Below are 72,089 nucleotides of genomic sequence, written 5' to 3'. Positions count from 1 at the left end.
CTGTGTTACATTTTATGCAAAAACATTCTTAATCTTGGTTATATTTGATAATCTGAAAATAACTGTCTGTACTCAATACTTTTATGATGGATAAAAATAAGCAAAACCTTCGTGATATAAGCAGAAAAAGATTACCAAATATAAATCTCACTTATGGAAAGTGTGTTTACCAAATATGTGGTGTGTTTATAATTCTTAGAATTAAGTAAGTAGAGGCGGGAACTCTTTTGATACATGTCTTCTTGAATACAAACTGGAACTATTTTGATACATGTCTTCTATGGGATGTACAGAGGCCATATCTATATTGAAATGAGATTTCCTGAAAGAGTAATTAGTCCACAAATTCTTGATTTAACTGGGCGTCGTTGTCCAACCCAGATCCCTCCTTGGTGACACGGATGTCTTCCTGCATGTCACTTCGTTGGAGCTTGGCACGTTACTGTTGGAGTAGGACACTGCTTCTATACTCATTAGGTTCCAACGCAGCTGGAGGCTCTACAGTGGGAAATGTAGATTTCCTCACTGTAGAGTGGGGGCAGCTTTGCTGTTCACCCACTATAGTCTTCCTCAATCGTCCGTTGAAGACTGGAAAATTTGTCCCATCGAATCTCTGTATCCTTCAGAGTATTACTCCAGGTAGGGTTTTCTGCTTCCTCCATCATGAACGGTCACCACCTCCACTTGACTGCTGACTTGGCAAAAACAGGAACTTCTCTTCCCAGTGAAGTTGTTAGTAGTCTGGTCTAATGAGACACTATTCCTGAATCTTATGGAGTGGCCTTCTGTCAGGAATATCTGTTGTGGGTGAAAGAAATCCATCTGAACGGTGAGGTCACTTGATCACTTCCAGGTGAGTTTTGTAACCATTAGTTGTTTTGCGGGCTGGTAATAACTATTTGGTTTTCTCCATAGTTCCATCTTCTATATGTTTTACCCAATTTCTGCATGGGCTATTGCCAATTGCTGCAGTTGTTCAGGTGGAACTGTGCATAATCTATCTCTAGTACGTAGCCTAATGGAGTGTCAGGCATGATGCTCCTCCCTTGCCGGGAGGAGCAAGATCCCAAATGGTCGCTTTGAAAATACTGGGTGCGTTTTTTTATCGCTTGTTGCTGATCTATGCCTCTTTTCGCTATATCTCCTGGTGTGTAAAACTAACTCCCACAATCCCACAATTAAATGCAAAAGAGCGACGTTACTGCATGAGAGACGTAACTTGACAACTTTATTGTCCAGCCGAAGCCGGAAAATCAACCATAATATTTTGCGCAGGCTGTTATTTTAATCATAAGAAAATCTGTTAATTAGAAATTAATGGTAGTGGTTGGTAACCCAGTCTAAGAATGTAATCCAATTGCCATTGATTTTTGAAATGTGAAGCCATTGTGTTTTACCTCTCTCCCTCGCCCTTCGCTGTTCAGTTTTATTAGATTAAGCTTCATCCCCTCTTTTCATTTGAAGTGTGCCCCCTTCTGTGCCTTTTACCCTGCGCCATTGCAATCTTTTATCCTAATCCTTCCTCTTTTACCTCGCTTTCTCTCTTACCCCGACATTAGTGCTGGTAAAACAATAGCCCCTTTAAATCCTCATCAGATTACACGTAATGGATTTGTGTTCATCTCCACTCATTACAGATCCTTCCCTGAGTGTGTTTCACACAGATTGAGAATTGCATTACGTCTATGAGAATTTAAGGATGTGATTGTAGAATTCCCCTGCATTTTACAGTGGCTGTTTGAATAACATAATTTTGCTGGTGATAAGAAATGAGCTTCTAATAACATAGATTATCAAGCTAATTTTGTATTTTGATATTGAGGTTCGATATTGAAATTTAATCACAATGAACATTGCCAGCATTTTATGATCGCTGCGTGACACAGCGGTCCCAAATGGGCCGAACTAGCGCCCAAGCGGTACTGATTGGTCCGATTTGGGGCAGGAAGCTTTCTTACTGTTTGTCTGTCTGTGAGGGATTGATGTACGGGGCTCGGCAACCGTCCACGAGCCAGCCGCGTGGAGGGCGCTGCCCAACATCTGCACTTATTCCGTCAGAGTTTCTTCTGAACTCAACAGAAACATCTCTTGAAAAATATACCTGGAGGGAAACTCAATAAATAAATAAACATTAAAGAGGTCTGTTAAGGTCTGTCCTTGCTGTCTGACCGGTCCTCAAAGTCCACAGAGTCTGCCTGCATCCGTTTTTCTGTGCTTATTTTGGTGAGTAACTTAAAAGTAGTGTAATAAATAACTTATTGTTTATTATTCTCTAGTTCTCTCTCTTCTCTAGTCTAGTTTTGCTAAAGCTCTTAACTGTTTAGGTATTTTGTTTAAATATTTTCATATTTTTATTATCATAATTTTTAATATTCAAATAAAAGTTACATTTCTAATCTTGCCACCACTCAAAAGGCATTCACACACATTCATAGTAGGTATACAAGAGTACAGTTTGTTTTTAAGTTAAAGGTTTAAAATATTTTTAAATGTTTTCATAGTAGTCTGCCATAAATAACAAGTGTGGCGCTCTGTGTGTCACTGGCAAGAGGGGGGAGCTGGGGTTCCAGTTCATTGGTGGATTGTAACACTTACATGCAAAAACAAAACAGAGACTCATGAGTGAGAATCGGGTCCCTTCATTCTTACAAAAGAGCCGTTCAAAAGAACTGGGTTCTTTGTGAACGACCCAACACACGTGCAAGTGGAAATATGTTTCTATTGAAAAGGCTTGCGTAGCTGCTTGCAGTTGGGAAAAAAAAAAAAAAAAAAAAAAAAATAGACCTTGCGCGCAAAAATGCACATCGGCACGGCTGAATTGGCCAGTGGAGCTCCAACAGTCGATTCAATAGGAAGTGTGCACTTATGGTACACCGCACCCGTACAATGAGTCCGGTGGACTTCCACTGTGATACCGTTATACCGTGGTTCACGCAACTGCGGCACACATGGATGACCCGCTCTACCTCCTGCACCACACGCTCCTGAACTCAATCAGGTGCAGCAAAATGAACTACAATGAGCAAAAAGCCATCTAAAGCTCTTCTGTGGCACTTTGGCAACTCTCTCTGATAATTTGATTTCGGCCACTTCTCAATGCAGACAGTCCTCTTCTCCCAACATTAGCTTGTAGACCTCCAGTGTTTGGACGGGCCATTATTTTGCAAGGAAAACTTCTCCAGTTCCACTGATTGCGTGGCTCATTTCCTCTACCTTTTGATGGCCTGACTTCTCACACTTGACTTTTCATGCTGAGTGGAAAGGTTTTTTCTTGTGAAGGTTTTTCAGGCAGTCAATTTATGTCTGTGTCCTACACGCGCACACACACACACACACACACACACACGTTCATACATCCAAAGAGATGCGGGGCTGCGTTTACTGACAGCTGCAAAACAATTTTTTTCAGTGTATGTAAAAGGCTTAGTCCTGAGGAGAGCTTAAGCATTGACCTTTCTAATGCAGTTTGTTTGTCTAACATCTGCATAGTGCATTACCTGTGCAAAATGCTCAGCATCTAATGATCCGAAATCATAGCCAAAGCAGGGCAATTGTATCGGTGGCAAACAGTTGATCAGTCACCCATCGTTGGGCAACACCCACGCCCGGCCCAGAGGAGCATAAACTAAAAGCTAAATTACATCTACACACTGAAAACTTGGCTGCCAATAATTGACTTCTAAACCATTTCATACAGTCTTTGACTGATTAACATTGTTTTTCTTTAGATTGGCACAGATGTGTACACTCATCCCTTCTCAGGCTCTCTGTTGGGGTTCTTGTTATGAATATCCAACACTCCCTCTTGCTCCGCTTATCATTACCCTGTATAGAATCAAGTGAGCTGAAAATTGAACTCTCTATATCTCCAGACACTCCCTGTGGCACACAGACGAATGGGCAGCTTTCATCGCGTGATAGGGGATTTTTTTCTGGACAAAGGAAACAATCAATCTGTCCCCTCTTCTCTCTGCGTTTCCAAATCTTTAACAGTTGCCCCAGGGTATTAAGGCACGTTGTTTCCAATGTCCCCAACCAATCCACTTGAAAAACATTTATCCAGGGAATGGTTATGTTTTATTTTTTTTCCTGGCTGCAATCTTTTCTGTCTTTCGCTGCGGCTGGTACATTGTCTTGTGTCAGCCCCCTAGACCACTTTTCCAGTCTACTTTTTCTCTTTTTGTCTTCTTTATCAATGACTTTATGTCCCTGTGCACGTACTTATCACACATAGCCCAATGGCAGTGCGAGGGGCTTAATAAGCTCCTGCCCCAGCTACCCTGATCGATGGAACTTTCATCCTTGCATCTTCCTCCTCCTCCTCTTCCTCCAACTTAGGTCTTGACCTTACGAGAGACCAATGGCTATGCAGGGCACATACGCTCTTCTGGCCGGCCTCATCAGCCATGCGGCAGAGGTGGACAACGGTTCAGGGCACGCTGTGAGAAAACACCACAAAGGGATGGACAAATGAGGGTCTTGTGCCAAAACTTGAGAGAAATAATGCACAGCGTTGCCAAATAGGTGCAGGGCTCCAGGGTGATCGACTCATTGCCTATTGACATTAATGAAAGACAATTTTTTTCCCTTATCCGCCAGGAAAAATCAAAGCATTGAAACTGTGTAAGTGCAGTTTCTTGTGTTCTGAAACTGATCCCCAGCTCTGCCTAGATCAGAGCAGCACGAGGGAGAGAGCCGCACTCTCCCTCTCGCTTCTCCGCTCAGAGCTGTTTTGCATTGATTGATTATTTGTAATGATCATTATGTAAAAGTGTTCTTGTATTGCATGTAAAAAAAAAAAAAAAAGATATAATAAAATAACGGTGATGCTTTCCCTCTCGTTGTGAGTTTGCGTTCTTCTAACCCTCATTGTGAAGTGTATTGTCTCAATCAACTATGACCACGGAAATTGAATTTCTTTCATATTCGAGAGACCGGCAGCGGTGTGCTGGTGCGGCGTGCGTATGTGTGATTGCTCTATATGTTGAACAAATACTGACGTCCAAATCAAGTACTGCCCATCCCTAACGCCATCAACAAGTCAAGTGATATTGCTATTATACCAGTACTATCGTGACCGATATAATATCGAACACCCCAGACATTTGTACATTCTAAATACTACATTTTAATCTTGTATGATAACGGTTAATAATCGGTTAACGAGGGTCGGCTTTTGGTCAGGGAAAAAAATTCTAAGTGAGCATCCCTAACTCCACCGCATCCAGGGTCCTTACAATATTATATGTTACAATATCACATCACAATATATTAGATATTATTATCTAAATGCCACAAAGTAACACAACTACTTCCCTGGTCTTTATGAAAAATATCTATTTTAAGGTAAGAAATGCTATTTTTTTTTTTATAAAATGTTTAATTTATAATGGAAAATGAATGTCTACATTAAACAAATGTCAACAATTGTATCAGATTGCGTTGCACCGAATCAAAACACACTGAATTGTTCCGTATTGAAATATATATCGTCCCTGAATCGTACCTAAATACATATCGTCGACTTATAAGGGAGAGATGGATAAGTAATTTATTTTACGTCGAGAAAAATGCTGTAGTGCTCCTTACACCTGTCCCCAGCCCTGAAAGACCCGGCCCAGACCCGCCACCATCGACGGTGGTAACCGTTCCACTTCTGTTTCCCCAGTACCCAGTCCTAAGATGCCTAATCCTGACCTGAAAAACTCTAGGTGCACCTATATTTTGTGCTGGTGCGCCTAAATGTAAAAGTTATGTACCAATGAAAAACGTTAGTCTGGAGATCTGAGGTGGGTGTGGGTGGGTGGGTCGGTGGGCTGGTCAGTCAACCTTGGAAAGATTTCCTGAGCCACTGAGAAGATATCTTTTGAGTTTGTGTACTGAAATGAAAACCAAACCGGTAATTTTATGGCAAATCCTGCATCAATTGCCTAAAATAAATAAGGGATGGGAAGAAGGAAAAAAAAACATTTTATTTTTTTATTATTTTTAAACAGTAACCTTTATTTATTTTATGTAATTGTGTACTTTACCTTTTAAGTAAAAGTAGATGTTTGTTTTTGTTTTTTTTAAGTCAACCACTTTCATCATGGAATTACAATACGGCTAGTTGAAATGATTGCAAAACAATACAGCTGAATTGACCAATGAAATTGGGAGGTTTAAAGCACTACCCCTACCCCCACGAATCAAAGCTATCAAAGCTTCCTTCCTCTCTATGTACGAGGCCTGTATGACAGTCAGCTGGCCCCGGCGCGTTTTGCAGTGGGTGTCTTCTGCTCGGCCCCAGCAGCACCTCAGCTCTGTGGAATGCTGCCTGCGGGTTTCAGTGCCAAGCTTTAGCAAGAAAACCACAGTCTAGCCAGTCTTCTGGGTGGAGCGTGCCGCGCTCTCACGGAGTGTAGCTTATTGACCCCCGTCCAGTGCTGGAACGCAAAGTCTGTCACTAATGGCTTTTTGTTTACTTTTGTTTTGTTTACCATTCACTCATTAGTGATTAAAAGCTGGGTTACGAACATTGCTTACTCCTGAATCTTAAAAAAAAAAAACATTTTCATGCACATCCTGTCTTGCATGGCCTTGTTTTCAAAACATGGCCAGATGGAATGAGGTTTCTTTTGTTTGCCAACATCAAAATTTGGGCACATCCTGGAGAGCTACAAAAGAATCAACCACGGCTTTTGCTTCTTGTCTAATTAGTTGCCTTGATTTGAATGATTTATCCCCCGCACACAAAAATAAGAAAAAAAGTAAATATATCTACTTAATTGAATGCAAATGATTTGCCTGGCCTTCAAAAAATAAATTAATTGGGAAGCCATTTTTTAGAAAAGACTGAAAAGCAGAGGATTTTGCCACACATTAAATGTGCACAGATCCTTGGAAGCTTTTCCTCACATCTGACCTTCGACACCCATCATGGTTTTCCGAGTCACGAAAGCAGTCGCTGTCCACTTTGGTTTGAAAGGCACTGGCCTCAAACACAAAAACATCTCTTTGCTTATCAATCGGGCATTAATGGCTGAACTGCCCCCTCCCCCAAGGACAGCAGGGTAATTTAGGCTGTCCTCTCAAACTCCCTCCCAACAGGATGTACATGAGGGAGCAATGGAGCTTGAGAGAGGAGAGGGGGTTTTGGCTCTGTGCTGTTCTTGGCGTTACACAGGCAGAAGCGTTGGATGAGGACACCTCTGCTCTGCCTCAATCCATTTGAACCCTGCACCCCAGCCAGCTCTGGGGGAGTGTGGAGTTTGTGTGTGCATCTTTATATGAGCAGTTTAATGCATAGTTAGTATAGTTAGAGCATTTTGGCATGCTGTATTCCCAGCTCTCAGCGAAGCTTGTTCATACCTGATGATCATGTAATTAGCATTGTGTATAGAAGGGATTCAAATTTGATACAAAGGTTCATCATTTGATTCAATATTTAATCAGTCCAATATTGATGAGATGGCTCACAATATAATTCTATTTCGGTGTGTGTATATACAGTGGGGCAAAAAAGTATTTAGTCAGCCACCAATTGTGCAAGTTCTCCCACTTAAAAAGATGAGAGAGGCCTGTAATTTTCATCATAGGTACACCTCGACTATGAGAGACAGAATGGGGGGAAAGAATCAGAAAATCACATTGTAGGATTTTTAATGAATTAATTGGTAAATTCCTCGGTAAAATAAGTATTTGGTCACCTACAAACAAGCAAGATTTCTGGCTTTCACAGACCTGTAACTTTTTCTTTAAGAGGCTCCTCTGTCCTCCACTCGTTACCTGTATTAATGGCACCTGTTTGAACTCGTTATCAGTCTAAATGACACCTGTCCACAACCTCAAAAAGTCACACTCCAAACTCCACTATGGCCAAGACCAAAGAGCTGTCAAAGGACACCAGAAACAAAATTGTAGACCTGCACCAGGCTGGGAAGACTGAATCTGCAATAGGTAAGCAGCTTGTTGTGAAGAAATCAACTGTGGGAGCAATGATTAGAAAATGGAAGACATACAAGACCACTGATAATCTCCCTCGATCTGGGTCTCCACGCAAGATCTCACCCCGTGGGGTCAAATGATCACAAGAACGGTGAGCAAACATCCCAGAACCACACGGGGGGACCTAGTGAATGACCTGCAGAGAGCTGGGACCAAAGTAACAAAGGCTACCATCAGTAACACACTACGCTGCCAGGGACTCAAATCCTGCAGTGCCAGACGTGTCCCCCTGCTTAAGCCAGTACATGTCCAGGCCCGTCTGAAGTTTGCTAGAGACCATTTGGATGATCCAGGAGAGGATTGGGAGAATGTCATATGGTCAGATGAAACCAAAATATAACTTTTTGGTAAAAACTCAACTTGTCGTGTTTGGAGGAGAAAGAAAGCTGAGTTGCATCCAAAGAACACCATACCTACTGTGAAGCATGGGGGTGGAAACATCATGCTTTGGGGCTGTTTTTCTGCAAAGGGACCAGGACGACTGATCCGTGTAAAGGAAAGAATGAATGGGGCCATGTATCGTGAGATTTTGAGTGAAAACCTCCTTCCATCAGCAAGGGCATTGAGGATGAAACGTGGCTGGGTCTTTCAGCATGACAATGATCCCAAACACAACGCCCGGGCAACGAAGGAGTGGCTTCGTAAGAAGCATTTCAAGGTCCTGGAGTGGCCTAGCCAGTCTCCAAATCTCAACCCCATAGAAAATCTTTGGAGGGAGTTGAAAGTCCCTGTTGCCTAGCGACAGCCCCAAAACATCACTGCTCTAGAGGAGATCTGCATGGAGGAATGGGCCAAGATACCAGCAACAGTGTGTGAAAACCTTGTGAAGACTTACAGAAAACGTTTGACCTCTGTCATTGCAAAAAAAGGGAATATAACAAAGTATTGAGATGAACTTTTGTTATTGACCAAATACTTATTTTCCACCATAATTTGCAAATAAATTCTTTAAAAATCAGACAATGAGATTTCTGGATTTTTTTTCCTCATTTTGTCTCTCATAGTTGAGGTATACCTATGATGAAAATAACAGGCCTCTCTCATCTTTTTAAGTGGGAGAACATGCACAATTGGTGGCTGACTAAATACTTTTTTGCCCCACTGTGTGTGTGTGTGTGTGTGTATATATATATATATATATATATATATATATATATAATTTGAAATGCAACCAACATTCCAGTATGCCACCTGATGTGCAGTAAAAAATACGAATCACAGAATTGTTTTCATACCAAAATTTTTAAAACGAAAAAAAGAATCTATTACAATTGTCAAAGCAATTATTAAAAAAAAAAAAAATCATATTTTTTTTTTTTTCTTTTAATCAAGCCTAATTGACATCCCATATCCACACCCACTTGCACCTGTTAGCAGAGTACCTTGAGAATAATGGCCCTAGCCCAGGGGTGGCCAACCAGTCTAGCAAAAAGACCACCAAAAGAACAACACACAATTCCAAAGATCCAAACACATGCATGCCCATAACAGAAACCGTGACTTATAGGCCTAATGACATAATAGTACGTAGCCTAACCGTTTTTGTAGGCTTTTTTCCTTACCTTGGCTTACTTAGTGGGACACCTGGCATTCTCTGTTTCCCACAGTCCTTTTCAGGTCTGGTTTGTACTCAGTTGTTGCTACTCGAAGCAACGCCTTCACATGTGTCTCCTTAAGAACGGAGCAATGTTTTGACTTCACTTGTTTACGTGTAGAAAAAACTGATTCACAGACGTGAGTTGATGCAAACATTGACATTTGCTTCAGTGGTGCACTGAAGCAAATGTTATGTCATGTTTGACATTGGGATATCGGTCTGTCACAATTTCCCGAAACTGGTTCCTCCTCTCAAAACACATTTGAGTCTGTCATCATCAGGAAGTTAAATCATCTCCAACTGGGACGCTGCTTCATCTGTCACTGAAGGGGCTTCCAAACAGTCCAATTCAGCAGCGAAAGGGTTGATGAGAAATGTGATCGGTGGCCGTTGTGCTTCAGATTGCAGAATTTGTCCTCAGAGCTCTGCTGCAAATTTTCAACCAGTGTTGCATAGCATGCAATGCTCCCTTTTGACACCTCACCTGCTTCTCTTGCCTTCAACACGGAGGGAATATTTGTGAGCTCTCCCGTTTTGAAGATGGGCCTAGAAGAGCTTGAGTTCGTTGACAAACGTGAAAAACCTTTACACCCGGTCAGGCAGCATTTTTTACTTTCCTTCCAGATCTAGATTCAGTTTGTTCAGCTGATGCAGCATATCAACCAGAAATCCCCAATCTGAAATCCACTGGGGGTCATGTGGCTCAGGATAGTCCTTATGTTTCTCTTCAAGAGTCAGCTTCACTGGTAAGTTTAAAAAAAAGATAATAATAATTAAAAAAAAAAAAGCCATCTCATGGTGCATCTCAGGTCTTCATTAAGTTCAGAAATTCAGTTTTTGAACTGTCTATGATTGAGAGCATGAGTTTGAATACAATTCACAATTTCGAGTACAGGTTTCATGACATGGTCCAAGATCAGCTTCTTGGATACCAGGTGCTCTTGATGGATGATGCAGTGAAATGTACAAAAATCCGGGTAACGGTTGTCAGATTTACACAAATGGCCCTGTAAGGCCATTTACAGATCCCAAAATAGCCGGTGCATGGTCTGTGGCTATTGCTGTTGGTTTTGTGGAAATTTTCTCAACAACAGTCATGACTGTCTCGTTCGGGTCGATGCCACAGGTCTAAAGACGCAACCGTACAGTGGGCTCACCGTTCGGTATGTATCGCGGTTTTGGGTCCACGCTAACAGTACAGTTTTGGTATGTGTATATTTACAAATTTTATTTATTTTTTATATAAAATTTTAAAAGGTGTAAAATGTTTTTATAGTAGTCTGCCACAAATAACGTGTGTGTGTGTGTGTGTGAGGGGGAGACAGGGGCTCAAGTTCATTATCACTTCCTGACCCTCTCTTGCTGCTTCAGCTGCCACAGCAGCTCTGGTTGTAGCCTGGAAATATTCAAAATAAATCAATTTGATGACTAATCACACTGGTTGCACTGTTCAGCTTTCCCACATGTTTTTTTTGTTATGTTTCTAGGTACTCTGTTTTGCTAATACCTCTGCTCCAGACTTTCTTTGTGCCTTCTCAGGACGAGCCCCTTTGAGTCGGAGAAAGTATTTTTCCATGTTCATCTAGATTGAGGGAGCAAACATTTAGAGTTAAATAATTAACATTAACGTTATCCACTTGCGTGAGCAGTCGGTATTGAGTGATATTGAAGTCCCTTTTTTGTGTCCGCACTGCAGCAACTAGGAATGCTCTGAGTCCTTAAAACTCAGTTTTGAGGGACTTTTGTAGCTCTTACTCCAGGGCAGGGACTAGCCAACACAAGGGTGACCATCAGTAACTGCAACGTGATTGGTCCAGATGCAAGTCCACGGCCCCTTGCTGGTCCCTTGGATCAAGCAGTCCGCCTGGTGGAGTCGCATCGCTCTGGGTGTGGACCAGCCCAAGATCACTTGGCGGTATAAAATAAAATAAGAAAAATAAAAAACAGTTAAAATAGTATATTTTTCGTAGATGTATTTATTTTATTTTCTGCGTGAATTGAATGAGTTAACGTGCGCCCCATACTCTTGGTTCACTGTCCTGATGCCAAGCCCTTGCCAAAGTCAGAACAAACTTTGTAATTACGTCTTTTTGATCTAATATGAGTGAAGATCCAGAAACTGGATTGCTTATTTCTTGCCTCAAATTTGTTCAGAAACAGATTATAAGGGACTGATAAGGTGAAATAAGTGAAACTTACAGAGTAAATACAGAAAGCAACTCGTACTAAAACCCTGTTGGCTGACGTCACTTCAGAGTTCCTATTGGCCGTGTGAATACAAGCAGAAAAAATAGCCCTTGAAGGTATTTAGTTCTCGGCATTTTTGCGGTTTATATTCAAGATTCAAGATTCAAGATTTTTATTTGTCACATACATATACATACTTCCATACATATATGCAGTGAAATGTAATGCAACGCACCCGGTGATAGCACACAATAAGTCCTAGGAAAAAGTACAAAAATAAAATAAAAAGTAGAAAATTCCTTTCTAATAGACCGACTAACTGACTCCTAAAACGTAATACAGTAAGTGGAATACTTATAGAATAAGATAAAAAATATATAGAATAAAATACAATAAAAAATAAATTGAAATAAAATGGAATAGGTTGAAGGAATATGCCTATGTATATACAGATATGTGCATTTAAAGTGGCATGTGAATTAAAGTGGCATGTGAATAGTGTGAGGTAGTGTTTGGGATAATACAGCACAGTATACAACAGTACGGCGCAGCAATACGGCATCACGAACAACCCTGAACAGTGATACAGTATGCGGTACAGTATGCTACATACAGTACAGTAGGTAGTGGAGCCTAGTGCATGGCTCAGTTAGGACCCCTGGTGAGGTCAGCGTTGACAGTTCTAATGGCGTGCGGAAAAAAAAATGTATGAGTACATTATACCAGAGACCCAGAGATGCTGCCGGATTTGCTTACTGATCAAGACCTGTTTTAAATTCAAAGAACAAACCTATAGTAGAGCTAGGTGGTATGGCCTAAAATTTATATCACTATAATTTGAAGCACAGTGGGTTACTGTATATATCATGGTATATTGGTTTTTCTTAAAATTTCAATATAAACGCGTCTGAGGGGGTAAAGAACTGGCATGGCAACTGCATGGCAGTGATTACTGTGCTCTTGCTGTATTAGCAGGATATATTTCACATAGTGCACAGGTTTTTGAAGAACGTTTATTGTGAAAAACTGAAATAATAGAAAAATATACAAAATCTTTTCTCAAGTAACTTCCATCACCGAACAACACTTATTTTGTGAAATAAAATAAAATCAAGCTGCGTAAAGTTAAAATAAAAACTCACTTTGAGTATTTTTTATTTATTCCCCCTTTTGTGCCAGTTATATAAACTTTTTACCGTCCTCCACCATTTTTGATCATCGTAATTAAATACATTTTTATAAAAATAATTGAATGTATTTCAATAATAATACTAATAATTAAAAAAAAACATCCATGTGAATGTTTCAGTTAAACTAGAAGGCTTATCAACCAGCACTGCTATAATGGCTAACATAGATAGCGATGGACACAGAGCCGGAGAACTACCACACGTTGGAGGAGTAGGATAACAACTTCTCTGCACCCCAAACTCACATTTTGCGACACAAGCCCCGAGCTTAGCCCACCCACGGAGAAGCAGAGACACATGTCCCGTTCCCGTTAGCCGGCGCCCTAGCCCACCATGCTAACCTCTGCTCACCCCACCATAACAAACCGGAGCGAGCGAATGAGTGATGGGAAGAAGACACTGTGTAGCAGTGTGAGTAAGTGAGGGGAGGCGGGGCCATGTGGGAGCTGCAGTCGGAGAAGAGAGACTGAAAGAGAGCGAGGAAGCGCAGCTACTACCGGTATATCAATAGTGCAGAAAAGTTATTAAAACCGTTTTAAATATTCAGAATCTATACCAATATAAAAATCTATATTTTTGACAACACTAGCCCTACTGCAGATCTTTGAGGGCTGTACCGTACTCTATCGCACTGTCGGCATGGTAAAGTCAAAATCCATACCGTAGGGCAAATTCATACCGATGTACTTTCTATACCATTTATAACGTTATACTGTTAATACACTGACCAATTTCAACAATTACAGTTGTAGCTCACATTTCAATTATACTGTGGCGCTTGGCTGGCTGGCTGACACGATGGAGATGGACCTTCGCCGACCTTGATCGGGTGCTATGGCCCAGCCTCGGGGTCTTGACCTTCCACGCTCAGGATGGTGGTGGCCAGTTTCTCCCATGGGGTCCGTGCAATGTTAGGGGCCGATCGGCAGTGGGGGCATGGTCCTGGACCTCTGCCCGCATTGACCGGGTGCCCCAGGGGGAGTATGGCTGCAAAGCTGAAACTTAAAGGAATTTATGGCAGGGAACCACCAGGAGTGGAGCCTGCGGCTTAATTTGACTCAACACGGAAAGGATTGACAGACGATGGCTCTTTCTGGATTCTGTGGGTGGTGGTGCATGGCCGTTCAAGACTCTGGCAGGCTAAATAGTCTGTGCTGTCTGCCTCAAAAACTTCTTAGAGGGACAAGTGGGAGACACACGGACCCTCAGTGTATAGCTGAAGCTGGCTTTATTGCCTGCCTCGAGGCTTACAGCTACCCCAGGGTTGAAGTGTCCAATTCTAAAATAACGCCATGGGATGGCTGTGGCCATTTTTATTACAAGCTTCTTCAGACACTCTTTCACTCGTACCACATGGCGTTTTCCTCACTTCCCTCTCTCCTCTCTTTCCACACTCTTGACTCTTCGCGGGGAACCCACCCCCTAGACACCTGGGCCAATTACCCACTATCCTGGACGTCTCCCCTCCAATCAGATGAACTTATGCAAATTATAACCCACCAATGAACTTGAACCGTCGTCTTTCTCCTCTCCCCACAGTCATACACACAGAATGTTACACTAGTTATTTATGGCAGACAACTATAAAAACCTTAACAAAAAAAACCCCATCTTATTTTCTTGAATATAAAGATACCGTGCCGTTACTGTGGCCGTGCCGTTAACCATGTACCAGGATCTACAAGGAATGTGTCCAGCACCTCCTACCCTGTACAAACTATACTAAAGGTTACAACTAACCAAGTTGATCCAAATCCAAATCTGGATCTAAATCCAAGACAACTAAGGTTGTCTTGGATTTAGATATCTGGGCATTTCTTAACACACTGCTGACTCGTGTCTGTGTTCTAATGGTAGGGGTGGACGGTATAAACGGTATGGAAAGTACACCGGTATTAATTTGATTTATGGTATGGATTTAGACTATACTATATATATACTTTATACTATACGTGCTTACTGGAAGAGCCCTACTACTATACTATTGAAGGGTTATACAATGGAATATGGTTATACAATGGTACTGTACAATATTCAAAAAAATGCATAAATAGGTTGTTTCGTTATGAAAACATATAGTGATGCATAACAAAGCCAATGCTCAATCTGATATCTGGAGCAGGAGGTGAAATGTGACACAGAGCAACATGTTCAAGCATCACAGTCACTCGTCGCTGTTCTCCGACTAAAGATAGGTTTGTTTGCTGCAAGTGCTAGGGCGCAAGGTTGCACACCTCCCAGATTCAGTCCAGAATGGAAGAATTGGGTTGGAAGCAATGGATTGCCATGTTGCTATTGTTATTTCTGACATGTAGGCCAAGTCTACAAATTATTTTTTGCGGCAGAGACAAAATAGCACATGTGAACAGCTCACTCATTCCCTTTTGATGATTTTATTGTAAATTAACAGGGTAGTTGTAAAGTTTGTGTGCAGTTTAAAAATGAGTGTGGCGGATGGGACGACTACAATGAGGTAACATTTTTCTTGGTGTTTTTATGTGCAGTTTCTTTCAAGAGAATCTTGCAATGAGGGAGAATAATAAGACATTGTAATTCCGTTCCATAATTTTGTTAGTTCTCTATAATACACTGCTGAGCAGTGTATCACTTGGAACAACCTCTCTTGTCCCTGCATGGAACGGGAGGGCAGACTATCCCCTTTTCCACCTCGGCATAAATAATCTCCAATGTCCTGCGCCAGCCATGTTTGTTGTTTGGCGTCCTTCTTTTATCACTTCCTGCTTCACAGGTTACTTTCTGCCTCTACTGCCCCCTTTCGTTTTGGCGAAAGCCCCCTACCGAGACTGGAAACTGTGAAACGCCCTGCGCTCTCTGGCAGTGCGCACGCCGTCCGTGAAGAAGGTAGCCTGTCGAGCATGCAGTGTTAAAAGTCCAACCCTGTTGATTTTAAGCACAAGGACTCCAACCTCACAAATAGGTTCAGCTTGGCTTGAGACGTTTTCTGTTACTAAAAGCCCTCTAAGCCTCTCAGACACACACATACGCACACCCTCCTGTCTGGCCTCATCCGTCACCCAGCCTATTCTAAAAAAACAAAAAAAAATTCTTAATAATAAAAAAGGCCACAGATCTTTTCATTTCCGCGCTCTGCAAGTAGCAACGGGAAGCCAATCAGTTTTGGACAATCCAGAGCTTATCTGAAAGCTTCACCTCTAACCAATCACGTTTGTCAATATAGAACTCAGCCCCGCCCCCTCCCTCATGGACAGGTTGCGCTTGTAAACACACCGAGCGGGGGCGGGGCGTTTAGAACTCTGAGGAGAAACCGAAAGATGATTTATTGTTGGGACACAGACATCCATATTTTGGCGTTTTCCTTTTTTTTTTTTTTATATTTAAGGTTTGACCCAAAGCAGAAGGTAAATTATTCATTGTGTAAAATATGTTGATGGGACGTCCCGAAGAAGACTGACAGCTCCACAAACATTATTTATTTAGACCTACTTGCCATATTTATTTTGTTTAAGATTTGATTTAAAATGTTGTTTTAGTGAAATGTTCATTAAAGCAGCTGCACTTGTTACTTATTGTTCACGAACAGAAATTACCACCAATTTTAAGCACCAATTTTTTCTAACGGAAACTCTGACATACGTACAGACAGACTCATCACAGGCACACACACAGCACCTGCTTTGAACACCCCCCCAAACATCCTCCTGGTTACATCCCTCTCCTTTCCTCCCTCATTTACTGACATAACTGACAGGAAAAGGCCACGTGCCAAGTTGCTTTTCTGATTTTCCTGGACTTAATTAACTCTGTTTTGTCCATACATGTTGGCATCTTATGTTTCTATGGTTACTTTATTCCATGTACAGTACATGTTTCTATGTACCCGCAGTGATTCTCCCCCTCTTAGAGGAGTGATTAGTTGTATATAGATTCAAGATTCAAGAGGTTATTTGTCACATACAGACCAAAACATGGTAAGAGCTCTCCAAAGAGCGGGGTTGGTAGTGGTTCTGTGTAACAAAAAGCTGTGCTCTAGTCATCCCACAGGTCATCAACAGGACATAGTTATTGCAGCAGTTGTTGATGATTAAAGAATGAATAAAAAGGGCATTGCAGGTTAAGAACTTGAACTTCACTTGTAGACTAACTCTGTCCTATATGCAATGGCATACAAATACTCTGTGTTGTATGCCCAGCATGCTGACAGCACAGGTTTAAAAAAAAAAAAAAACCAAAAAACCCATAAAATTATAAAATTGAACTCTATTATATTATTGTTTGTGTTTTGAGGTTTTGTTATCTTGTAGGGCTATAACTTTTAAATGGGGAAATTAGTTTGGTTGTACTGTTCAGTAACTTGCAATATAGTCTTAAAAACCAACATGAAAAAGAATCGTGATTGTATCGTGATCCTGCCTGGAAAAAAAACATAAACCACCCCTAACTATAACCCACTCTGATATTACTGTGTTCAGATATTTGTGATTGTCGTGCAATTCAAATACAAAGAAACCAAGTTACCTTTTTTATTATGACTATATTTTTAATCATCATTGTGAATGGTGAGAACAAATATGATTTCAGTCATTTGGAAAATATGATTTATTTGGAAAATTTGTAATTTGTTAAATGAATACAATTTATAAATTATATAAGTTAAATTGTCACATAGTTCAGTGAAAAATGTTTAAACATGGAATTTTTAATTCATACACACGTATTGTTGTACAGGTACTTCTCACTTAACCACCTACCTGTTTAACGACTGTTCAGATGTATGACAAGCTCTCTGAACAGTCTGTATTGTATGCTGTGTACAATGTGAGTGTTCCCGTCATACAGTAAAGCAGACAGCAACTTAAAACGGTAAAACTCAAAACGGCTCATCACCCACCGAGACTCAGTCTTGGGTAGCGGGAAGCGGAGACGCTGGGGGCAGTGCTGGAGTGACTCGGAGCCTGACGGGGAGTGTGGGGTTTTTCCGCTGTTGTGTGGTACCCTATCAGAGAGATTCCCAGCCCCTGTGCCAAGGCCGAATGCTGGCAATTTGCCACCGGGCTGTGTGAAGGCGGGCGGACTTTGTTTTCAGAAACGATCTTACGACTGTATATCAGTGCCAAAATCCACGAGCGCAAATGAAATCCACACACGCGAATATAGAGGAGCAGCGCGCAGGCACTATATTTATGTGAGCGCTTTCACAGCAGTCGCACACAGAATATCTCTGCTCACGCAAGCAATATTGTAGCTTGCGAGGAGAATTCAATGGTTCCGCAGCAGTGTTCTCTAAATAAAGCAAATAAAAACAGAATGTTTTTATTTTAGATATATTTAAATCCTAGTTGAACAAAACAAACAAAGCCCCATGCTGTGTCACACATGACAACTTAACCCCCCTCATATCTATAAAAACATTTCCCCCTCTCCATTTTTAACTGCCCCCTCAGTCACTTCATCCTGGCGCTGGGCCTGTCATGAGGTCTGTTTTCACATACCAAAAGTGAAGATTTGTCTTTATTTAGTAAATTCTTAAATTTAAGGATTGCGCTCCGCAGCAATTTAAAGTGACCCTTAGGGATCAGTGTTGGGCAGTATTTTGTTCCAGTAATTATATTAATTTTCCCAGTAGTGAGTAGTGTAACAAATTACTAATACAATTTTAGTGATAATAGTAATATTTGTTGATTCCTTTTCATAATTGTCGCACCGCATTTTGAGTTTATATACGACAGATTTTGTAATCATTTGGTCTCATTGTACATCTGCTCAACGTCATGACAAATACATTGCATGGTCTGATCACGCTCACATACAGTCCCGCCCCTAAGCTATGTTGCAATTCTGCGGCAGAACAGCTTTACAATAATATTTTACCTCACACCCTACCTTATTTGCCCGTGGGAGCGAGTGGAATTAAAAAAAAAAAAAAAAAAATTAATGGAGGGAATATGGTGCTTCAAATGGATGGATCATAGATTATTCCAAGATTTGTCCATCTGCTGTCGCACTGCAACTACATAAGAGGAGGGTTGATGACGAACCAGCCATGTTGTAGTACGTGTAGAAGACCAGTAGTTGGGGTAAGCTGTGCTTACCGGCGATTACCCTGCCCAGTGAGTACATGCATAGTCTGAATTTTGAGGATCAAGGATGCAATGACCAATTTTTTGTGGTGTAACGGAAATTCAGTACAAGTTGTGTAACAAATTACTGTTGGCAGAAAGTAATGAGTAAAGTAATAATATTCATTTTGAGAAGAGTAACGACTAATCAGTAATATATTACATTTTTTGAGTCACGAGCCCAACACTGTCAGGGATACCACAGACATGTGACGTCACCGAGGTATTGAGGTCATTACCGTCATCACCGCAAATAAAAATAAATGTGACCCACCGCAGACTTTTGGTGGCTTTTGACTTTTTTGCATCATTTGAAAGTGAGCAATCTGAGCTTCAAAACAAGGTGTCACTTGTGCTAATCAAGCAAATATATTAAAAGCTATGACTTGTTAATGACTAGGGGGTGGCAAACTGTGTTTCTGAGATAATCACCTTCAAAGTTTTCCCCACACTTGGTTTCATTCAGCCAACTCCCAGAATGCAAATTAGTTGGCGGACCAACAAGCCGCATGGCTACTTGTCACATGGCCACTTGACACCCTGCTGAATGGGGCAATCTCTGCATTGTTCTTCTATTTTTAGGGAATGGCAAACAGCGTCATAGACACACAACATCTTTTGTTTTTAAAAAGGCTTTTATTCAACAGTAAGAATATACATGTTTCATAAAAGTGGAATTATTTAGGAGTTCATAAGTGCGTACAACAAAATGTAGAGTCTATCAGTAATATGAGTCTCTGTATATCAGCCTTGGTGTGTCATTTAATATGTAAATGCGTATGTCAGATATTTTCAAAGTTCTTGGAGTTATTATGTAGGCTAACCCCAACCATACCCCAGCTACACCCTGAGAGGATGTTTGGGGCCTCTTTCCATTTTATTTTCATCCCTGGCTGCATTTATTGGGAAACTTAATTCTTGTCCATTGCTACTTGTTCACAATCTGCATCACCAACCTCAACGGTCTTCATCACGTCATCAACGGCAGTTCCCCCTGCCACATGCCACCAGAGTGGTGTTTTAAGGGCCCTCCAACACAGACACAGGCAAAGAAGTTGCAAACACACTAGTTTATTGTAGAGTGGGCAAGATGTAACAAGCCAGGAGCAGATGGACACGTCATGACAGAGGCTCTCTGTGTGTGTAGGGATAGGTGATTTATCTCTTGCTCGTTGATTGCTCTGATGAGCAACTGGCGTACAGCCACCTCTGATCCCAGGCCTAATTACCTAGACCCAAGACAGGTGTGGCTGCTTAAACCACACCACCTTCACACTACAATGAAATAGAGAATTGATGTGTTTCCAGACTATTCGGTTTTCTGAAATATACTGAACAAAAATAAAAATATAACATTAGTGCCGGGCCATATGTCCAGAAAATGTTATCACGATAAAATTGGGCTGGACTGTATGGCCAAAAATGTTATCACGTTATGTTTTTTTATATTGATTGATGTTGATAATTATCACTTATTAATAATAATGCTCAATTTACAGTTTTAAGTGTGTTCTCAGCCATGAGAATACACTTAAAAATAAATTGACGTTGTAAAAGATGTTAATCACTGTATAAATTAATAATAAATATGTACACAAAAAAGAGAAATAAAATAAATTCGATATAAATATGTAATTTATACGTTTATACGTTTATTTATATAAATAAATATTTATCATCTGATAAACGTCCGAAAAGTTCCTGAATCTGCGTTCTCTGAATATATGCGGGGACGTTTGGAGCGGACCTAGGGACGTTCTCTGACCGTCTCAGACCAAAAGTCACTGAAAGTCGCGGATTCTTTCTTTAATCACTCTCCTTTTGTTGGGATGGAGGCCGTCAGGTTAGGAGGAGGGCGTGTTCAAGTTTGTGTTAGGGGTAGACCTGCTGCGTCAGCTCTGGGGGGCCTCATCCCCATTGCGCGCTGTCCGGCCGCAGAGCGCCGTGGTTAGCTGGCTGGTGGAGGTGTGGCCGGGCTTGGCTGTTGCAGGGGCAGCAAAAAGGGGTGGCCTGGCTTGCTGCATGATCCCAGCAGTGGCAGCTGGGCGAACCACCAGGTGGTTGCTGCGGCTGCTTCTCCCCTGGTCCTCCGCCGGACACCCTGGGTGCTGCTGATGCCATTCGGAAGAGGGCTCGTGATGTGTCCCAGCCCCGTGCCAGAGAGTCCCTGTTCAGGCACCAGTGTTGCAATTACCTAGACCCAGCAGGACATGTGTGGCTGCTCAAAGCGCACCATCCCCACACCACAAATGTGTAATATAATAAGTGAATAACAGATCAGTGTGACAACTCTTTATGGGATTTAGACATGGAAACACCTGGAGAAGTGTCCTTTAGTTCAACTAAACACATTTTCACTAAAAACTGTGGTACATTTGGCTGTCGTGTCACACTGTTGTTTTTCTGCTGTACGACTGGCAGATTGTGTCAGGTGTTTGTAGGTTGAGGTGTAACGATAAGATTTTCGCTAACTATATATATATATATATATTTCTGTTAAATGCTTAATTAAAATAAAGACAGTTGTATGCCATGATGCATTAAATTCTCCAAAATAGGCACTAGTCTTAAAATAAAAATCTGCATCATAAAAGAAACAAAAATTGCACTATTTTCATATTACGATTTTGAACATTCCACAGCACTCGTAATCTAAGTAAGAGGTGGCAAAAGAAAATAAGTAAGTGCAGCTGGTAATGGTAATATACGCAGCCCTAGTTCCACCACACAATTAGTTCCTATTGCAGGCACGTCAGCCCCTCAATAGACACACGTGTCACAGGTTCCAAAAGGCCATTGGCAGCCTTGAGAGACACATCACACAGCCGCCCGGAGGCATCGCTGTTTATCCAGGAAATGGAAGCCAGGGCCTTGGTTCCTCTTACTCCTCTCAGATTAGACAACTAACCTTGGCTGCGTTATGCGCGCCTGTCCTTCTATTCATATCGCGTCTGTCTGCCCTTTATCCAGGCATTGTTTTAATAGCGGAGATGTTTCTTTGTGTTTATGTTGTGTTTGGCTCCTTTTTTTTTTTTTTTTTTGGTATATAATTAACTTTATTTTTAGACAAGCGCTTGTGTTTGAAGCTTTTCCAGGTGATGTGGAGCAAGCTACGTCATGTTACAGATTTTGCTTTATCTATTTATTTTATTGTGTGTGGGTGTGTCCCATTCTCGGGGTCTTGTCGTGCCAGGGAGCTAGCCGCAAGTTTTCCGGCTTATTCCGATGCCAGCTGCTTTTCCACCAGCACGGCAACAAAGCTGTGCTGCTATAGAATGCGCAGGTTAAATATCGACTCAATATAGCAGCAAACCAATTTGCGAGCAAACCAATGTGTTTGCTCGATGGCCTGTGTCTCCCATTGAACTAGACAGCTCATCCTTACCTCCAGAAACTGGGAACAGCTAGACAGATTGACGTATAGAGAATCAAATGGGTCCCAAGTCCCATGTTATTTGATTCCAGACAGTCTGCCCTGTCTCTGCTCTGGGTGTTGGCCCTTTTTGTTTCCACAGTGTTGGTTCACATGTTGTCTCATCACGCCACTGAGTCATGTCAGCTGTCGATGAATACTCACCATATATCTATCTAGGCGTCTTGCATGAACCAGACTCACCAAATGCCAGCGGCAGGTTTTCGTCACATGCACATGCACACACACACACACACAGTCATCTGTATTATTCAACAATTTGAATCGCTGAAGGGTAATTTTCTTGTAGGTGAATTTTTAATACTTGATTTATATTGCTTTTATTGTTTCTTTTGGCAAAACAGGGCACTCAAGTACTTCATATTTAGTTATGTTTTTGTTAATATTTCATTATAATACAATTTTTCTATTGAATTATTTGCAGCACAACTAACAATTATTTGGCTTTCTGTTCACACCAATTAAAAAAAAAAAAAAAAAAAGAAAATATTTATGTAGAGCTGATACAAAACCCAGCGTCTGATCCCATTACTGTCTTTAAACAACTGTTTTGGTTTAGCCCATAGTTAGTTTCCGCAGTGTAACTGGACGTCCTTAAAATGTTGCTCATGGCTCATGTATACGTAATAATTGAGTGTAGTGTATCCCATTAAGCTCACTCTATTTTCCACTACAGGATAAGAACATTAAAAAAAAAAAAAAAAATTATTTTCCAGCGAAAACAACTTTGTCATTTTCTTGGAGTTTATTGCTGAATGCCACACATATTTGATTGTAAATTATACAGTTCTATCCAGCCACCAATACCAAATACCAGCTGTTCGCGTAAATATTACATTAATATGAAATTACAAATTCCTGTCCACTTCAATCTATTAAAAACCATTAACATACAACTGGCATAAAATTTGATCACTCAAATGGTTTGTAGTTTACTTTTGATTTATGAGCTTTATAAACGCTATTAAAATGTCAACTAAAATGGGGAGTTATATAACATATATAAAAATGGGGATTTTCATATACAGGTACTCCTCACTTTCGGAATTACCTGTCTAACGACCGTTTGGTCTTGTGACCGGCTCACATCGATATTAGCACCTCCGTATATAGGAAAATTGCTCTTGACGTGTTTTGATTAGGTGAAGTGAACAGCTGCGGCCCCAATAATTTTATTTTATTTTTTTTTCACAATTGCATCCTCTTTATAAATTACGCCCCGTGGTTGTCTAGACAGCTGTTGGGGTATGTGTCTATGTGAAAGACTATGCTTTGGGTAAGCTCAGACAGTGCTTGTCTGACTTCCTCTTTAAAGATCTACTTAATTTTTATTTTATTTTCCTGGTCTTTGTTTTTGGCCTCTGATGTTCGTTTCCTCTCTGCTCTCATGGACACTCTTTCTGTCACTGTGTCATTATTTCTTTCCCCCATGTATCTATCCTGTTCCGCAAGAGCAGAGAGTAGAATATGGAAAGATCTCAACAAGATGGTTAAATAGGCAGTATTCTATGTGAGAGAAAAATGCTGAGGATCATTTATTTTGAATGAGGACAAAGGCCTCTACCTCCAGAGGGGAGTTTTTTTTAAACATTGTCTCTGTTTTCCCTGGAATCCCCCCAACTTTATGTTAAGAGAAATGTTGTTTCTCTCTACAATGTCAATTCTAACATCGAAGAACCAGATCACATTTGGTCCTGTTTACCTGGTATGGAGATGAGGAATAACCACACGGGAGCCTGGAGGTGCATTGGAAGGGATTGTAATCCGCGTCTGCCAGGTCATTTACAAGTTCCTGTGAATTTACTGTTTGAGGTTGGCATCCAGTGAGACAGTTGAGGGACACAGACTTGTAAATTACTTCTGACCCGAGCCACACCCTCTGTTGTTGTATAAAGCTCTCTTGATCGGAAATAAGATTAGACTGGTCAGAACACTGCTTTGGAGCAGTACTGAACCTTTCTGCATTATGAATAATCTTGAATATTCTCAGTTTTTGTTTTCTTGTAGCGGGCAGATTAACCTTACCGATCATTGCAGAAGAATTTCTTAATATCTACAACAGTATTCTCTTTTGCTTGACAAGTTTTGTTTCCCCTGCGAGTTTACTGGCACCTTTAAATCTGACCTGTCTGTTTGGTCTTTGGTAACCCTCCACCCTACTGCCCCTGAATTCCATTGCCTTTATTTGTGTACTTGTGTTGTTCTGTATGATGGCCTGTGTGGTGTGGGTTTTGTCCATGTAACCATTGCTATCAGTGTGAGAACCAACAGATTTCCTTTATCACTGAATGCAATCATGTGATTCCCCCCATAAACAAAGGACAACATTAAGAAGTAGCACTCTCTAGTGGGTTTATTTGGCTGTATCTAGACAATGACTAATACACCCCTCTCCAGTGGTTACCGACGAGCCTAAACTGAGGTTAGGCCCTTGGGCTCTGGGAGGACTGTTGTAGTTATTCAATGAAATTAGCGTTGCTAGACCTGTAATGCCAGGCGCACTACAGGTTTATCATTCTAATCAGACTGTCTCACAGTTGCCTCACACTTGCTAGGGGAAAAAAGCTTTCTAAATCATATGGCTTTCTACAACTAATGAGGTAGCGGCATTGGAAAGCTATATGATCTGATTATTTTGCCGGAACATAAGTTGGCTCCTATTCTAGTCGCACAGTTCTCCTAATGTTTACAATCTAGGTGCTGCTCCATGTGGGAACAACAATAAATGGTTCATTTAAATATGAAGTAGTAAATTGAAGTTAAATTCAGATGCGGGTTTGAGTGTTTGCTTACACCCATGCTTTACTGTCTCACTCTGGAGAACATGAAAATGCAAACACACATCTGGGCTTTTTTTATTGGTTTTATTTGGAGAAACGCATAGCGGATCTCGCACCGTAGCCTACAGTCTATCTACCGCATTATTTATTTTTATATATATATATATATATATATATATATATATATATATATATATATATATATATATATATATATATATATATATATATATATATATATATAATTTTTTTTTTTTTTTTTTTTTTTTTTTTTAAGAAACACACAGCAGTTGGTATTAAGTTCTAGCAGTTCCCGTTGGTGGATTTTCTCAGATAGGGGCCGGTTCTAATTCTACTGAGGCACCGATTAAAGTATGAAGGGATCAAAAATCTGAAAGGTTTACTCGAATGTTCATGTTTTCTGACAAAGGCTGCCCACGAAAAACTGGCTGCGTTGTCAGATGTCACAGTTTGTGTCTTAGTAGGCCCATCAGAGGCCCAAATGTATGTGAACAAGCACTGAAAAAGTTATTTTTTCCTTTTTTTCTTAATCCCTTTTAAGTTTAGGAATATTTTGCGGAAGCAGCATTGTGGAAACGCGACAGGCTTTTCCAGTTGTGCCAGTTCTAGGCTTAAATTTTTTTGATGTAGACTGTTGACACTGCAATTTCCCTTTGGGGGGATGAATAAAGTACAGTATCTTAAAGTCGATAAACTTCAAAAGTTTGATCTCAACACTAAAGCACTAGAAAGTTTGACCTGATCTGGGATCTCAGTTTGTTGCTGATCCCAGTTACAAAGCAGACGTGTAGCTGACCTTGGTTTAACAAAAATGGTAGTATTTAATTTCTGCAATGGAATCTGAATTTGTTCAGTTTGTTCCATTTTTCTCATGCACGTCAGATGGTTTACTGAAAAGTTGGTAGCTTATTCTCATGTGTTTAAAGTGTCAATATACTGTACTGTATATTGACACATCGAAATCGTGAGACATTACACGAATCATGACTCTTTTTATAGAAATCATCAAATCGTGAGATCCTTCCCAATATCCAGTCCTAGTGGACATGTAGTTAAAAAGAAATTTAAATCTGTTTCGGAAACAAGTCTTAACCAATCTCCTGTTTCTTCCAGCCCTCCAGTGCCACTGTGAGCGATGCAGTGCCAACTCGAGCTGCACCACTGACGGCGTCTGCTTCGTGGCCGTGCGGAAGTCCGGCAGCCAGCTGATCACGGAGGGCAGCATGTGCGTGCACGAAATTGAGCTGATCCCGCGCGACAGGCCCTTCATCTGTGCTGTGTCGGCGCGCGATGATTCGGGCATTTACCCTATGTGCTGCAACACAGACTACTGCAACAAGAACCCCGACCCCGGTGTGTTCCCCGGTAGGCACACTTTTTTTCTTTTTTTTCGTCACATCCCTCCATCTCCAGCTCTTTTTCTATCTCTTATCATAACCAAATACATTGATTTGCTTGTTGCTATTTGATCTGTCACGTCCGGTAATGCTGTATTTTTTTACAAGGTAAAATATTCACGTGTACTGCTCGCCAAAGAAACGAAAAATATGACTAATAGAAACTAGTCTTGCGCTCCGTCCCTTAAAATAAAGAATTGTCCTTGTTGGAGAAACATAAAATGACGTGTTCCTTATTGTAACGATAGTTTGAGAGACATTATGCGGTGGTCTAGGCGTCCATTTCCCAAAGAACAACACCATTGAGAGCGTGTCTACCCTCCTATTGGCTATCACCCGACGCTGCTTGTTTTCATAAAGTTTAAATGTGCTCAACAACAACCTGTTGTCTTCCTCCTTACCTCTTAAGTTAAACACAGGACAAAGACTATATAGACGTGGAAGAGACTGATTTGGTGTAGTTCAACATTTAAAAACATGCCAGTGATAGTGAACGCATGGAAGAAACCTACAACCTTGTAATAAACAACATGACACTCTGAAACCAAACAACATAAATTTGAGCAGTGGGGATTTTTGTATATCAAACAGTTTGGATATTATATTGATTACTGGTAGAATGTAGACAGCCTTTCCACTCACCTGCAAGCTGATTATGGAGGTATATGATGAAATACTGTAATGCATCAAATTTTTTTAATTGTTATGCTGTAATTTGTAAACTTACCGTCACTGCCATCCATCTATATTAGGCTCAGTAGTTACCATAGTCAGCTGCACAAGTGCTTCTCCCTGTTTCTGTTGATAGACGTGTGCATATGTGTCGAGAATTAATATACGTGTTGCCTTACCTTATCATATTTTGGAAAGGTATTACACGTGTCTATTCTAGACCTGTATGAAGTAGCATGGAAACATTAGCCATTACACCTGAAATAAATACAACAGCATACATTTGCTGTCATTGAGCAACCTGCTTCCATTAGTAATATGCAAATTCCAGAGAGAGGATTTGCCTACATTAATTTATAAAATCAAAATCCAGAGATATTAAGCTGTGACAGCAATGTCAGATTCAATAAGAAGAATGTCATTTACAAAGAAGAAAACCTCAAATAAGAAATGTAAATTAGGTGTGCGAGGTCAGTGAGGAGTATTTGAGACTATCTGCATGGCTGGCCATTATACTCAATGTGAGACTGAAGAAAGGGTTCTGGTTGCATCAGCATATTCACCATTTTCAGCAGAGAATCACTGTTATGGAAAGTACCAGACTGACCTGAGACTAGCAGATTCCCTGGCCAGGTATTCTCCCTGGCCTCAGTTTGCCCTCCTCCACAACGGAGTGAGTCGGATCTTATGAGGCAGACCAAGTCCGGTGCAGAATTACTAAACATTACTTAAATTATTATATATAATAACAGACAAAATGATTAGGTTTTATATACTTTATTGAAGTCAACACCATAGCCACATATCGCTTGTTTCGTTTTGCCGTCGTACCTCTCCCTCTCTCGGGTCTTTTTCCCTCCCCCCATGCCATTCAGAAAGTGCCGTTATCCCTTTCCTGTCTGTTCCATCTGAACACAGCATTAGTTGTTGAGCATCAAACGCATAGTTTCTATTTGGCATTGGCACGCGCAGCCATGTTTGTTGTTTGTCGTTCTTTCAGAAAGCCTCCACCTTCTTCTACTTCTACTTCCTACTCCACTGGGCATTTTTTTTCTCCACTGCCCCCTGATGAGTCATTCTGGCGATTTACCATATTCACCAGAATATAAGACAGGGTTTTTTCCTGGAAATATGTCTGGAAAAAGTTGTCTTATGTTCAGGGTCTACATTTTCAAATGTCAATATAAGGTAGAATATTAACAAGAATTGAATGTGCGCATTAGAAGGAGTGTTAAATTCTGTTTTCTGGACACATACCCTACAACTGTCGAACAACGCTGACACACTGTCCTCGTCCGATCCACCACTCGCTCTTCGTTGCTGTCGTAGTTCATTGGGAACCCCAACATTTTCCCACCTGGTTGATTTAAAAGAAGCAGGCGGGTCTTCTAGCTCCTGCATGTCTGACTCATTTGCACTGGCCATATTGTGAATGACTCAGATGCGCATTCAGCTTGAGCTAAGCTTAGCATGTTCAGACGGCTTGTTTGGTTCCACAGCTTAAGGTTTCCGGGTGAATCTCACGATTGTGAAATTTGGTTCTGTTCTTACATACTGGTAAGATTTGGTATACTGGTCCAGTGTTGAGCTACATATCGAACCGGTTTGTAGATTTTACACCATCCCGACCCTACCTACAGTATATGGGCTAAGGGATTGAAGGTTATAGGGGGGAAAATATAAAATTGGGAAAATAACAAATGTTTTATTTATGTATGTAGTTATATACACTCACTGAACACTTTATTAGGAACACCTGTACACCTACTTATTCATGCAATTATTTAATTAGTCTATCGTGTGGCAGCAGTGCAATGAGTAAAATCATGCAGCTACGGGTCAGCAGCTTCAGTTAATGTTCACATCAACCGTCAGAATGGGGAAGAAATCTCACTGTTTTCGACCCTGGCATGATTGTTGGTGCCAGACAGGCTGCTTTTGGTTTTTCTGTAACTGCTGATCTGCTGGGATTTTCACGCACAACAGTCTCTATAGAGTTTACTCAGAATGGTGTGAAAAACAAACATCCAGGGAGTGGTAGTTCTGCGGACGCAAACGCCTTGTGGATGAGAGCGGTCAACAGGCAATGGCCAGTAGTGGTCCGAGCTGACAAAACGGCTACGGTAGCGCAGATAAACCACTCTGTACAATTGTGGTGAGCAGAAACATATCTCAGAATGCACATGTCAAACATTGAGGTGGATGGGCTGCAACAACAGAAGACAACATCAGGTTCAACTTCTGTCAGCCTAGAACAGAAATCTGAGGCTGCAGTGGGCACAGGCTCACCAAGACTGGAAAAACGTAGCCTGGTCTGACGAATCTCGATTTCTACTGAGGCCCACAGATGGTAAGGTCAGAATTTGGCCCCAACAGCAGGATCCATTGACCCAACCTGCCTTGTGTCAACAGTTTAGGCTGGTGGCGGTGGTGTAATGGTGTAGGGATTTTTTTTCTTGGCCCACCTAAGGGCCTTTAATACCAATCGATTATTGCTTTAATGCCATAGCCTGTTTGTGTATTGTTGCTGAACAAGTGCATCCCTTCATGGTCACAATTGACCCATCTTCCAATGGCTACTTCCAGCATGCTAATGCACCATGTCACAAAGCAAAAGTCATCTCAAATGATTTCGTGAACATGACAATCACTTCAGTGTTCTTCAGTGGCCTTTCCAGTCACAGGATCTGAATCCAATTGAACACCTTTGGGATGTGATAGAAGGGGAGATTCGCAGCATGAATGTGCACCTGACAAATCTGCAGGAATTGTGTGATGCAATCATGTCAACATGGACCAGAATCTCAAGGGAATCTTTCCAACATTTTGTGGAACTCATGCCAAGAAGAATTGAAACTGTTTTGAGAGCAAACTGAGGCCCTATCCAGTATTAATATAGTGTTGCTAATACAATTTGCAGTGAATGTAAGTACAACTATGGTTTAAAAAGAAATACAACAAAGAGTTGTTGCAGAAAAGTTTATTATTTTAGGAATGGCTTAATGTTACATTTTTGATACTCTTAATACACAAAAGAAGACTGTGTTCCATATAACGTATTGTGTGTCCTGCGGCTACCTTCAGTTGTTTGTTTCCAGTTTCTCTCCAATTATCTTCCTTCATGGTCTTCATTTCTCTTTTTCTCCAACCTCTGCCCCTTTCTTGATTTCCTCTTGAATTCCTATATCCGCCATTATTATTAAGACATGCCTTGCATTCCAAAGGCTGCTGGGGAGAAAGAAGCAAAGTACACCGGATGAAAGACGGGCTCTTCCTGAGCCAGGATTTCACTGTGATGGATATTTCCATCATCCTCTCTGCGTAGGAGGGTGGCATTAACCTTGGACGTGTAGTTACACTCATCCTCTCCCTCGTCAGCCTATCCCCCACTTTTCTGGCTTTGTAAAGATAAAAGGCAGAGTAGGGAGTAAACTAAAGACCAAGACAGAACTTCACGATAAAGAACTGGGTTAGGGTAAGGGAGTTCCAAACAGCTGGTGAGCAATGATTTTAACAAGGGAAAGAAAGTTTATCGTTTTTTTTTAGTGATATTGGGGGCTGCAGGTCAGTATTGAATAAAATAAATATTGAGAAGTATCTTGGTTTATTATACATCATGTAATTGTCTGTGGCTTATCTGCAAACAACCTCAAAAGTAACCATGTGCTCATCAATGGCCCAGAGAAGGGAGGGCAACTCGTGGAGGGTCTGCAGGTCGGCGGCGCATGATCCGATCTGCGTTTCGCCAAACAGAACCAATAGAAATTGTGTTTTTGCAATGTCCCCCACAAGCTTGCAGAAGGGCAATTTGGCCTTGTAGATCTTATATGAGTGAAGATTCAGCAAATTAGTTGCTGATGTCTTGCCTCAAATTTGTTCAGAAACAGATCCTGGTGGACTGATAAGGAGAAATCAGTGAAAGCTTGTGCAACTTATAGCTATACTGTATTTCTTCGTTGTATTATACCGCGTCTCAAACTGCTGCGAGCTGGAAGGAGCTAGAAATGTAAACCTTGGCCCAATAACAGGAAGTGATGTGCAAATGCTTCCCAAGAAACATGAGCCCAATCGGCAAGATAGTGGCACTGTAATTAAGGCCCAAAAGCGCAATTTTGGAAAGACGTCAAAACGTGACTACGATTGGCTTGAAATTTGACAAAGTCCAGCTCAGTGTGGTCTACAATTAAAACTCTTGGACCATGTCTGCCATGATGGATTTTTTGCTGACTTGTATAATGTGAAAAACAGTTATGTGAATAGACTTTGTTAGATTTTGACTGTCAACACCACATTTAGTAAACAGCATTGTGGAACTGAGATACACATTTCTATTATAAATGAGCAAGATCGGTCCAAAAACATGGCCGCCTTCAACCAAAAATGTTTTGCAAAATACGGCAAATAGCAGAAATTGGCCATAACTCTATTTGTCCAATCGTCATAAATCTTGGTAATTATTCACATTACTGTTTTTCACATTATGCAAATTAGCAAAAAATCCAACATGGTGGACTTATATGGTCTCAGAGGCTTTATCAAATCTGATAAAAGGTAGGCAAATGCAGAACTTTGAGTGCGCAATTATTGAAATACTGCATACATTGTGATGATACAAGTGTGTGATTGGTCTCACTCCTTCTCTAAACAGAATTAAACTAGCTGAAGTGACATTGTTCAGCTTTGTGAAACCCGAAACCTGCTCGTTGCTGCTTGCGGCTTTAATTTAGCCGATTGAGCTGCTTCCTTCTGTTGAGAGCTAAAAGGTACCTGTGAATTGCAGTGTGCGGCTATATTTGTTTTATTAAATTTATGCAGTTTTAATTTCAATATTTTGTCCGATTTTATTCACCCATAATATTTACATTTACATTTAGTCATTTAGCAAGATATATGTATTTCTGTCAAAATGAGTCTAGTTCTTCTCCATCAGTCTACTTTTCTGATGTTAGAGAACCCTAAGATATTCCACTGAACCTAATTTTTGACTTCGGACTCACTTCCCTGTTCCAGATTATCCCAACAAACTTTATACTTATATATCATATTCACCTGTAGAAAGTAATTCAAGAAAATACTTACTTGTCTGAAGTTCTGTGGGGGGAAAAAAGGAATGGTTAAATTTATTCCAGTGCCTAATCACTTGTTTTTTTTCAATTGTGTTCTGGGAAGGTTGTATAGGGAAAGTTACGTTAATTTGAAAAAATACAACGGTTCAAGACAAATATAGAAGATGAGTGAATTACGAGTTTCAAAAATAATTGCGCCAATTCACTCCAAGCAATATTTACAACAAAAAAAAAAGAGGGAGTGATATGTCCACTCACTATCTTCAGGCCCAAGAGGCAAGCAGATGACGTTTGTCATAGCTCCAAAAGGCCGAATGCCCCCTCCCCCAAAAACATGGCTAGTACTCTAGGCCTTGTGGCATCACGCAATATGCTTGGTTTTCCATTTCTGTCTCTTTCTCAGTTTAGTTCTATATTATGTCTTTGTCATCGTATTCGTTCATCATCATCATCATCGTAACCCATCATGGGGGACTTTTATGATCCAAGAGGCTTTTTGGATTTTGACTGTATCAACACTAAATTTGGTGTGCACCATTGGAGGACTGAGAGACATTCTATTACAAATGAGCAAGATCGGTCAAAAAACATGGCCGCCAAAGGCCAAAGAAAATAGGCCATAACTCAAGCTGTCTCAAGCGATCCTGATATTACTGAGGAGACATCCCACACTGTCCTGAGCGTACACACCATATTTTGTTTAAATCCGATTAAGGAAGGCCAAATTGGAGTCCATGACCCGCTCCTTGCTGCTCGTACTTTTATTTTGGCTGATTTGGCTGCTTTCTTCTGTTGAGCGTAAATACGTTTGAACCCGTGAATTGTTGCTTGCAGCTACAGTATATTTTATTTTTATTTTTTATCCATCCGAGAGATCGAAGTCACCTGCGATCGATTAACTATTGCACTCGTTCTCTGATATTACGCTACCGCTATGACGTGGACACGGCTTCAGTCTCCGGTTGAAAGCGCTCCGAACAGCCAGGAAGCAATGCTTCCTTCATGGGCTTGGAAAAATGCGTGTCGGAGGTGATGTGTTCATTGGAACTTGGAAAAACTGCGGCTCTGGTGTAGTTATGGTAAAGTTTCATTTAGGAGGATTTAAATGTATATTTAATACAACACAGACAATTAATTATATTATATAATTATGGAACCCAGAATCGCGATTGTGGCGCCGCCCCTTGTGGCCGCCTGCGTGAGCACTGCGTGTCGATTACGCACATTTGAGTATTTTTCGAGCTTATAGAGCTTATTGTGCGTAATCACCGGGTGTCATGACATTTCACTGCATATATGTACGACCGTATGTGTATGTATGTGACAAATATTATAAATATAAATTCTGGGGACGGTAGCTCAGGAGGTAGAGCTGGTCGTCTAGTAATCTAAAGGTTGCTGGTTGCTGGTTCGATCCCAGGCTCCTCCTGCTAGCATGCTGTAGTGTCCTTGAGCAAGACACTTAACCCCTCATTGCTCCTGATGGCTGCGTCCGTCGGTGTTTGAATAATTGTAAGTCGCTTTGGATAAAAGCGTCTGCTAAATGACGAAATGTAAATGTAAATGTAAATAGTAAAAGTACCAGCCAGACAAAAGTAAAAACGGTGGCTAACACCATAATTTACCATTGTTAACAGTGAGGGGACAAACAGGGCTGTTGAAATTATTATTGTCTGTGTGGTGAGCATACTGTATACTGTGCATGGTGTAAGAGACAGAGACACAGACAGGCTGAGTGTGACCAGGTGTGGTGTTATCACAGCTCTTGTCTGTCTTGACTTGTGTCCCCTCTGTCCACCTTATCCCCTCTGAAGGTGCAAATTCTGTAAAGTATCAGATAAAACAAAAACTATGAAGAATTCTGTTTGGTTACTGTGATAAAGCTTTTAAATGTTCTTTAACGTCACTTTTTTTTTTTTTATTAAGCCGACTTATAACTGCATATTATCTGAATTACCCAAAATATAAGGTGAGTAAAAATGGCAACCATATTTTCAGTTTCGGCAACCAAAAGGTGATGCTTGTTACCAGCCTGCAACCACTTTTAAGTTAGACTTCACTCCTGGTTTTCACTCCAGATTTATATATTGTCCTACAAAGCATTCAATCCTCTGTGTGATCCCTGTTAATTATATTTAAATCCAGTTTATTTCATGTTGTCTTTCATATTTTTCCTCTCTTCATCAGTCCCTACTGTGAAGGCCCCCTCGCTGGGGCCGGTGGCCTTCGCGGCGGTGATCGCAGGACCAGTGTGCATCTTGTGCCTGCTGCTAGTGGTGGCCTTCTATGTTTGCCACAGCCACCGCGGTCTTGGTGCTGGGGGAGCTGGGGCCCACCACCACCACCACCACCGTGTGCCCAACGAAGAGGACCCCACCATGGACCACCCCTTCATAACCGTGGGCACCACCCTCAAAGACCTCATCTATGACATGACCACCTCTGGGTCTGGATCAGGTGTGACGATCACTTTGTTGAGGGGGAAAATATGGGAAATGTCTCTCCTACGTATGAGTACATGTATGAGTCTTTGCTATTTGAGTATGTGCATGAACAATACACTACAGTCTTAGTTTAACACTCCGTGAGAGATATAGGCAACAATACCAGGACCCTGATGTGAATAGGAAGGGTAAAACCAGGAAGGGTAAAACCAAGAAATATTTTATATATATATATATATATATATATAAAATATCATGTTCAAAATCTGTTGTGAGGGAAAACTAGACCAGGCATAAGAAGATCATTTTGAATAAACATCGTCTAAACACACCCAGACATTCCATGGAAAAAAATTAATTGTTTTCCACTGCCCTTGGTATGGAGGTTTAAAAGGACTGTACAGAAGGCGGGCTGTAGGTGACGGAGCTCTGTCCCTCCTCCATGGCTGGGATTGAAACACCCAAACAGCATATTTCTGTTGAGTAGAATTAACCCTGAACCTGACTAAGTCTCATCTGGTGGAATCCAGGCGTAGCAATTGGGTTAACAACGGTGGTATAATGTAGTGTAGCAGGTATATCACTGACCTGAATACAGATGTGACTTTCTGCCTCCGTTCAGCTGGGTTTTACAGTAGTGACACCAACTGAGCTAGAGGCTGAAAGGAAACCTGGCTGGCATATTGACTCCGCACACACTCCTCACACTTTCATTCACACAGTATTGGCACGGGTGACACTCACGATAAATTAGTGCTTCCACAGGGAGAGCAGCTCCTCCGCTAGCCTGCCAAGGAGCACTTGTAGCTATACGCTCGCTCAGCGCAGCACACTAGACTGCAAGGCGTGGGATTCAAGTGAGTCAGCGGGTGTTGCCTGTCTGCATGTCTCTTGTTTTTTTGGGGGTTTTTTGTGTGTAATTACAGTTCTTTGTACCCCAGAGCTTGTGTGGAGGTGTGGGAGGTGTCCTGTTATCGTTATTATTATTCCCTTCTCAACCACTCCCTGCTGTGCCAAACACAGGAAGAAAACAACATCAGCTAATTGCAAGCAAATGAATAACTGAATCAATTGGCGTCGTAATACTTTGACTACAGAGGCTTTTTGCAACCTGGGGGGGGGTCTGCGATGTAGGCTGCTACTCACATGGGACAGCAGCAGCAGCAGCAGCAGCAGTAGTAATAATAGCTATTTATTACAATACAGAACACGCGACTCAAATTGCTTTACATTGATTGAAGGCAATCAAATTATTGTAATGATAATTATGATAATTACATACAGACCAGCAGTGTCTCTCCAGTTTTAGGTGAGTTATTGGTATCTACCACAACCACAGATCATAACAATATCGTGTGCTTTTCAGCAGGTCCTCATGATTTAATTTTTTCTCTCATCTTACTTAGATTGTCTTTCTGTGCTTGTCTGTCCCTCCTTTCTGCTCCTCCCCCTCCAGGACTGCCCCTGCTGGTGCAGCGGACCATCGCCCGAACCATCATCCTCCAGGAGAGCATAGGAAAGGGGCGCTTTGGGGAGGTGTGGCGGGGCAAGTGGCGGGGAGAGGAGGTGGCCGTAAAGATCTTCTCCTCACGTGAGGAGCGCTCCTGGTTCCGCGAGGCAGAGATCTACCAGACTGTCATGCTGAGGCACGAAAACATCCTTGGCTTCATTGCCGCCGACAACAAAGGTCGGTGAATTGCCTAACAATTCCATTTTATTCAGTTTCATATTCTGAAAACAATTAGTAAAAATGTGTAGATTAATTAAGCAATGTAATTTCATTAATCAAGCTACCGGATTTAAAGCCAGAACATTGCCTTATTAATGTTAATTAATCTATTATTACGCACTTATTAAAAGCTAACTATGCTTTATGATGCTAAAGCAAAAGCTATGCTTTTTACATATTTACATTACATATATTTAATATTTAAATATTTTGGCATCAAACTGGTTGTTGGTTGCTGGTTCCAACTTGTGTTGATGTGATTAGTGATGTTTTGTATCACATTTCAGAATATCTTTTACAATGTACAATTTACCTCAATGTTATAATTGTGTTTTGTTATTTTTACAAAGCCCTGTTGAGGCTGTTTTATAGAACGTTCTTTGTGGTAGCATGTGGCTGCAATTTACAGGAAAGCGATGAAAACAAACGTTTTCAAGAGCTGCCTTAAAGTGTGTTTTCTTCACCTCAAAAATATTTATTTTATATTCACATTTTACAGTAAGTCGGGAAAACCCTTCAAAATGAACCTTAAAGGGATATTTTTAAAATTTTTAACACTCTAATCACCATTGGAATGGACAAATATGCTTGCTTGTTGCCAACGTACGTTCATTTGGAAATCAATTAACAACCCAAATCGATGACAAAAATTATGTAGACACCCAGGCTTTTTCTTATCTGCAAGACGGTGGCGGAACCCTGCGGGGGGAACGTCCCTGTTCGCTCTCACAGTAGGAAATCCCGGTAAATCCACATTAGTGTCCAGAGTGTTGGCGGTTTGCCACATTTCCGTGAAACAGTAAACAAGACTCCCTGTAGATCTCCGGGTTCCTTGTGGGTTATGTTGGACGGCAAGTTCAGGTTCCCCATTTCTACTGACGGACTATAGAGATTGTACCTCCACCACTTTGCCACCTTCAATAACTTAGCCTTAGCTTAGCAGCAGCACTGCAGCTTTGGTAACTGCGCCTGAGTGAAACGGCAAGCGCAAAGGAGGGGGAATCACTCTTCATTAACATCAGGCGGTGCAACCCTGGACATGAAACTGTTAAGGTGACTGTCTGCAGTCCGGACATGGCGCTTATGACAGTAAGTCACCGACCACGTTACATATCCAGGGAGTTCTCGCACGCCGTTGATTTGTGTGTACATCCCTCCACGGGTGCGCGCAGAGACGGCGTGTGACATCAACCACTCCACTATCGCATGGCTTCAAACACAACCCACGACTGCGCCATCTTAACTACGGGTCGGGCAATCGGTTAAAATAAGAGAATAGTACATCGAAATAATTAGAGCCGTTAAAACAAATTTATGTTATTGCGTTAGCTTTGACAGCCCTATTCGGCTAAGTAAAAAAAAAAAAAAAAAAAAAAATATATATATATATATATATATATATATATATATATATATATATATATATATATATATATATTTATTTTTATTTTTATTTTTTTTTATTTAACACAAAAAAACATTTTCCAGCGGAAATTAAACAACCTAGCTGTTCCTGGTTTGCCTACATACTCCATGCGGCTGTGATTCTATCCTTCTCTCTCATTCACTGAACCGCTCTGTTTTGGCTGTTTTTTTCTCTCTCTGTGTAGACAATGGAACGTGGACGCAGCTGTGGCTGGTTTCTGACTACCACGAGCACGGCTCTCTGTTTGACTACCTGAATCGCTACACCGTCACAGTGGAGGGCATGATCAAGCTCTCCCTATCCACTGCGAGCGGCCTGGCCCACCTCCATATGGAGATAGTGGGCACACAAGGTCAGGCATGCACACTCACACACATCACACATGCAATACCAGCAAATGTATTGGTAACACTATCAAAAATATGGTATATCATATCTGTTTTTTACTTCCGAATCAATGTTTGCGTGTTATGTTTATGAACCCAACTGCGGTTCATCACGTTGAACTATTGTTTTGAGTGTTTGTTTTACCATGTCTTTGTGTTTACAGGAAAGACCTAATTTATGAGGTTTAAAAAGATACTATTTTTTGCATCGGCTGCAGCTTGTTACGATAAATCGTCAGCTTAAAAGGTTTCATCCTGACTTTGTCGTTTTTGTGCAAAGGTATGCTATAGTTGGCAAGTGTGTCTTTGTGCATCCCGCACCCCCTTACTCTTTGCCGGGTTCTTTCCCTCTCTCTCGTCTCCAGGTAAGCCAGCCATCGCCCACAGGGATCTGAAGTCCAAGAACATTCTGGTAAAGAAGAATGGAACATGTTGCATCGCCGACCTGGGCCTGGCCGTCCGCCACGACTCGGCTACAGACACAATAGACATCGCCCCCAACCACAGAGTGGGAACCAAAAGGTGTCCTCCCCTTTCTCCCATCACTGTAGGCCATGTACATGCATTGAGCCCCGTTTTTACATAAAAAAAAAAAAGTTTTATCAACGTTTTGCTGAATGGATAATTTTTTTTACCTTGATTTACTGACGGGAGTGGACTACCAAGGGAATTGATGAGTGAATCCATGATGACGTCAAGAATACACATCAAATCCCTGTTCTGGGAAATAACAGATTTATTTCAAAAGGAAGTCATAACCTAGCCAGAAAGGAGGGCTAGGGTCTTCCTCTCTCTATGCTCAGGCATCCAACATTTTTATTTTGAAAAAATAAATTGTTTCTTTTGTCAATATAAAAATACGCTACGATATAAAAGTTTAACCATTGTGCACTTGGGTAGAGTGGCCTCAACTAATCTATATAATCAATGACACTGATTATTAAAAAAAAAAATAATAATAATAATAATAATAATAATAATTTTTTATATATCTATATGGTTGTCAACAAATTTGGTTATGGATAAGTTGCCTGCATAAGTTATGTACCCTTCGTATACCTGGCTGTCACTCCTTGAGTAGAGCGCGTTGGGTAGTCAGTGGTGGCTGCGGAAATTGAAAGTAGAGGACAAACAAATACATCAGAAGTATGGGAGAAATTTACATTCAGATCTTGCAAAAGGACAATTTGCTGCAAAATATGCAGAACTAAACTTGTATGGCACAACGACACGATACATGAGCACCTGACGGGAAAACGTGTTAGAAAAACCAGCAAATGATGATGGGGGCTACGTCAGAACTAGTAGCTCACTGTGTAGTGTCAGCTCTGAAACACAAATTACACCATTTAACCGCATCCTGCAAAAGACTACTAGATGACTGTCCCATTTACTGATTGCCTAATTAGCTGCTGCCGTATTTTATCTGATTGATAGTCCAAATTGCATAAATGTATATCCATCCCTGAGAGCTGCAAGAGGGTGCAGTCATGGCTTTCCTGACTGTTCCCCAGTCAAACCTCGATGCCAATTCTTCCAGTATTGCCTGTTCTAGGCATATTTATAGTTGTGCCAAATGCTTTCCATTTCATTATAATGAACTTAACCGTGCTGCGGAGAATATTCAGTGCTGTGGAAACGCTCTTATTGCACTTCTCTCATTGGTACTTTAACATAACCTTTTGAGATGATTGGAACATTTCTCTGTCTTGGTAATGGGTTGCTTTTTTTGTTGTTTTCTGATTGATTTAAATCAATTGGGAAACATGTGTTAATATGTTTATATATTAATAGGCGGAAAATAAATGTCTTAGGGATGCTTATTTTGAAAAAAAATTCTGACTGATAGCCAACCCTCGTTAAACGATCAGTAACCATAAATTGGACTTTGCAAATTCTAACAATAAATAAGGGGAATCATAAATATATCTTTATATGTAAACACAGCTCTCCGTGCAGCCTAATTGTGGAGAGCCATGCCCCGTTCCTTCAAATAAAATAAATAAAAACAAACAGTTTTTCGTTGACTTATTTGGAGGAACGGGGACAAGGTACAGAGGAACTCGTGCCCCGCTCCTTTGTGCGCCCGCATTATAATTATAAATAAGGGAAATAAATTAATATATTTTTCTACAGGCACGTTTCTCCAAATAAAACAACTAAAAAATGTGTTTTTAGTTGTTTTATCTGGAGAGAGGGAGATGGGGTACATGTTCGTTCCTCCATGCACTTCTGCTGCATTTATTTTACCATGCAGCAAACTTTTTAAAATAACTTTTCTTTTTATAAATAATTTTTTTAACCATTTAACTAGAACAATCAAAATTCTTATTCTCGGTTAAGGTTTAAACGGTTCATTATTAACATCCCTAATCCCTAATTTATTTCATGTTGCACAATGAGGAAACATGAGGAAAAAAATGTGTTGCTATTTTGACTGCTATGTGGGCCCAAAATATCTTCTCCTGGACTCTGCTCCTCTTGACAAACACAATATAAAAGTGATCACGTGAGAAAGACTATTGGTCGCCACTACACCCCTAAGGAAACGGATCAAGAACAACGCCATCTGGGCTTTTTCTGTTTCCAAAACCCCCCCCCCAAAAAACAACAACATTTTAGCCTCTTCTGGATTGTTGTTCCCTACGTTTGCTGAATTTCTGGTGTGGGCTTTTAGGTTTGGGAGGTGGTGTACTAGAGAGAAACAGGAGAAACTAAGAGGAAATAACAAGAGGTCAAGGCAATGAAATGTTTTTTGTTTCACTTCAGCTGTTACATGTGGAGCATAGAGAAAGTGGTTTCTGATGAAGCCTTATGTGAGTATGACTCACCGCGTGGAAAAGCTCTTTGGATCAATTTGGGCTTTCAGTTGCGCAAAGCAATTAAGCTGTTGCGTTTGAGACATTCCATAACCTTTTGTTCTATAATATATCCAATGCTATAAACCTTACTGGTTAAGGCAGGTTAAGGAGTTTCACCAATGCAATGTTTTGTTTCTGTTTTTTCCGGTTTGATTGTAAGTGAAAATGTGCTTCTCACTTCTGCGTGCTTGGTTTCTGTTAGGCTAATACTGTTTTTACGCCAAAATTAGGAGATATACCCGGTAAACCCGCTTAAAATAGGCATTTGACGACTGCCATTGCCCATGCCTTTTTTTTTTTTTCTGGTGTGTCATGTGTGACATCCCAAACACGCGGGAAAAGGGTCGTGTTATGGTTCCAATATGATTGGGAACATAAACAGTAGGACCAGCATGGAGTATCCATGCCTGCACCTGCACTATGCCAGTCCTTAAAGGGGCCAAAATTTGGGCAATTTTTACCAGGTGACATTTTTTCATTGGCGTGGCCAGGGTAGACTTTTGAGCAAAACCGGGAAATAAAAAAAACACTCATAACATACCTCACACCACGGGATAATCTGGTACGATAATCTTTAGAACCAACCAAAAAACCCTCATGATTGTCAGAATGGGGGAATCGGTCCAAAATTGGCTTTATTATAGTGTGTACCCTGCTTTATTCATTATTAGCTGGGTAGATGACACGAGAAAGAGACCGTCCTCCATATCACTGTGCGAGTGTATCTCTGCAGCTTTGTAAAAGTTAGTATTTTACTTGAAATCGGGCCAGATCACCTCACTAGTTAATGCTACACACTTTATTAGCTTGAATTTGAAACTCCCTTGTGATAGCAGGTAGATTAGCCGACCTTAACCAACTCAAAGCCCCAGCCAAGTGAAGCTCCCTTTGGGATATCTCACCCCTCTCCGTCCACTGCGCCCAAATCTCTTTGCATTGCTTTTTACATCCCTACCACTATTTCCCGCTTTCTCTTGCTCTGCTGCTCCTGTCCACTTGGGCAGTCTTAGTGTTTGACAACGGAACACTCTGATGAACCCACAGGCACTCCCCCTCCACCCAGCCTTCCTCTCACATACTGTATTTCTCATCTTCTTTCTCCACAACCAACCTCTCTCTTCTTCTCCTCTCCGATCACTTCTCTTTCCCCTTCTACTTCCTCAATCTTAATTTAGTTTTTCTCTGCATCATCTCTTCACCTCACATATTGACAGTATGTTTGTTGATGCTTCAGGCATATACAGTGCCACTGAATCATGCAGCAGGCCCAAGCCTTCAGAAACTAGAGGACATCGCCTCGGATGTTCAAGTCCATGTTACATATTTATGGTTCAACACTGCCATATTTTTTTTTTACTTGCAACCCCAGATTGCTAAGAATTGCAAAAATGTACTCATAGTTTTATTGGGAGTCACCAGCTGACGGGCACTATTTCACAAGTTTGTGTGGATGTGGAAGATTTAAACGAAACTGATCAGTGTTTCAAGGAAGGCTGTTGAGAGAGTTGGTGGAGTTTGGTATACAATTATACTCTCCCGCTGCACCAAAAACCCAGTAACACCTGGCTGTGGACTGCTCCGTCCACTGACACTGGTTCAAGGAGGGAGACGGAGACTTAGTGGCAGTCGGGTGCCAAACCGGTGGAGTTTTTATTATAAATTTAGCAAACAAACAAAAAGGCTCGCTGGCCATATGGGAACATCAATTAAATCATACTTCTTTGTGTTGGTTTAGGGTCCCTTCCGTGATCTGGTCCGCAGTATCTAGGATCCTACACCATGCACCCTCACTGCAAGACGAACAACACATTAGAAAACTCTCCCAGCCGACTCCGACTTATCAGCGGCAGCAAGCTGATCGGCCGAGTCAGAACAGCTGTGCCGGTGCGGGATGAAGCCGGCACTGTAGCCCACATACCCCGCCTTAAGCACGCCCCCTCATCTGCCACACCAGCATTTTTCATTCGTGGGAAAGGTAACACCCGGGTTTCAGTCCCAGGTCAAAAGTCCCTACAATAGACACCCGTGTCGACCCGCTAACTTTGGCCCCTTTACTGGCAAGATACGACATGCGTTATTGTTCCGGACATTGGCACATAAATAGACAGTAATATCTACATACCATTCGATCATTTCATATCCGATTTTTGAATCCAAAATCAGGAGTTAAAGACTTTCCTGCATGGGGGACCATGAAATGTTTTGAGTGTGGTGACCACAGCGGAGAACTCCACGCTTCCCGTCTGGCTCTGAGCCACAGCACCGCCCTAAGCCTTTCCCCGAAGTGGAGGAGCGTCTCCGCTCACACACCTGTCCTTCAGCGATCCAGTATAGATATACGAATGATCCGGTTCTTTGGAACAGCTCTTTTGTAGGAATGAAGGAAACCAATGTTTTCCGAGGTGGCGGGGCGCTGGTGGGTTGGTGTGGGGGTGTGGTTGTCCGGGGGGTGGCTGGGTTGGCCCCTTGCTGGCTGGGTTCGAGTCTTGGCGGCTTGCGCCTTGTGGTTTCTCACATGCTGCGACCTGGCGGGGCTGTGGAGATAGCTATCAGGTGCCTTCCGGGGCCCTAAGGAGGCCGATTGCTGCCGTGGGTGGGGGGCTGCTGTCGGCCTTTAGTCCCGATGCGTGGCCTCTTTGCAGCAGGTGCCGGGGGTGGTGGAGGGCCCGCATATCTGGTGGCCTGCAGGCATTGGCGTTGGGTGGGCTGATGTCCAGGTTCCCTGCGCGTAGCACACTCTGGTACGTCGACTCGGGGCTCACAGCTGGATGAGGCGTCTGGTCGGTTGTGTGGGGGTGGGCCTCACCCTTGCGCAGGGTGCGGATGGCGGATGGCCCTTGCCCTGGCTTGCCTGCTGGGCAGGTGGTTTGTGTGGATTGTGGGTCTGTCGGCGCGGGACCTGGCTCCGGGCCTGCTGTCCGTGCCTGGCGTCCAGGGCCAGGGTTCTGCGCCTGCAGCTGCGTCTTGTGCCTGCACATGGGCATGGGTTGTATGTGTGTGCCTCAGGGGTGCAGGGTCTCCTCGTGTGCTCCGGGGCTGGATTATGCTCCTTGTGGCCGAGTGTGGGTGTTGCTCCGCGGGCTTCCGGCTTCTCTGGGGGCTGGGGGGTCCTCTGTGGCTGGACCTCAGGGCAGGGTGTTTGGGCTGGGCGGCTGTGGGGTGCCTGTATTGCCACGGGGCTCAGGGATGGCTTTGGGGACTTTTCGCTGCTTGGAGGCGCTACAATATAATACCGACCTTTTACACCAGATCCAATTGGTTACAAGTCCCGTACACTCACCAGTGTACACTTCATATGCACACACATCACACACACATACAGGCGGTCTCATCACAGGCACACACACACCACCAGCATCTGCTTTGAACACACCCCCAACACCCTCCTGGTTTCATCCCTCTCCTTTACTCCCTCATTCCCTCACTATGACAGGAAGAGGTCACGTGCCGAATTGCTGTTCCAGTTTTCATGGACTTAATTAACTCAGTTTTTTCCAATACATGTTGTCGTCTGATGTTTCTATGTTTGTGTTTCACCGGTGGTGTATTCTCCCCTCTTGGAGTAGTAATTAGTTGTTTATAGACGAAAACATGACAAAAGAGGGGGATTGGTGGTGGTTCTCTGTAACAAAACACTGTGCTCTTGTCATACTACCGGTCGTCCACAGGACAGTTATTGCAGCATTATTTGATGATTTAACTATGAATTAAGAGTTGCATTGCAGGTTGAGAAGTTGAACTTCACTTGCAGACTAACAATGTCCTAGATGCAATGGCATACAAATACTGTGTTGTATGCCCAACATGCTGACATCAAAGGTCAAAAAATAAATACAATATTTTCTAAAAACAATGTGATATTGCCCAGCTCTACTGCAAGTACTGATAACTGTTCACCTGTGATTCACCACTTCCACTGTCACTTCTGTTCAGGTACATGGCCCCTGAGGTACTGGACGACTCCATAAACATGAAACACTTTGAGTCCTTCAAGAGGGCTGACATCTATGCCATGGGCCTGGTCTTCTGGGAAATTGCCAGCCGCTGCTCCATGGGAGGTATGGAGGAAGTTGGAGGGGGGGATTGTGCGAGGAGTAGGAGGGGGCAGATCATGCGAATAGTTGGAGAGATTAAGTGGATGGGGAGGGTTTGTGTATTCATGAAGATTAAATGACTAAACACAGAGTGCAGGATGGAGTGAGTGACCAGAGATACAAAAAGGGGACATATAGTGCTGTGTTGTCTGTTATATATGTGAATCCTACCCATTCCACCCATCTTTTACCACCCGTAGTTTACCATTGTTCTCTACTTGAATGTGACGCCAAGTATTTTCCTGTCAGGCATCCACGAGGACTACCAGCTGCCCTACTATGACTTGGTCCAATCAGATCCATCGGTGGAAGAGATGAGGAAGGTGGTGTGTGAGCAGAAGCTACGACCCAATATTCCCAACCGCTGGCAGAGCTGCGAGGTAGGACTGCTTCCTTCTTTAGTTTGTTTGAGGGGATATTAAGAGGCAAGGAGTGCTGCAGGAAATGAGACCTACAACCTGGAAATGTTCCCTCGTCCCAGAGTCAATAGGTTTTTTGAAAGGGTTTTTGGTTAAATGCCTGAAATAAAGTCGGTGGTGAACATAAGCTGAAGAGCTTTTCACGTTTTGTTCTACAAAATAAAATGTCAGTAAATACCCTACTCTACCACACTACCCTACAGCTTTTACAGGTCTTAAAAATGGCGGTTGCTAACAAGTGGCCAAAAGAGGCTACAGAGGTTGTCAGGGACATTAACAGTTGACTTGATTGACATTTCTGTTGATATGATAGGCCTATGACTTGCCCATGTAAAAGTCTGTAGCATCGCCTGTGTGTTGTTCTATAACACTTGAGAGATTTGAGAAATGAATGAAAGAACAACATAATTATTTACAAAAAATGTATTGTATGTATGCATACCCTGGGTTCCTACACTTCCTTGTATTTTTTCATTGCCATTTTTATTTCTATATGCATGATGAACAAAGTTTAATGCTGTGTGCTCTTTTTAAATCAACAAATGGCCGGCTTACAAAACAAAAAGAAAACTGCACAACACATTTATTTCTACAGACAAATGTTTTTTTATTTCTATTTTGCACCGATATAAAACGTTGATATCGACACAAAATGTTTGGATACCCTATACTATTAACGCAGTTTGGTTGCAAGCCTGGCATGCATGCACATGTACACACTTCAAAGTATACATCACAAAGTATACATCCTTATACACATATAACTGCTTTTTTGCCATCCACTTCTTTTAGTCGGAAAGGTTATATATTTTGATGGTGTAGGGCTTCAGCTATTACCGTGGCACTGAGCTCACAGAGGAGAAACTGAAACACATCCAGTCTCTACGGAGACAGTTCTTTATATTCTTAAAGGTATTATTTTTCTTCCTAAAAATTCCTCTTAGACCCTAGACGTGTCTTACAGTGCGACCGTGCGGGGACATCGGGCACAGGCGCTTCGCTTGCCCACCTGCTGCACCGCAGCACGGAGCCGGAAGGAGCGAGCGGACAGGGAGAGAGAGAATAGGTGGAGAATGTTCCTTCTCTGGGGACAGAGAGAGTAGGACAGGTTTAGAATGATCTCATTGATTTATTAACTTTGGGTTAGGGTTATTGCATCCGGGGACACGGCCTCTGGCAGCGGAGGGAACCGAGACTGTCCGCTGCAGTAAGGTCCAGCAATGTTACGGATTCCATGTGGGGAAAAGGGGCCTTAGTCTGGTCATTCTGAGACACACACTGAAACACACTGAGGGAGGGTTGAGTTCACAAAGAAATGGATTGCGGCTGCTAATGGCACCATGAGGGCATCAATTGCGCCCGCTGTCTGCGCCGTTTTAGCTAATAAAATGCCACATAAACATGCCCTTAAAGTTTTGCTGCTGAGTGTTTGTCCTTGTTTTGCATCTGATCGTAATGACCCATGTGGCAAAGTAAGTGATCCGTGCGTCAGCGGGAAGGGGGGGTTGGTCTCCATTGGAGAGTCATCATGCATATGCCAGTGCTCTACACTTGCCTGTTTTGCGAATTATCAGCCTTAAATAAATATAAAACTTTAAATCATTGTCGGATAGTAGTTATTTGATATAAAGTGTTCCATGAAAATGTAAAATTGGAAGGAAATCTTTGGAAGGGCTGCGCCAGTGCTGTGCCAAATCCTGAGGCGGGGATGTGAAAATAATGGAAATTGTCCAGTGAGGGTAGCGGGAGACCTTGTTACACGGAGACGCGCAATAGGGTCTTTGTGGTCTCTGTGGCCCCAGGTTTTACTTTGTATTTTTAGGATTATGTGCAGTGACTAAAACATTTAAATAGCATGTGTAAATCTATAATCCGTTACTTTTCTCACACGTTTTTTGCATGAATAAAATGTGTACATATTTATATTTTTAGTTAAGAAATTCTAGTTCTCACAAAATCTTAATATTACAATGTAGAAATGATGACAGTTAATATAATATATTACCACAAATACCACAAATTTTCATGGTCCTATGAGGTTCAATTACATCTGTGGTTCGATGCCAATTTTGACCACTTTATTGCTATTCTCTATAACTTGGTTGTTGTTTTCTCATATATAATTACTATTAAACTCATATCTTTTGAGTTTAATAGTAATTATAGAATAGTTTTTAACCATTTTGTTTACCGTTTTAAATGTTTGTAACGCCTTTTTGTTCAATAAATTATTCAAAGTTTCAACAACTTTCTTTTGGAGTGCGTTTTGAAAACCACTACGAACCTGTTCCGCTACCTACAGATCCAGCGACGGAATTAAAATAATAATAATAATGTCAAAATATAATTCACAGATCACTGGAAAGTGTGGGCGTCACAACCCTTATAAAGGTGCTTCAGTTGCACCAGCTCTCTGCAGATGTTCGCGCAGACTTTTTTTTTTGGTCTACCGCAATTACCAACAGGTCTCTACAGACGGTAAGATTTTCACTCTAACTGCGTGTGACTATTAGCGCCAGTGTTTGTGAATTGGACGCTATTTGCAACAAGGCTCATTTGCATTGAAAGGGGCCAATTTTACACCAAATGTATGCATAATAACTTATTTAAGTTATCGCGCCGGCGCTATATGCGTGCATTTCACCGTTTGGGGGGTGCTTTGTGAATTAGACGCTCGCCTGCGGCCGCAGAGGCTGCGCAATCATGAATTCGCCCTTGAGTCAATATTGATGTGCAACAGTATTTTATTTAGATGAAAAGTATGCTACGGCTTCTTGTTTTCAAGAATGGAGATTCTATTCTGAATATTCTGGCTATTCTGATTTTAACAAACTGGATCCTCAATCCTGAATAATAATAATAATAATAATAATAATAATTATAATTAATTAATTATGATAAATAAAAATAATAAAAGCAATAATACAATGTTTTATGTACTCATTTATTACACCTACAACAACTATACAAACAACTCTTTGTTTGTTCTGCCTAATGGGGCACTTAACCAACTAGGAAACTGTTGCCAGTGTTTGTGTCAGGGTGATGTGTTTAAAATCCAATGATTGCAATGAATATTCGCTCTCCCTCCGTCCATGCCTGGAGCAAAATAAAAATTGTCCCACACAAATTGGGAAGTTTGGTCACCCATCACACAATATGGACGATGATGGGGTGGAAAAAGCTCATGAAATATTATGTTAAATATATCAAAAACCATAGCGTCACAAATTATAATTTTTACGGCACAAATCAGTAAAACGGCAATGATTTCAGTCAAATTCTAATCACATGGTGTGCCAACTCCACAGAGATTTGTACGCATACTTAACTATGCTGTTTTAAAATCATCTATATTCACTACACTGAAAATTCCAACCTCCCGTCCTCTTTCATTGAGAGGTGAAAATTCCATTTACACCGATTATCATACCGTGAAAATTCTGTTCTAGACTTTACTATTATGTACATTATCACCTCCCAAACACATATTTGCTGTAACAATATAGGAATATTCAATGTTGTTTTTGTCTCATTCATTGTCCCAAGCTCATTCGCACAGAGGAATGTTTTTTGGTTTTTTTTTTAGCCTTGTATTTATTTTATTCAAGTGCACTATGGAAGCAGGTGGCAATTGCACACTATTAATTAGTGTGTGTGTGTGTGTGTGTGTGTGTGTGTGTGTGTGTCTTTTATTTAAATTTCACTTTCCAGATCAACTCATGGTTATATAATGTTCACTGATATATATCACAAATGTTGAAAGTAAAGTAAAATTACATAAAAAACATCGGATTTGATGGTGTCTCTAAGTTTAACGGTCCGGTTAATAAGCCCAGGTTTTGGTGTTATTTTGGTGGGTATTGGGTGAGCGTCCGATCGACCACCCAGTGCAGTGCTTCATCTCCTGCCGGAATGATGCCAGGGGCTCTGAGCCTCCCCCACTGCTCCTCCCCTCTCAGCCCGGATTGGATTATTATGAGTAATACTATATTCATATTATATGAATCATTGTCATTCTCACAGAGTTTTATCACTCTTTCGCCACTCAGTGAAAACTTTTTAGCCGGGTGGCGGTGTGAGGTGTGCGGGGATAGTGCTTGCTCCGTTCACACATTGGCCTCCTAATGGAGAAGTTCCATATGGAGTCTGTTCCCACATGATTACTGTGACAGATATATTATGTGATGCTAGCCCCTGAGGTGTCTTATTATCACATGAGACTAAGCAACAGAATCAGTTCTGTTTTTAGACCAGCGCTTCGCTCCCCATCCCCTCGTACCCTCCCGGAGGGACTCGGTTCCCCTCCACTGACAGAGCCGCGTCCCAGGACGCAGTAACCCCGTCCCAAAGTTATTAAATCAGTGTGATCATTTTCAACCTGTCCAACACTCTCTTGCCCCACCGAGAAGAAGCGTTCTCCACCCGTTCTCTCTCTCCCTGTCCACTCGCTCCCTCTGGCTCTGCGCCGCGCTGCAGCTGGCAGGCAAGTGAAGCACTGGTGCCCGATGTCCCCGTACCGCACCCCTAGCTGTGAAAGACACGTCTCAGGTCTGAGTGGAAAGAAAAAGAATACAATTGAAGAATGAAAAGACCTGTCTGCGTAGAGATTGGGTTCAGGCTGTTTCCATTTCTCGTCTTTGCAGTCCAGATCCACGGTTCGGATCAGATTCGCCATTTTTCCGAATGTTTTTTTTTTTTTTTTTTTTTTCTTCCTGAAACAAATCTTACATATTTGTCTGAAATAAATATTTGTAAGAGCTCACTATTTTTGCTTAAGTTGGATTTGGCTCCACCCCTACTTTACGGGGATGCTACTGCTTCCATTCCGACATTCCACTTCCATTCACAGCCGTGGCAGCAATTTCCCGTAAATGATACTAGGTCGAGAGTGGGGAAATATATGGAACGACTTTTACGGAACATTGAGACCGGCTCCCTTTCCCAAATGATGCCGCCAATATGGAACGTCACCAGTATATTTATGGCTTTCAGTAAAGGGGATTTAGATACCAGTCCTGTCTGGACTGCTCACCTGTGCCACCTGGCGGTCATTGGTGCACACTACAGCTAGTGTTTCTTCTTTTTTTTTTTTTTTTTCTGGCAAAAAAAATCTCAGCATCTCTCAATGGCCTTGGGGGCAGGATTAAAGCAATCGTGACATCTGAATCCAGAAACATCGATGTTGTTTTTACCTTGTTTTTTGCTATTATAATATTTTAATCTCGGGTAGGGTCAGTCCAGTCCAGCACCGAGCCTTCAGTTTGCCTCTCAGTAACATTGCCCTATCGTCTCACAGAAGCAAACAGACATACGCTCTTCCCTACTCTCTAGGGAGGAAGTGAGCCCTCTGCCCGAGGAAAAGAAAGTGCCTTTCCTGTGCAGTCTCCTATTAAATCTGATCCATAGTAACCAGACATATCTCTGTGTGCCGTTTCTCTCAACATTGCATGTTTTCAAATACATAGGCTGTGATGTTAAAAAATCCAAAGACACTTCATTGGGGTTGTCAAGCGGACTCCTACTTTCACCAACACTTCGCTGACGGGGCCCACGACGTCTCTAGTAGGCCCAGCGGTGTGTTCTGGCACCCCAGAACCACCCCGCTCTGCATCTGCCAAGCCGGCTTATTTGGGAGACCAGCTGGGATCTTTCCTCCTCAGCCACAGCCACTGGCTACTCTGCTCTGTCCCCCCTGATATTTCCTTGATGGTCTGGCGTAGAGCTTGTCCGCTGATCCCCATGTCCCCCAACGGTCTAACAGTTGATGTTGCCACGAAGCCTCGACATCCAATTTCTACTGGGAAGATCTTTGCTCTGTAGCCCCACTGTTCTCCCCCCGCTGGAAGCTCTGTGTATCGCAGCTATTTTATTTCGAAGGCTCCTGCACAGCTTCCTCCCAAGGGACTGAGCTCCATGATGTATACCATGCACTGATGAGAGTTGGACCACAGGACCAGATCAGGCCTCAAGTTGGTGATGGCTATGTCTGATGGAACTGTAAGCGGTTGACACATGTCCACCACAATCTGCCAGTCCTGGACTGCCTCCAGCTGTATGAACCTGGTCCTTGGTGGAATCTTCTGTGGACATTGTTCCCTTTTCCCAACAAAGTCAATTGGCAGAGCAGGGTTGGTTGTTGTTGGCTGCAAGGCATTGTAGGTTGTTCTCCTGACTGTTAGTGGCCATATAAGGTAGGTAGTAACCCAAACTGCAAGCACCAGATTTTCAGCTTGCTGGGCAGCATAGATCGGTCAATGTTCTCCAAACCCAGTGTCCTTCAGTTTCGCGTCGTACCATCTTTCTAGACTTTTGATTGGCTTCTCTGTTGGGATAGGTTCTTGATCAATGAAGAACCTTTGTTCTGTCAGTTTGCCTTTGATTATAGAGATGCTTCTTGATTTGGATTTGGATTCAGGTTGACCCCGGTGGGTTCAGTGTGTTCTCTTTAAGCTTCCATAGAAGGCGCCTGGTGCAAGGTGCTATTGTTGTCATGGTTGTCATGTCATCCTTATAGGCCCTGATGGGTGGAACACAGCCTCCAGACTTCAGCCACTTACCACCACTACCCATTTGGAGGGCCTTATGATGACTTCCATGGCGGAGGCCAATGGGGCCAATGGTACACCCTGCCATTATGCCAATCTCCATGTGGTGCCACGTGGTGGTGAAGTCTGGCGTGGTGGAACAGAGCTGAAGGTCTTTGAAATAGGCCTTGACAAGGTTTGTGATGGTCTGTGGTATCCTGAAGAAGTCAAATGATGACCCGTTGGAAACTGTGAGGGACAGATCCAAACGCGTTGGCAAGGTCAAGGAAAATGACATGTACATCAGTCGTCTCTTTCTTAGTAGTCTGGATTTGGTGCCAAATCATGCGGGTGTGTTCAAGGCGTACAGAGAACCCAGGTCATTTTGGACTGCTGTATCCACAAGGTTGTCTCTCTCCAGATAGCTGGTCATCCTCTGAGCTATAACAATGAAGAAAATCTTACCCTCTACATTGAGAAGACTGATTGGGCGCAATTGGCTCATATCATAGGGGGCGAAGAACATCAGGAGCGCTCTCATAGAGTCGATATAAAACTCCATTTTGCCCTGGGGCTGTTAATGCTCTTGCTCGCTTTGGTGGGATATCCAGTGGCATAGCTGTCTGCAGGTGCTACTTGTCATCTGTCATGTGTTCTTTCCAGATGCTTGTTTAGCTCCTGCCTTGATGTTTCCAGGTTTCCTCTCTTTTCTTTGGGGTCGTTGAGGAAATGCGGTCTTGCTTGTTCTCTCTTTTTTTGTGATTTCCGTAGTTTTCTACTCGTCTCAGGGTTGTCAAACGGCTTTTGATGTTTCCCTGGAGAATGTTGATGTCCTTCTCACTGTCAGAAGCCTTCCTCCACTGCTTCTTGAGCTGCATTCTCTCCCGAATCAGGGGTTCCATCTCCTGTTGGAACACCTGCCACCTGTCACTGCTTTTTGTCCCTTATTCCATATCGTTCTGCTCCACAGCCATAGTTGATCTCAAGCTTTCTTTGGACTGTGCCCCTCAACACCTCTAGAACACCCGTCAGGTCTGCGTTTTATGGTCTCCCATTCTTTCTTCTCCAGGCCATTTCACCCGGGGTTTGCGTCCGCTGATCTTCTTCTCCAATGCTGGTTTTCTTGGCTGGATGAGCTCCATACATTCCCCTGCGTCAGTCACTGTGCTTGAGTTTCCTTCCCTCCTCAGGGCGGCTGTTGTCCTGCGAACTTTGGTGAGACTCCAGTCATTGATAGTACTTCTCAGGAAGTACTATCAATGCAAAATCCCTGTTTTCCCTCCCTCAAGCACCCTTTCCTTCCGTGACGTATTTTCAGCCCTTTGAAGATGTTATTTTCCTCCAGCTGCAGGGACAGACTCGAATCTTTTGCTCAGATGCTGATGATGCGCCTGGTTCTTGTTGGGTGCTTGTCTTCCCCATGGTCTTTTCTATTCCGGGGTCTATAGCCATATCATCAGTTCATAAGTCTTCTTCCGCCCCCCACTCTCGCAGACTCTAGGGGTTCTCTTCTTTAATTCTGTTCTTAGCCATTAACTGGTGTCTCCGAAATACTGAGTAGTATTGAATCCTGCTGACATGGGTGGCTAGCCCCTGCCTGCCACAGGTGGGGCCTAAATCCTCCTGTCAGCTGTCTTTCCCTTTCTTGTCATTCTATTCACGGCAGTCACTGGATGATTCCAGGATGAATGTTTTCAAATTCACAGACAAATGTTAAAAAAAATCTAAAGTGTCACCTCTTATTCTCCTGTGCTCCCAGTGGTGATAGAAGGCTTAAGCATTGACCTAGGCTACTCAGATGTTGAGAAAGGCTGGGCGGACATGCCAGTGGACTCCTACTTTCACGTTTCGCTGATTGGGCCCACTGTGCCTCCAATAGGCTCAACAGTGTGTTCTGGGGTCCTAGCACCACCCCCTCTGCATCTGCCTAGCCGTCTTATTTGGGAGACCAGCTGGGGTCTTTCCAAAGATTATCCCAATCTCGAAAAAACTATCTTGGCATTACAACATTATATGTTAAAATGTGTACATCTAAAATGTGTATGTTGCATGTAACAAAACCATTGAGTGTATAATTTCTCGAGAACCTCAAATCCTCTGCAAAAACTTGGAGGTAGCTGGCTGCCCAGAAAAGGTTTTGAGGTAATACTATATGCTTTTGCATGCTGAAGGCTCTGATGTGAGATCCTCGGAAAAAGCTGCTGATGGATGAAACCAGGGCTGGATTGTATGCCTTATTTTTATTCATGGTTTGTTTTTACCAATACATTTACATCTAAATAAAAAATACAAAAGGCTTATTTTGTATGTTTATTTATATGGTAAACTTCTCTTAACTCTGGGTTTCTCTCAACTTCATGTTGGAACAGTATGCTGAAGAATATGTGCCACTGCAATAATTGACCCCTTATTTTCTTACATTTTAAGCATTTCCAACTCAAAAACAAGGTAAGCGGAGAATCTTGTTTGCCCAAGACTGAATTTTGCTCGGCTCAATATGCAGACTGGCAGACTACGCAGACACTATGCAATATGCAGACTTTTAACTGTCCAGGATGCTGTTCCTGTCATCCTGTTTTTTTGGCTCAAGAGACCTTTTGGCTTGAGACTTTTTCTCTTCCTTGGGCTACCACCTTGCTCAGTCAGGTCTGGAAGTTGATCAGATTGCTATCTGACCTGTCAATTCACCCACTCTCACTGGCTGTGTTGGCTTTCTTTCATCATCCACAACATTAACGCTAGACGCACGTTGGCTATAGCTGTTGGGAATACTAAGTTTAAATATTTTAAATTATGTGAATCCTGTTTCATTCCTACGGTGACTTTTTATTAATATGCATGCTGTAAATTTCTAAATTATTAGAATTTCATTAGCGCACCTACAAAAGCAGATACATTAGAACCTGCTCTGGGCAGCAGATGTGAGGCGCAGTGCCAAAAAAGGAGGAGGACTGTGCACATTTTGTGGAAGTTGGTCCAAGAAACTTCCCTAGCAGTATGTGGAATGTTAAAATTGGAAAACAGGACAGGTTTACATTGGTGCTTTATTTTTCCAAACAGAATAACATGTCTACCAGTTATGATACTGGAAAGTCTCGGCTCTCCAACCACGTTGCTGCAAAAACGCTGAACAGACCAAAGCAATGAATATCTTCATCTTTATTCAAGAAAATCCGGTCTTTTTTCCTGTCACTCTCTCCAGACAGCGGCATCGCTCCATTCTCCCCATACAAAGTGGCAGCGTGTGGGTATATGTGGGTATATGTGGGTAACAGCGTGTTTTTTCTTTTAGAAAAAGTGATTCTCTCTTTGTGAATACAGCTTATAAGGCACACAGCCACTTCGGAGTAAAATAATTGTTACATTTTTACATTTTCACTGTGGGACTTGATTTTATAATAACTGGATTTTTTTTTTTTGTAAATAATCTTCTGTAACGGAGACCTCCACTCTGCCTTGTTTTCGAAAGATGGAGGCTCGATGGCCAGAACTACAACTAAAACAGCCAAAACAAAAGGATACATGCGCAGCACGGCACAACAGCCAGCAAAATTTTAACCTAAATTAGTCCTGCGCTCCTAGTGTTAACCACTTATTTGAGTTGTGAAATTAGATTTCTGAAAAGACTGACCAGTTTTAGTTCAAATTTGAGCTAAATTCACACTGTCCATAGCCTTGAAAGAGTACTCTGATCCCTTTCTGGTTCACGTCAACTGTGTAGTCAGTCCCCTTCCCATTCATGTCAAGTCACACTTTATTTATAAAGCGCATTTCATACCAGAGCAACACAATGTGCTCTACAAAGAAATACGAAAAAGAAAAGGAGAACTTAGTTGTCAGCTGGTCATTACAAAGGAATGCCCCTGAAACAACAGCAACAACAAAGACAACAAAAACAACAATAAAAGACTCCAACAACAGCAAATCATGTTGAAGACTAATAACTTATTTGATTTGTAATGTCTTAAAGTGCAAGAAGGAACATTGTCGTGTTTTTATCCGTTGAAGAACTGAACTGTACTGAAGTGCACCAAACCTCACCAGAAGAAATTCCTTGTATATGTAAATGTCCCTTGCGAAATAAAACCGATTTTGATTTATACAGACGTGGCAAATTTGTTGGTACCCTTACGGCTCATTGAATTCCTCCTGAAAAGTGACTAAATTAAAAGGAATTTTCTCATGTATACCTGCATGCCTTTGGTATGTCATAGAGTAAAGCAAAGAAACTGAAATGAGATCAATTATTGATAAAGAGAACAATTATATTCTAAAATGGCCTGAACAGTTCGGTGGTACCCCTTAGAAAAGATTTTAAGTAACTTGATTATAGTGTATTTCAAACTAACAGTTTTCTTTAATTGGTATCACATTCTTTTGTGATACAATTGGTATCACATGTCTTCAATCTTATAATCAGTCATTCAGCCTATTTAAATGGAGAAAAGTAGTCACTCTGCTGTTTGGTATCATCGTGTGCACCACACTGAACATGGACCAGAGAACCAAGAGCAGAGCGTGATAGACAAGCATGTTAAAGGTAAAAGGCTATAAGTACATCTCCAAGCAGCTTGACGTTCCTGTGACTATAGTTGCAAATATTATTCAGAAGTTTAAGGTCCATGGGTCTGTACCCAACCTCCCTGGATGCGGCTGCAAGGGAATTGAACAGACGGATAGTGCGAATGGTAGAAAAAAAGACAAGGACAACTTCAAGCTGAACTCCAAGGTCAAGTTACATCAGTGTCTGATCGCACCATTCATCACTTTTTTGAGTGACAGGGGGCACCGTGGAAGAAGACCTAGGGGGGACTTCACTTTTGAAAGAAAAACATAAAAAAGCCAGACTGGAATCTGCTGAAATGCATATTGACAAGCCACAGTGCTTCTGGGAGGATGCCCTGCAGTCATAACTGGAGCTTTTTTGGCAAGTCACATCAGCTCTATGTTCACAAACAAAAAAAATGAAGCTTTCAAAGAAAATAACACCATACCTACTGTGAAACATAGAGGAGGCTTGGTTATGTTTTGGGGCTGCTTTGCTGCGTTTGGCACGGGGTGCCTGGGATCTGTGCAGGGCACAATGAAATCTCAAGACTATCAAGGCATTCTGGAGCGAAAAGTACTGCCCAGTGTCAGAAAGCTCACTCAGTCGCAGGTCATGGGTCCTCCAACAGGATAATGATCCAAAACACACAGGTAAATGCACCCAAGAATGGATAAGAACAAAACATTGGACTCTTCTGAAGAGACCTTCTATGAGTGCTGATCTGAATCCTATCGAACATCTATGGAAAGAGCTGAAACATGCAGTGTGGAGAAGGCACCCTTCAAACCTGAGACAGCTGGAGCAGTTTGCTCAGGAAGAGTGGGCAAAACTACCCGTTGATAGGTGCAGAGTTCTCATTGTGCAGAGAGCTACAGAAATCACTTGATTGCAGTGATTGCCTCGAAAGGTTGTGCAACAATAGTTTTGGTTAAGAGTCCCATCATCTTTGTCCCTGCCATTTTCATTTGTTTTATTATGTAAAACATTCTGTTGAATCAATAAGTCAGATTTCTATTAAATATGGAATAACAATGATGAATGCCAATTACTTTTGTGAGTTTCAAGTTATCTCAGAGAAAATTGTGGGTTTTTCTTTTTTCGTCGGAGAGTACCAATAAATTTGTTGAAGGGGTACCAACAAAATTGAACAAGCCATTTTAGAATATAATTGATCTCTCTAACAATAATTGATCTATGGTCACAGTTTCTTTACTCTGACATACCAAAGGCATGCAGGTATACATGAGAAAATTGCCTTTAATTTCATCACATTTTAGGAGAAATGAAGCATTGTTTCAAAGAGCTGCAAGGGTATCAACTCATTTGTCCACGTCTGTAAGCTTTGGTCCTCGTGCCGTATTTCAAGGAGAGCTCTGGTCTCCTTCTCCATCAACACAATCCCCCTTCCAGCTCTGGATTGGTGACACTGTAACTTCACATCAGAGATGTGAAATGTCTTGAGGTAAAAAAAAAAAGTTAATGTTAAAATTTAGAGATGCACCGATCGCAATTTTCTGGGCAGATTCACATTTCCATTTTTTATTTTATTTTTTTAAGTCTTAACCTGTTGATTCAGATTTTGGCCAATTCATTCAATTGTATGTTCATAATAAAACATTGACTATTAAATAACTTTTACATTGTCGTCCGATCATCTTGTTTTTCTGCGATCAATTAACTAGTGGACTCTGTCATTGCGTTAGAAGATGCGAGCACAGCTCTCTGGTCCGCTCCAAAGCAGGAAGTGAGTCTGCATTCACGGAAACATGGAAAACTGTAATTTCCAACAGTACCAGCTCCACTTCCATCCTTCCAAGCGGTCACTTGAAATTTTGGGTCTCATACTCTGTGTATGTCTGTCTGACTGCGTGGGTGTTTATTTCTATTTTTAACCTGCATAACCTTTCTAACTGTCTGGATAAGTATCATTATTGTCTCTTGTTGTTCATCAAGGATTCTTTGTGAATGAGTGTGAGAGCATTTTAGTAAACGTGCAGGTTAGCGGGTTTGATTAGCATACTGCCATACAACATAGTTTCAAGTTGGAGAAATTGAGACGGCATGTTTAGGTAAAATACGTGGAAAATTAGAAAAGAATGGTACAGAAAGCTCTTTGGGATGCTTTTGAGACAAGACAGGTGGACAAGTTCTGGTCCTCCAAAAAGAAATTCATTTACACAGTGTGTACAGTGATACAAAACTACACTGATGGTGTGCAAACCAATGAAAACAATCAAATTTTGCACAATGATACCTATACAGTTTAGAGATGATCAGAGATGAGATATGTACACAGTAGCACTGTGTACATACTGTCATACAGACAATGGGCCTTATTCATGACACATGTGTCAAAGAAAATTCCACAAACATAATGCCATTGATTTATTTTCTAATCAGAATTTGTTCTTGGGTAGTATGAAAATGGATGTATTTTTGAAGATGTGGGGAGCCATTGCATTGATGTGGTTTCTACTTAAAACGTCTTATTCTTTAAGAAAAATAATTTACAGAGTTATGATAATGCCCAAATATGTGACCATAATGTTCACATATAAAACATGAGATGCACCGATTGGTCGGCCGGTGACCGGAAGTGGTCGGTTTTCACCGACGATCGGTGTCAGATATTTTCCAATTGCGTGCCAGTCAAATTTTCAGCCCGAAACTGTTCTCATGTGCTGTACTGGTAAAAATGCTCCAATACTCAAACCAGATACCGTTATGTAACATAGTTGCGTGGTTGACACTCAAAAAAGAGAGCAGAGGAAATAACATGTCAGCTGTTTGGAGGTACTTCAAGGTAAACAAGGAAGATTGGATAAATTATTTATTTCTCACCTGACAATATTCTAACATTGTGCAGACTGCATTTATATCGTTGTCACAGCGGCGCTCTGCTCGTGATGAAAGGTTTGCCTCTTTTTTGAGACTTTGAGTCACTCAGTAAAACGAGTCGCTTGATTTGGTTCACTTGGTTCAACGCACGGTGAGGGAAGGAGGACCTTCCTCCATTGCTCCATGGTCCAGTTCTGAAGCTCAAGTGCCCATTGTAGGCACTTTTGGCGGTGGACAGGGGTCACCATGGGCCCACTGACCGGTCTGCGGCTACATTGCACCACACGCAGCGAGCTATGATGCACCGTGTGTTCCCGGCGTGGCTTAGGCCAATTGGCACTCGCGAGCACACACCTCTCCCTGGTTCGGATTTATCAACATACGCACGTGTTAAGGAACAAATGTACGCACGTGTAATGAATCCGGATCTGACTTTGCGCATCCAGCTCTTTCGCGCACAAATTAAGAAGATTTCTACACGCACATTCATAAATGAGACCCAATATCTTCTAGGATCTTTTCCTCATACAACAGCAAGAGTACTCAAGTCAAGCCAAGTCAAGCCAGGAGCCATTGGACAGTGTCCTCTAGGAGCCCCTTTTGAGCCCTAACCCTTTAATGCAACACTAATTCTGGCCTGTGAGACATTTTCTCTGACGCATGCAAAGGCAATCATTTTATTAGCGACTAATCCACAGCCAGATTGTCCCCTACCCGTTACTCTCACGATTGAGCCAACCCACCTAGAACAGCAGATCCAAACGAAGTAGTCACTGCATCCATTTTGACAAAATTAAAATTGCCATCACCAGCTGTTCCCAAAATAATGAATTGGGCGTGCGGTGTGTGCCGCTTGTGTGTGCGCGCATGTGGTTTGCGGAGGCAGGCCAAATCTCACCGAGTATTGGTGAGAAGTAGTTTGTGCTAATCTGCCGTGTTAATGAAGGACGCATCTGTGTCTATTCGCTTAACGAGCGCCGTAAGGAATGGCCCAGATCACATTGGGCTCTTTAGTTTTACCAAACGGGCGCACTGAGAAATTGAGACAAATTGAGACCAGCGACCGCGCACGCTCACAGATACAGACATTCACTCACACCGTACAGAGCTATCCACACATCCATTTCATTTAGTGCAGCGTTGTCATTTCTCTAGCCACGAGCTTGCTGCTAAGAAAGTCTCGACTATGGAGGCAGGTAATTCAATACCCTGTTGTCGAGACATTTAGATATTGTCCTACCTTCACCCACAACTCTGTAGACTACATGAGTGAACTGTGTCTAATGTTTCTCACGTCATGGAATCTGAAACATTACGATTTGGCAACTATAACTGACTTATTTTCGATTGCGACGAATAACTGACAGAAGTGTGCTGAGGTTGTTCAGCGTACCATCATGTAATATCCCATAACCTTTTATAAATGACGAGCTGCAGTTTACGGCCCCCTAGGCCATGGGATGAGTGAGTGAGTGAGTGAGCGTTGCAGTTTGGCCAAAGTGGCGTGGATTCAACGATAAATCGTCGAATAATTTGTGCACGCAGCGATCGTTGGTGATCAAAAGGGTACGCTCCTATTTTTATTTTGAACACAGGTCATGGTCTACGGAATGTGTGTGTTTTTTTTTTTTCTTTTATATCAGTATCATGGAAACTAACTACTTTGGTTTTGGAAATTAAGACTATATTGAAATTATATCAAATCGCTGAATTTCGACAGGTGGCGTGTGGCCTTTCAGCCGCAGATACGTGCATGCTTTAACTGCCGTTAGCAAGTCGTGATGAGCTTCAAATAAACAGCCATGACCTGTACCCCCTACCTCCAGGCACTGCGGGTGATGGCCAAGATCATGAGGGAGTGCTGGTACGCCAACGGAGCGGCGCGTCTCACGGCGCTGCGCATCAAGAAGACCCTGTCCCAGCTCAGCCAACAAGAAGGCATCAAGATGTAGACGCCAAACACTATAACACACACACACACACACACACCCCTGCTGTGACTGTCATCCGTTTTCTCATTAGCATTAATATTATTATTTTTTGATTTAAGAAAAGGTCTTATCTTTGATATTCAAGCTGACCCGTGTTTGCTGGAAGGAAAGATTCTTCATTTTTTTATTTTTTCGATTTTTTTTTTTTTTTTTTGTTTTGTTTTTCTCCCGCGTCGGTCCATTTCAAGACCGAAAATCCTTCACACACACACACACACACACACACATAGCGGTGCATTTATCTGCCCATGTGCCTAGCAGAGGTAGGGGATGGATGGCGATGAGATGGACAGATGAGTGAATGTTGAACGCTTTCAATGTTTCTTTTTATATGTCTGAGAGTTGAGAAAGTGGTTGGAGGGGGAGGCTCCCTGAGGGACTGGTCTGGTGTCAGTTTAGCTGTATCTGGTTTTATTAACAGAAGTGTGTGTGTGTGTGTGTGTGTGTGTGTGTGTGTGTGTGTGTGTGTGTGTGTGTGTGTGTCCTCATGGAATTGGGATATTCGATGTCCCTTGTATTATTATTATTATTATTATTATTTTTTTATTATTGTTTTCCAAAACAAAACTGGACACAACCTCATTCATTCTCAGCTGACCGCTGCAACATATGCAATACGGATGACTGCGTGGCTGCATGTACTCTGCTCTGCTCTACCACGGCAAGAACTACACCAACGGAAGTCGTCAAAACAACAATCAGCTGCCGCCATGCCTTCCAAAACCTACTTTTACCGGAAAGTGCCACAGCTTTAAGAAAACAAACAAAAAAAAAAAAAAAACACAAAACAAAACCGTACGTGTGTGTGTGTGTGTGTGTGTGTGTGTGTGTGTGTGTGTGTGTGTGTGTGTGTGTGTGTGTGTGTGTGTGTGTGTGTGTGTGTGTGTGTGTGTGTGTGTGTGTGTGTGTGTGTCAAAGAAGCCCTATAGGAGCCGCCCACCTCTCCTCTGGAGAGTGCTACGGCTCCCGCACGTTAGCGGAGGCTTCTAACTATGCACGACGAAGGAGAAAGAAGAAAGCAAAAGACGCAACGCGCACACACACACACACCCCAAGTTCTTCTACCTGAGCCTACTCACTTGGTGCCATTACCATCGCTTCCACCTCAGCGACTCCTCATCCAAGCAGCTTATTATGGGATGCCTCTCTTCAACCAACCCCCCCCCCCTCTCTCTCTTGTGTCCTCTCAATGATGTAGAATGAAAAAAAAAGTCATTTCCAGCAGAGGGGGAGGAGAGGTGAACTCTTTCCTCACAAAGCTCAATGGTAGCTTTTGTAAAGACACACCAGTTCTAAGCATTACTGACATTAGATATATATATATATCTATATATATATATATATATATATATATCTATCTATCTATATAGATAAATATATATATATATATATATATCTCAAACTTTGAACTTGCGTTCTCGGGTTGCATCCACCATTCAGAGCGGTGGCATGCGTGTTTCTTTTTGAAGTATTATCTTTTGTCAAAGGATAAACTTAATTTGAAAATACAAGGTGAGGTACATTCATTTAAATATAGCAAAATGGATATTTACTAAGCCATAGTTTTCCAGTGTTTTGGGGGGTTGTTTATTTTTTGTTCTTTGTCGTGGGACGATCTTTTTCTACTATAATGTAAATTTCCAAAAATCTACAGCTAAAAAAATATAGTAATTATCCCAGTATATCTGTAATGTTTGGCAATTTTGTCATTTCAGCTTAGCAGGCCTTAGGGGACCAACTCGTTTAAGATTTTTTTTTTCCTCCCCCTATTTTATAAAAAAAAAAATGGAAAGAAAAAAGATTGCTACGATCAAAGGTAGTTTTGTCTTGTATTATCGAAAAGGACAAAGAAAATGTACATGTAGCACCTAATTTACCCGTTTGCTTCGTTTTTGTGCCTCTGTCCTGTCGCCAATATTGCCACACACGTAAACCAACTCCTACCTTTAAGGCGTCCCTCGGGAGGGAGGAAGCCTCGTCACAAGCATCTGCCCCTAAACCTGCGGATCCAAGACGACTGCACACGCAGCTCTTCAGAGACCTCTCTTGGAATCGTAAGAGCTCCGACGTACGTCCCCTGTGATTGTTCAGCAATAAGTGCACTTCTCAAATCACTGCAATGTTTAAATGTGTGGCAATATTATGGTTCCTCAGCCTGTCAGGATTACTGCTCTTGTCCCCCCCCCCCCCGTCCCCGTCCCCGTCCCCGTCCCCGTCACGATGCATTATGTGTTGACGTGCTGCTATTTAGTTGTTGTCACCTTGGCTCTCCAGGTAGCATCAGCGCTGCCGTTGGATGTACATATCCTCCAATGCCTAAATTTGATCGGTGCGATGTAGTTTACGCGGCAATTCAACCCAGCCCCCAATATGACCGGGTGGTCGAGGCTGCCCGATTTGTGATTTTCACGCCCGTTAGTTGTCATGGACCTTAGCACATTACAGTCCGTTAACCGAGTGAGGGAGGGGAGATGCCATTGTCTAGGAGTGGGGTTAACAGGAGGAGTGTCAGTAGTTGTCCACGAGTCAGATGGAACTTTTGTTTGTTTGTTTTTTTTCTTTTGACGATGGCCCGACAGAGTACACTAGCCTGGAGTTTTGTCCGAGTAACAAACTTCTCAATAAGTGCATATTTAAAAGAAAAAAAAATTTATCCGTGCCATAACTGACTGTATAATAATTCAACTGTTACAAACATTTTTTTGTCCTTGGAATGAAGTATACTGAACTGTATAGATGAGGGGTGGGGGAGAGGAGGAAGTGTCGAACCTTGTACATACCTACGTATATCTTGTGCATTAAAACTAAGGCAAAAGAAGCACACTATCATGACATTTGAAAGAAAAGCTAGTGGGTTATGCTGCTGGCCTAAAGGTGAAGAGGAACGCAGATTTGCGAAACCGAGTCTGCGTTGCAAAGGGATCTCCAACCGGACAGACGAGGGGAGGCCCTGGAATGGCGGACGCACTTCAAGGGCTCCTGTCAACTCGGTGAACTGAGAGATCGGATGAGATGGGACTGCATTTAGGAGGTCAACCGGAGAGCGTGAATTCAGCAAACAAACTTGTATAGGTTGGCTAACTAGTCATGTCATAGATACGAAACCACATGCGCAGCGCTTTCGTCCTTGCCGCACAATGACTTCATTTCCGTGGCTTTTCCGCTGGGGAAAAAGGTTCTCCGCCAACGCAAAGCCTGTGGCGGCGTTCTGCTCAAGAGTTTGGGCCACAGCCCATGCTCCGTGTCGACTCGTACGGATTTGTACAGTTCTGTGCGTTCCATTAGTGAAAGTCATACTCTGGGACATGTTTGCAACAGCTATAGCTCAACTCAACAGCACCTCTGGTATATGCCTCCCAACGGGGCAGCTCATCATTCTGTCTTAAAAAACAACAACTAAACAAATCACCAGCAGCCTTGTTCTTTTACATTTCTTTCTTTCTCTCTTTTTTTTTATTCCTCAATCCAAGGTGACTTAACTGTGTTAAAAGAAAAAAAACAAAACATTGAGAAAACTCTTTGAACGCTGGGTATTTCTCATATCAGAGTTTCTCCGCCTGCACTCTCGCTATCTATCTAGCCCCGTGTATATATCGTTCTGTCATTCAGATTCCGTTTGCGTGTCCCCTTCTTTACGACTTATGCACTCAGTTGAGCGTGATATTGAACGTTCTAGTTATGCAGGCCCTGCTTCTCCAGTTGCCCCAGGCTTCAATCTTCTTTCAATCAATCGCTTTCTCTGACATGGGGGGGTGCACTGTGATGAAACCATAATTACTGTTTGGGTTTTGTTACTTCACAGATTTGGGTTATGTAATCCGATTAATATACACACTGAGCCGAATGAATACAATTATCTAAAAATAACATTCTCAAGCTAAATAGGGGGGATTGACATAGGAATCTGAGTTGAGATATCCTAAAAAAATATACAGGTTTAACAAATTTAGAAAACATTTTTTTTATTTAATGACTGAAAATATCCTATATCTATATATAGATATACACCGATCAGCCACAACATTAAAACCACTGACAGGTCAAGTGAATAACACTGCTCATCTTATTCCAGTGGCACCTGTTAAGGGGTGGTATATATTCGGCAGCAAGTGAACAGTAGATACTTGAAGTTGATGTCTTTGAAGCAGGAAAAAATGGGCAAGCGTAAGGATCCGAGCGACGTTGACACAGACCAAATTGTGATGCTACACGACTGGGCCACAGCATCTCCAAAACAACAGATCTTGGGGACTGTTCCCAGTATGCAGTGGTTAGTATCTACCAAAAGTGGACCAAGGAAGGAGAACTGGCGACAGGGTCATGGATGCCCAAGGCGATTGGGGAGCGAAGGCTAGCTCTTCTGGTCCAATCCCACAAAAGAGCTACTGTAGCACAAATTGCTGAACAAGTTAAGAACAAGTCCTGGCTATGATGGAAAGATGTCACGCACACGGCGCATCGCAGCTTGCTGCATGGCCGCAGTCCGGTCAGCGTGCCCATGCTATCCCCTGTCCACCGCCAAAAGCACCTACAATGGGCACGTGGAGTGTCCGAACTGGACCATGGATCAATTGAAGAAGGTGGCCTGTTCTGATGAATCGTGGTTTTGTTTCCGTCATGTGCATGGCTGGGTGCATGTGCGTTGTTTACCTGGAGAAGAGATGAGATGGCACCAGGGTCCTGTAAGCCTAGGCTCAGGCTTACAGGACTTAAAGGATCTGCTGCTAACGTCTTGGTGCCAGATACCACAGGACACCTTCAGAGGTTGCCTGAAGGTCCATGCCTTGATGGGTCAAAGCTGTTCTGGCAGCACGAGGGGGCACCTTCACAATATTAGGCAGGTGGTTTTAATGTTGTGGCTGATCGGTGTGTGTGTGTTTCTTAGGTTCTCACACTTTTTGTCAGGAGCAGAGAGCCATTTAAATGTCTAAATCAACATACTTTTCACAAATACTTTAGATTTTTTCTGCCACCCACACATTAGCTCAGAACGATAGATGGAGAAGGTCGGCCGTTTTTACTGTTGAATGGAAGTTACAGCTCTGTGAAAATAGCCTGTACCCTTTTGTCACTCAAACCCAAATCAATTCAACATTTGCTGGTTAAATGTTTTCTTCATTAGGCGGCTCTTCATCAAATAGCTCAATTGCAGTTTGGTCTTAATTGTGTAGTGTTTTCCTAAAGCCGTGCACGCTATTACAATAGTCCTTGCCTTGTGGGCAGTTTTGTGTGCACTACAGGGCTGTAAAAAATAAAATAAAAAGTTTCAGTTCACGGGTTGAGATTTGCGTTGATTTGGCTGAACTGGAGCAGGAGGAAATAAGCATTACGATTTCACAACTTGATAAAGTCAAACTCTTAAATACAGCATTGCATGAATATGTTTAAAGTGCAAATCACGTTAAATAATGTTTTATCGTTATTGTTACCACCTCCATCATCTATCCAATGTATGTGAACATCTTTGAATTCCTTCCCTTTGAAAGTCTGAATTCTGCTTCCCGGTTGTCATCTAGATCCGAATTCGGGAATTGCAATGTTAAGAAGGCATTCTCTAGTCAGTTCTGAGCAGTGCACACCCCCAGGCAGGCTCATGGGAAATGGCAAACGTGGGACGGGATAGGAAAACACGTCGACAGCGTTAACCGCTCCTAAGTACGCGTTAAAAGACAAAACTCAGGCTCCTGTGAATGTATTTACTGAAGCGGCGTGCCCCCTCCCCTCAGTTTCTGTGTGGTTTAACGCAACTGAGCCGGTGCAGTACCACATTTAGACCCAAAGGTTGTGTTGGAGTGACGTAACTCAACATGCAATATATATGCAAATCTGGAGCCTGCCACGCCCAGCTTCTGATCCTGTCCCATTGGCTGATCCAGCAATGCCAGCATGAGCCACCCACATGTGTCCTGCGTCCAGAAGATATACTACATGTTTGTGATGTGGTCCGGCGTACTAAAACACACAAGTAAAAAGAAAAACGGCGTGCCCTCACAATGCATTGTGGAATACATTTGTGCACTCTCTGCATTCTCCGATATTTCAGTGGATGTAGTATATCATCCTGGTACTAGTTGCAAAACCATACTATTTGAGCATACTATGCTTTTGGACAAACAGTCCACCAAGGGGGCTTGGGCCAAAACAACGGCCTGACGACAAACTTTTCTCTTTGTGTAACATGTTCTGGCGGTGGGCACTGGTGTAGGTGAGGCCTGTGTAACAAAGGATACAAGAGAGCTTTATACAGCGTTTCATTGCGTGCCTAGTTTTTTTTGGGTTTTTTTTTCTTTTCTTAAAATCCACCTCAAATGACAAGACTGCATGTGATTGTCTCCGCATCAAAGTCGACGTTGCGTGCTTCATAGATGAGTCACGGAAAACTGAAATTTACAAAAGAAATACAATTAACATATTAAAAAGGTCATTAAATCAAAAAGAAAATACCTCTTTCAAAGACCAATGTGTTTTACCTCACTGTAAATATTCTTGATTTGTTTACTCCAAGTTTGCAATTTCTTTATTTTTTGTTTGTTTCTATGAAATGCTTAAAAAAAAAAAATCGAAGAGAATAAAACCTTTTTCTGTTCCTGATACCTTATTGGCAAATGGCATTGTATTGTGTTTTGGGTTTTTGCCTGAGCAGTATGCTATTCAGATTATTATTATTTTGTGTTAATATTTTAATTTTTGTCTCATTCGTGATCTGTACTTGACCTGTTGGTTGTCCTCTGCCCGACTTGTATAGTCGAAAGCTTTTATTAAGTGTCCATGACCCTTTTTCCGAGCTCAGATACAGATGCCTTGTACGATATTTTCTTTTTGCTTAAAAAATGAAAAATTTCAGGGAAAAAAAACCCTAATTTCAAAACGGAGGTGCAGGAAGGCTGGAATCGGCAGGCAGGGATGGGGGGTGGACTCTGCAGCTGAACACCCACCCCCCTTCCTCTACAAACTGTGTACCTGCTTTTCCTCACCTTGCGCCTCTTTCTGGATTTTTGAAGGCATATTATAATCTTTGAACTTTCTATATGAATGGATATATAGAGCGTGTACAGACGTGCAAGATCAACATAGGAATTAAAGGGTTGATAGTATGTTAACTTCTAATATAGCTGAAGTAGAAAAATGATGTGAATAAAGGAAAAAAAAAAAAAGTTTCAATACAAGGAAAACCCCAAATGTGTCTGCTTCCAAAACTCTCCCTTTCTCTTTTGAACTGCTACGTTTTAAAATTAACGCATCGAGTGCTGTTTTGGATAAGAATTAGGTGTTTAAAAAAAAAATCGGCACGTTCCAAAACTCATTGTTTATCGGGGATCATTTTAAATGTAATGGCTTAAAGGGATACTCTACTTTTTTTGGGAAAATTACATTGAGAGTTGAGACCTAGATTAAGTCAAGTCACACTTTATTTATAAAGCGCATTTCAAACCAGGGCAACACAAAGAAATACAAAAAATAAAGAGAATGTAGTTGTTACGTAATAAATTAATAATTAGTAATTAACTCTAATCTTCCTTCTGGAAATCATTTTTTTTACTCCAGACTAGGGCAAGTCTGAGACTATCGTAGCGTGCTTAAGACCTATAATTAATATTTATTGTTCCGTTGGGCGCCACCGACTCTATAATAAAAATTGGATTTCCTGGGTCACCGTTGGTTCGGCTTCCGATGGGTGTAATCTCTTCTTGGATCCCGAATAATATTGCGGACCCCCACATACTTTTGGGTCCGTGACATTGAGCTGCAGCAGGGGTGTTTGGCTGGGATCCTCCCGGTTTGGCGTGTGGTAGGTTGATGGCTCGTCGGCAGCTTTGGAGAGTCCTGCGCACTCATTAGAACACAGGGTTAGTGGCTCTTTCAAAAATAGCTCGATGTGTCGCGTTTAAATGAGGCCTTGTAGAACTAATATGAGTGAAGATTCAGCAACTTGATTGCCTATTTTAGTGGACTGATATATGAAGAAGTAAAATAAGTGAACGTTACAAAGTTAATACAACACGGAGGTCGTGCTGAGGCTGATGTCATTTCAGTGTCACTTCAGAGTTCCAGTGCAGTGCGGATGCAACCAGAAAAAAAAGCCCTTGAAGGTATCTAGTTCTAGGGGGACCTCCCCAGTTCCTAGTTCCCCTCAGACATATATATGACACACACACACACACAATTTTAAGCATTCCATAGCAAGTACAGTGGTTCCCAGCCAGGGTATTGGGGTCTCACAGAAGACCGACTGTAGCGCAAATTGCTGAAAAAGTTAATGCTGGCTATGATACTAAACTGTCATAACACACAGTGCATTGCAGCTTGCTGCATATTGGGTATTGGGGAAATGGGAGGAAAATGTGATTCATCAGACCTCTTCACCTTCCTCCACTGCTCCATGGTCCAGTTCTGACGCTCAAGTGCCCATTGTAGGCACTTTTGGAGGTGGACAGGGGTCACCATGGGCCCACTGACCGGTCTGCGGCTACATTGCACCACACGCAGCGAGCTATGATGCACCGTGTGTTCTGACACCTTTCTATCATAACAGCATTTACTTTTTTTTCAGCACTTTGTGCTACAGTATTTCTTCTGTGGGATCGGACCAGACAGGGTAGACTTTGCTCCCCACACCCATCACTGAGACTTGGGCACCCATGACCCTGTCGCCGGTTCACCGGTCGTCCTTCCTTGAAGCACTTTTGGTAGGTACTAACCTCTGCCTACTGGGAATACCCCACAAGACCTGTTGATTTGGAGATGCTCTGACGCAGTCGTCTAACCATCACAGTTTGGCCCTTGTCAAAGTGGCTCACATTGTTACATGTGCCAATTTTTTCTGCTTCCAGCACAATAACGCCATGAACTGTTCACTTTCTGCCCAATATATCCCACACCTTGACAGGTGCCATTGGAACAAGATGAGCAATGTTCAAGATTCAAGATTTTTATTTGTCACATACATATACATACTTCCATACATATATGCAGTGAAATGTAATAAGCCTACAATGTTACTATGTTAATGTTATATTGTGGCCGATCAGCCTATAACTATATGTATTTCAATGTTCAAAAATACAAATAACTGTCCCTATAATATTTTTTTTTCAATCTCTTTTAAAATAAATAAATCAAACAGCCTAGAAGAATAGCATCTCTATGCCCCTCAAAATGAGCCTTTTAGAATAGAATGCCTTCATTGTCATTGTATAGATGTGAAGGGAGCTCTGCCACTCTCTGTGAGAGGGACCTGACGGGGGAAACCATGGGGGACGTCCATGGTCGACAGGGAATCACATCACGTCGGCAGTGGAAGTTAGCCTGAACATCTGCATTGCACATGTGCATAGTCCACTTGTGGAAAGGTGAGAAGAAGAAGACGACTTTACAGCGGTAATATAGTCTTTTAAAAAGTGTGATTGCTTTTCTAATACCCCTTTCCCAGTGCGCCAAAAATCCGGCATTTGTCATTAGTGGAAAAGGTAACACTCGGGTTTACAATAGACAGGTTTTCTTCGGCTCCAGCTCACAACGGCTCTGATGTTAATGCAACAACCAGGTCGACACTCTAATTTTGGCCCCTTTACCTGTGCGATGTGATGTGCGTTGAAATTCTGGATGTTGGCGCATAAATAGACAGGAATATCCATGGAACATTCCTTCTTTTCATATCGGGTTTAGAATCAGAAATTAACTACTTTTTTCCCACCATGGGGGACTATGAAATGTTCTGAGTGTGGGATGAGCCGTTTTTCCCCAAAGTTTTACAGTTTTATGTCATTGTTTATTTGAGCTGCTGTCTCTTCCTCTCCTCCTCTGTTTTGTTCCCAGTGACACTGGCAACATGACACGGCCCTTTTTCGACGTGTGCACGACATCAAACACCACACAAAAAAAACACAATTTCTCCCGTCAATGGGAAAGGCCTCAATCGCCAATTTAAGCGGGTTTACCTGCGTTATAAAAAACCCGGGTATACCCACTCATTTTGGTTTAAAAATGGTATAACTGGTGGAAGTGAGCCCAATGTGGACAAATGGCACTTACGTAATTAAGTAAATAAGGGTACTTGGTAGCAGTGTAGTAATAACGAGCAATGGCATCACAACAGCCCGACAGTGTCAGTCCAGTGATATTTATATAGCTAGTAAAGTATATATTATTTACTATTAATAATGGGTGGCTTTATAATGACCAAGTATTTCATATAGTAGTAAACAGTAGTATATATTATGAAATACCATAGTGATATGGTAATAATATAGTATAAAATAATATAATGTATAGTTATACATTATAACATTCGGAGAAAGTATACTGTGTGTGTGTGTGTGTGTGTGTGTGTGTTGCCTCAAGTTCACCTTCTGAACACCAGTCTGTCCGGGGTGGCGTTCCAATGACTTACATACAAAT

The 72,089-nt window shown here is 42.0% G+C and overlaps 1 protein-coding gene across 2 annotated transcripts; it reads left to right on the top strand.

The window, feature by feature from the left end:
- The first annotated feature begins 26,422 nt into the window (after window positions 1-26,422).
- Window positions 26,423-61,721, top strand: tgfbr1b (transforming growth factor, beta receptor 1 b). Of its 2 annotated transcripts, none has more exons than XM_080020661.1 (8): window positions 26,423-26,645; window positions 34,615-34,884; window positions 36,328-36,558; window positions 38,211-38,378; window positions 38,778-38,934; window positions 45,207-45,331; window positions 45,617-45,747; window positions 61,527-61,721. In XM_080020661.1, the coding sequence occupies exons 1-8, from the start codon at window positions 26,516-26,518 to the stop codon at window positions 61,650-61,652; spliced, it is 1,338 nt and encodes a 445-aa protein (XP_079876787.1). In that variant the 5' UTR covers window positions 26,423-26,515; the 3' UTR covers window positions 61,653-61,721. The 2 variants fall into 2 exon arrangements, with proteins under 2 accessions (XP_079876787.1, XP_079876786.1); XM_080020660.1 differs by having other exon boundaries at window positions 26,423-26,657.
- Window positions 61,722-72,089: the final 10,368 nt, after the last annotated feature.

Source organism: Zeus faber (genome assembly GCF_960531495.2).
Source record: "Zeus faber genome assembly, chromosome: 19".
Taxonomy (NCBI): Eukaryota; Metazoa; Chordata; class Actinopteri; order Zeiformes; family Zeidae; genus Zeus; species Zeus faber.
The sequence above is the reverse complement of the archived record's forward strand: the minus strand, read 5'-3'. Positions and strand labels throughout refer to the sequence as shown.

Excerpts from the sequence above, each read along its gene's own strand:
- tgfbr1b (XM_080020660.1), top strand. The coding sequence starts at position 26,516 with ATGTGCGTGCACGAAATTGAGCTGATCCCGCGCGACAGGCCCTTCATC. Across the intron at positions 34,885-36,327 it reads CACCTCTGGGTCTGGATCAG|GACTGCCCCTGCTGGTGCAG; the intron begins GTGTGACGATCA and ends CTCCCCCTCCAG. Across the intron at positions 38,935-45,206 it reads CACAGAGTGGGAACCAAAAG|GTACATGGCCCCTGAGGTAC; the intron begins GTGTCCTCCCCT and ends ACTTCTGTTCAG.